Source organism: Pinus tabuliformis, chromosome 5_2 (genome assembly GCF_031772625.1).
Source record: "Pinus tabuliformis cultivar Carrire ecotype Pingquan chromosome 5_2, CPIR1, whole genome shotgun sequence".
Taxonomy (NCBI): Eukaryota; Viridiplantae; Streptophyta; class Pinopsida; order Pinales; family Pinaceae; genus Pinus; species Pinus tabuliformis.
The window spans coordinates 164,291,388-164,354,263 of NC_142306.1; the positions used below are offsets into that span (position 1 = coordinate 164,291,388).

The window sequence follows — 62,876 nt, forward strand, 5'->3', positions numbered from 1 at the left end:
GAGATAGTACATTTACAACAGAAGTCAACACTTTGACTTATCTAAATAAGAGCATAAATCATCTCTAAGAAGATGATACATGAGATCAATTGAAGACATGATGCCTCAACTAATTCTCCAATGTGACTCCTTCACCTATCGTTATATTGAATTTCATCATCATGTTGCACCTCACCGTGCTGCACCATGATGCACCCATCATCACTATAATGCATCTCATCATGCTTCATTAATCATGGTGATACCCATCACTATACTGCATTATGTGCCATTGCCACACCATGCTTCCATATTGACCTATGTGTTGGCTGCATCTTGCTTGCTTGTTGTCCCTAGCTTGCTTGTTGTCCCTATCATGCTTGTTGTCCTTAGCATGCTTGTTGTTGCATGCTAGCTGTAACATTGCATGCTTGGTGTATTTGCTGCTAAGTACCATACAATTGTCCCAATGTTAGTTAGTTGTCCCTTGCATGTTGCTCTCCTTCGGAGACAGATGCTCTAGTTGTTTCGGTAGTTCCTAATAGTTCTAGCAATTCCTGGAAATTCTGACAATTCTGGTTGTTCCCGGTAGTTCCGGCTTCTTCCCTCTGCGTCAACTTTCCAGCATGTTCTGGTAATTCCCAACAGTTCTGGTAGTTACGGCAATTTCAACTGTTCCCAGCAGTTCTGACAATTACGACAATTTCGGCTATTCCCAGCAGTTCCAGTAGATCCAGCCTTTCCCAATAGTTCTGGTAGTTCCTGATAGTTCTGAATTATGCCCTCTATGTCAGCTTTCCCAGTTGTTCCCAGCAGTTCCAGCTATTCCCAACAGTTTCAGCTATTCTTGGCAGTTCCAATAGTTCCAACAATTCCCGACAGTTTCGGCAGTTTCAACTATTCCTGATAGTTCCAGCAATTCCGAAAGTTCCAACTTTTCCCGCCAGTTCCAGCTTTTCCCAACAATTTCGACAGTTCCGACAGTTACGGCAATTATTGGCAGTTCCGACAGTTCCAGTTTTTCCTGGAAATTCCGACACTTCCAGCAATTCCAGCAGTTCTGACAATTCCGACTATTTCCGGTAGTTTCGGTTTCCGCCCTCTGGATTAGGGCAGCATTATTCCTTAGGATCTCTCCTCCTACTAAAACCCAAAGATAAGTAGAGAGGAATAGATCCCAAATGTATTGAAATGACTTGAAGGCCACCTCTATTTATACTAAAACGTTGAGCACAAGTGGGCTTTATTTGGTTGTTGGCCAACCTTGACGAATTATCCCATAACACAAATAAATTCATATCTCCATGAATACTTATCGGAATCGGATGATCTTTTGATCAATCCTACATCACTTGATGAGAGGGATCCAAGAAAAATATCAGCTTCCATTAATAAGATGACCCACATGGAGTTTGGCCTAGTTGCCAATTTTAACAACAAGCTTTTATAAGATTTATAACTCATTGAAAGGTAGTGGAATAAAATTCAATGAATATTGGAGATGGTCATATGTATGCGGAGGTCAATTCAAATCTTCACGATCATTCTTTTAGTTGTGTCGTCTTCGTATTAAAACCAACATTAAACATTATTGGAATTTTTTGAGACTCGTTATGGAAAAGGAAAACATGATGGTGTAGGGGCATGTATAAAACAAGCACTTCAAAGATATTAAATGGACCACTCTGCAAACCGACTTGTCTCAGCTGAGCAAGTTGTTCAATGGTGCATTGCTACACTAAGCCATGAGACTAACCCATCAAGGGAGGTATGCAGGCGTGTACGTATATACATTAACTTGTATATATTTTTAATATATGATATTTTTTATTAATTTTCTAATTTTAAGCATTTATAAATTACATAGTTTAAATAATATCACGATGATTATATTTGATATATAAATTGTATTTTAAATGACATATTTTAATTCTTGTTTGAATTTACTATAGGTTTTTTGGCATATTAGAGTATAAGTGTAGATATATTGATTACATATGAAGTTGAAACAGTAAAGGGACTCGAAAATTGCATTCAATTAAAACAAAGGAGTACAAAAATGCGTCTGCATTTGATAAATCAAAAGAATCTTGTTTTTTTCTTGTTTTCATAAAGGATACACAATTCAATGATGTTTGTGAAAATAATATTTATGTAAAATCTTGGCAACATACAAAACTAAATACAAAGGGGAAAATGTCAGTTGCAAGCTTCAAAAAGATGGAATCAGAGGAGACTATAGTGTCATTTGAAGGCGATCAAGTTGTTGATCTTGTTAGAGAAGGTAACATTTCAATTTTTTCAAAGGATATATGTGTTTTATGTTTTTAAAATCATTGTGTATAAGTATCTAGATAATAGTTAAAATATAGATTTAAATAGATAATAAAATCAAGTCCACATTGATAACTAATTTTGTGTTAATTATGATATGAAGTTACACGTGTTTTATTGTGCAGGAGATGTTTTTGTTGTAGATGCACGCATTAACAACATATAAAATGTCAATTATTATTTGATGCGTGCACTAAACGAAAGATGAAGTTATTGGAAGACTATGATGATAATGATTTTATATATAAAAGAGGGTATATTATACTGAAAGGATAATTTTTCCAAGAAACTCATCAAACTGAGAGTAATGTTTACTTTCAAGACTATCAAACCGATGCCATAAGTTGTCAATATAGTCACTTGGTGTGTACAACGCACATAAAGTTGATATAAGTTCAATAAATAAAAAAATGAAAGCTAAAAAATGGAGAATGTCAAAAACTGACCATGAATAGATCATTGAGGATGGCATTCCATTAGAATCTTTTTAATTGAACTTCCCAACAATTTCTTCTCCTTGTATTTATCTTTGAGAACTTAGAGTTCAAGTACATTGTTAGCCTTTCTTTTTGTGCACTCTTAGGTTTTCCATTCTAGCTAGTACTAATTATTACAACATTGTTTTCATTAATATGGCATGACTTTGTTGTTTAGTTAAAAATAAATTCAATGATCTCCCAAAAACTACTATAATGTAAGGATGTAGCATATCACTATTTTGTAGTTTGTTGTTGATTGTATAACTATCATTTTTGCATTGCATAAGGACCATCATTTTATCTTTTCAAATATTTTTATTGTTATATTAGTACCATGTTTCATAAAGCAATTTTATAGTATGTTTGCATGAACAACTTTATATTAAAATTTAACTACCAACTGACATCCATAGTAGATTTTCTATACATGAATGCAAAATGTATACCATATTTTATTATGCAATTTTAAGTTATGATTATTTTAGACATCTACAACATGATGAGATTCATTCGAAAGCAAAATGTACCATGTTTTGTAATTTGCAATTTTACTATATTCATTAAATAGCTCGATGAAACATCTTTAAACAAAACCTAAGAATCATCTACAAATATTAGGGGAATGATCATGCAAAAAGTACCAAATAAATGCAAATTTGCTTTCATTGCTACATATTCATGAACTTAAATACATGTAAAACGTTTTTAAGCATCAAACCATGCATCATGAAAATTGTACCATGTTTTATAATGCAATTTTATATTATGTTTGCATGAACAACTTTATATTAAAAGTTAACTGTCAACCGACATCCATAGTAGCATTTCTATACATGAATGCAAAATGTATACCACATTTTATAATGCAATTTTAAGTTGTGATTATTTTAGACATCTACACCAAATTATAAGAGTCATTCAAATGAAAAATGTACCATGTGTTATAATTTGTGATTTTGCTACTCATTTTAAATAACTTGACAAAACAACTTTAAACAAAACCTAAGAATCATGTAATAAAACTATAAGAATGATCATGCAAAATGTACCAACTAAATGCAAATTTAATTTCATTGCTACATATTCATTAACTTAAATATGTAAAACCTTTAAGCATCAAACCATGCATCATGCAAATTGTACCATGTTTATAATGCAATTTTATAAAATGTTTGCATGAACAACTTTATACTAAATGTTAACAATCAACCGACATCCATAGTAGCAATATATATGGAAATGAAAAAGGTGTGCCATATTTTATAATGTAATTTTAAGTTATGATTGTTTTAGACATCTACGCCAAATTATAAGAATCATTCAAATGCAAAATGTGCCATGTTTGGTAATTTGCAAGTTTACTAGATTCATTTTAAATAACTTGAAAAAATAACTTTAAATGAAACCTAAGAATCATCTAATAACATTATAAGAATGATCATACAAAATGTACCAACTAAATCCAAATTTACTTTCATTGCTACATATTCATGAAGTTAAAGATGTAAAACCTTTAAGCATCAAACCATGCATCATGCAAATTGTACCATGTTTTATAATGTAATTTTATAAAATCTTTGCATGAACAACTTTATATTAAAAGTTAACTATCAACCGACATCCATAGTAGAATTTATATACATAAATGCAAAATTCAAAATGTATACCATATTTTATAATGCAATTTTAAGTTATGATTGTTTTAGACGTCTACACCAAATTATAAGATTTATTCAAATGAAAAATGTACCATGTTTTGTAATTTGAAATTTTACAACATTTATTTTAAATAACTTGACAAAACAACTTTAAAAAAAAACTAAGAATCATCTACTAACATTTTAAGAATGATCATGCAAAATGTACCAACTAAATGCAAATTTAATTTCATTGCAACATATTCATGAACTTAAATATGTAAAACCTTTAAGCATTGGACCATGCATCATGCAAATTGTACCATGTTTTATAATTCACAATTATAAGAATCATCATGCAAAATGTACATAAACTCCAAAATTAGCATGCATTAAATCATAATAAGCAGTTCTATTTAAAATATGTCCAAAATTTATATAATTATAAAAGTAAATATACATAATAAAAAGTTTTTAAATAAAAATATGCATCAAAGAGATCAATTTGTAATAAAGAGTTTTACTTTAAATATGTACCAAATTTTATATCATGATAAAAGTAAATATAAAAATCTTGTCAAATAAAAAGCTGCATCAAAGAGAATCTTGTTGAAATATACTATCTATCAACATCTTCATGCTCTCATCAAAATCATGGGTGCCTTGCACAACATGTGAAATTGCATATATACATAATATTTTGTACTTTAAAATTAAATTGTAATGTTTTAAAATTAAATGAGAATGTAAGATCATCAAAACAAAATTATAAAAAGTTTCCAATTCCATCCAATACCTCATGGTGTTCCCCCACCTTTTCGCCCTCGTGGTGTTTGCCATGCATTGCGACCTCATGGATAACATGTACAATACATGTACATGTATATATATTAAAAATTTAAAATTGCACATGAAAATGCATAAACTTGCAATATTAAAATAATCAAGTATCAACTTCTTCGATTTGTCTAGACGATTCAATCCTATAACCTACTGAAGTTTCGAATTTCATGCAATACCTCATGGTGTCCCCCCTGCGTTTATCCCTCATGGATGCCCTGTACAATACATGTACATGTATATATTAAAAATTTAAAATTGCACATGAAAATGCATAAACTCGCAATATTAAAAAAATTGTTAAACAACTTTTTCAAATTATTTAGATGATCCTATCCCCATTGCTGAGTCCATTGCTAAAGTCCTTGGCGAACAAAAATCGTCTCCACAAGCCTAAAATTTTAAAATTTTAAAACTGTAAGATAGAGATCTCATTTTTTAATGAAGCTAAACAAAAGTGAAATATTCAATATTTGTCTCAAGCGAATATTTGACAGATATCCTAATAGGGAGGAAGATGGTGGCACTATGTCGAAACCATTAGATGGAATCATAATCTGTTAACATTTAATTATATATGTAATTATTTATTTTTAAAATATGTTCTCATGATACCAATATAATAAAAGTAGAATAATAGTATCAAAATGAACTCTTCAAAAAAAAACTAACATCTCTCAACATATATTGATTGGAACCTAAACCTGGCACCGTGATATTATCAAAATTTTCGTTCAATAAATGACTTAACTGAAAATGGTGAACATATGATACATTTGTGTTAGATTATATCTGGAAAAATTAACAAAATGTATGTGAATCAACATTAACACATACATTACATTACATTAAACTATTCACCCTAACCATTTACACATACCGATCCGACGCCCTCTTCCTCATGACTGATTAAGTCTTGCCAACCATCACGACAACCCTTTGCATATGATTTAAACTCCTCAATATTCATATTATCTATATTCTCATATGTTTTATATACAAAATTAGCATGTGCATCAGCTTGTGCTCTTTGTCGATTTAGACCGACATCAATTCTAGTCAATGCAATATGGATGTTGTCTATAATGGCATCCCTTCCTTCTCGACCAATTTGAGAAGTGGCATCCATATCTGACTGAAAATTTACCAGAAAAGGAGGTTGACGTACCAAAGCTAGCAGAGGGTGAGGAAATTCAATATCCCGTAATTCACCCTTACATTCATATAGCCAGCCTCTCCCAGTACCATAAAATTTATATGGAAAGTCATTATAATTAGGTCTCATACCCAAAAAGAATCCTGCATAAAATAATTTTTCAAAATAAATTGGAACCTCATCATTCCATGGCAGCTTTCCATATGCTGCAAGGAACCTATCATACAAATGGTTGGCTATATCAGGGTGCTTGAAATATTGCACCTTGAGCATATTTCTTTTTAGCCCTTCTTTGAAATTAAACATAGATTTTGCATCTGCTTTTGTAACCCTTTTACTCACATCAAACCATTTATCAGGACCCATTACTTCTACCTTTCTACGCCTCATCATATTTATAAATCAATCAGTGATTGGCCCAAGCTTCTTGTAAATATCAAGAAATGAGCTTAGAGAGTGCAAAACTATTTCTAAGATTTTTCAACTCTTTACAGGGAGCTCCAAACTCCAAGCATCTTTCCTCAATTTTGAATAATGACCTATGCACCTCTGTAATGTACATTGTTGGAGGTTTGTTTCCCAAGTAAGCTCATAATGAATATCAAATGGATAGGCGGTAGTTGGTATATGGTCTTCTTCTTGAATTTTCATTCTTTGCTTACGTTTATTTTGAGCAACATTTTCACCCCCTGCATAAATATAATTACATAAATATAAAAACATGTGAAAAATGTACTCATACACATGCAAGATATACATGTACACATATATGTACATACAATTCATTTACATGTAAACATTTGTTTTACCATAATTTTTTTTATATATAATTTACCAAAATGATGAGGATCGCGATGATCTGATTCATATTGATGGACACTCGAACATGGCTGAGCACCATCATGACCATCTAGAGATGGTTGAGCACCATCACGCCCAAGTACATGAGTTGATTGAGATTATTGACCACCATGAGACTGTTGATGACCCTCACTCCACGACATAGTGAGAGATGCTTCTTAAAAAAAATAGAAGCTAAATTCAATATATATATATATATATATATATATAGAGATAGAGAGAGAGAGAGATACACCATACCATGATGATGACCCTCAATTGATTGAGTAGATACTCTCTCCAACCTAGTTTGAGATGCTCCTAAAAAAATGAAATTTATCATAAATTAATAAAGCTAAATTGGAAAAAAATAAATTCCATATGTATGTACATATGATTATATTCAAATATCATTTAAAAACTTGTGCATAAACATATATATACCATGATCATGATGTAACGAACGATGGACCTCCTTCAATTCATTTGATAATATCCTTGATCCATGACCTCCCCCTCTAGTAGATGCATGAGGCTCAATTGAAGCTCGCCTTGAAGAACCAAGTGGAAAATTCTCATCCATGAAATCGATATATATATATATATAGAGAGAGAGAGAGAGAGAGAGAGAGAGAGAGAGAGAGATTTACCTCATGCATTTAATTGATGTAACCCTTCAAGTTACATCATGCATTCAAAAATCTTAAAATTGTTATTTAAAAGGATCAAGAATTTAGAAAATTGATGTAACTATCTGAGGGTTTCTTCAAAATTGTTTGGTGTAAATTCTTCATTTAAAATATACTCAAGACTAAAAACACAAATGTTGAAGTGCACATTTTGAAAATGGAATACAAAATTTCTAAAACATGTTACATCATGCATTTAAAAATCTTAAATTTGTTATTTAAAAAGATCAAGAAATCAGAAAATTGATGTAACTATCTAAGGGTTTCTTCAAAATTATTTGGTGTAAATTCTTCATTTAAATATACTCAACTAAAAACATAAATGTTGAAGTGCACATCTTGAAAATTAAATGCAAAATTTTCTAAAACATGTCAAGTTCACCAAGTTGTGCTTACATAGTGTGGGCACACTTAATATATAATTGAGAAAAACACATGGGCATTTAAAAAAACGCATTTATAACTAAAAACACACACATATCAAAGATATCTTACAATGTCCATCAATATATTTTGATGGAGAGCTATTAACACCAATTCATCTTTCAAAAACAAATATTGAATTGACATTGCCTCATATAATAGATCACTATACATCCTATTAACATTTGCACAATGTCTTATGATAAATGGTTGAAATTAACTAACAATATTTTTTACTTCTCCATGTAGTTGTTTTAACCTCTCATTTTTAAATTGGTACACACCTTTCATCTAGTTGCACACAAGTTTGGAATTGGTGAAGACTACAATTCCATTGGATCCATACTCCCTAGTTGTTCCTAAGCCTTCTATCAATGCAATATAATATGCTTCATTTTTTGTTGTTCTTCCAGGTACATTCCTTTTCCTTTGGAGGACTTTGTTCATCGCAATATTGCATAGAACATAAGTAATCATCGCTTTCCCTGGATTGGGATAACAAGAAACTTATACGTATAATGTCCATTTTTCAACCATGTTTAATGGGTTTTCTAATCCCTGTAAAAAATAAATTCAATAAAATGAATAATATATTTATTTATTGCAAATGCCTTAGTTTATGGGAGAATGATAATAAATAAATACCTATTGTTATTTAACCTACAAGGATTTAACCTAGTTTGAGGATCATCTTCTATGTTCTCCTTCAGAATTTATACATGTGATTGTTAGTTTCATCAAGTAATTATAAATTATGATGTTAGCAATTTATTTATTTTAGGAACTGGGTCTATATAAAATCATTGTTTAAATGCATATGTGATAGATTATTTACACCTAGGGTGCATGAAAACTTGTTATCATTGATATTCCTCCATTTGGTTACTCTACATAAGTGGATGGGACACACTTGCAATGACAAATATAGTGATTCTTTTGTCTCTTTCAATGAGAAGATTATATTCTTATTATAAAAGATGATTCCTACACTTCCTGGCCTTATAATGAATTTATTGACATATATGAGAAGTTGTTTGACATCATATACCATCCCAGTGCATATGGTAATATTCTTCATTTTGGGTTGCTTGCCTTTCCCTTTCTCTTTAGTAATTTTAAACGCAAACTTATTTGGCAAATTCTTTTCAATATCTCCTCCCACTTTAAATATAAACAAAATGTATATCTAAAAACTTCCCAAGGATATTCATACTCATCTCACAGTTTGATAAATAATTCTTGAGACTATCCCTGACTTAATAATTTCAATCTATCTTGAGACTTCTGATTCTAGTTGAGATATATATATATATATATATATATATATATATATATATATATATATATATATATATATATATATATATATATATATATATATATATATATATATATATATATATATATATAGATATAGATATTAAAAAGAAGGTAGAGCAAGAAAGAGATATTTGTAGATTTCCCTTCCAAATGAGAGGTATTGGAATTGTTTCATATTGAGTTTTAGAAATAAGCGGGTGTTACTAATCATTTACTTGGTAGATTGATTTCTATTTTCAATCTCTATATCCAAACTGAATTAATTCAAAAAAGAGACTACATGCTAGAAACAATAACCTACAAATATATGTGTGTGTGTGTGTGTGGGATTAGCATGGAAACTAATGAATTTTCACTTTATTATTATATGAATCTTGTTCTAACTAAACAAAGTAAACAATACATTGTAACACAGTTTTAAGATCATCTTCTATGTTCTCCTTTGGAATTTATACATGTGATCGATAGTTTCATCAAGCAATTATAAATTATGATGTTAGAAATTTATTGATTTTAGGAACTAGGTCTATATAAAATCATTGTTTAAATGCATAAGTGACAGATTATTTACACCGAGGGTGCATGCAGACTTGTTATCATTGACATTCCTCCCTTTGGTTACTCTGCATAAGTTGATGGGAAACACTTGCAATGACAAATATAATGATGTTTTTGTCTCTTTCAAAATGAAGTCGGGCCATAAATACTGAGAGGACCACACCATTAGTGCCATACATTTCCACCCTAAATGCATAAGATAGGCTATGTACGTATGAGATTACAAACATTAACATAATATTTTAAAATACAGTCTGCCAAAAGTTATATGCAAGGTAAGTGAATAAGTTATATACCATGGTAAAGCATAGGTATTTTCTTCAAGCATTCTCACTTGAATTAACTATTTGCAAACATATAAACCAAGTGAATTCATAAGTCAATTATGAAAAGAACTCTTAAGTTTAAGAGAAATATGGGTGACATTTAAATCTAATACTTAGTACAATGTATAAAAGGGATAGGGGTTTAAATATAATACTTAGTACAACATATAAAATGGATAGGGGTTTAACCCTTAGCTTCATGCTATGACCATAGATTTTATAATAAATATATGTTATTTAACAAACCAATGTTGAAACATCCCTTGGAATATGTTGGTAGTATAAGTCCTTATAATAATTATGTTATTTTAGAAGATTGTATGGGTGACAGATTTAAATCTAATACTTAGTACAACATATAAAATGGATAGGGGTTTAACCCTTAGCTTCATGATAGGACCATATATTTTATAATAAATATATCTTATTTAGTAAACCAATGTTGAAACATTCCTTGGAATATGTTTGTAGTATAAGTCCTTATAATAATTATGTTATTTTAGAAGATTGTATTCTTATTATAAAGGATGATTCCCAGACTTCATGGTCTTATAATGAATTTATTGACATATATGAGAAGTTGTTTGACATCATATAACATCCCAGTGCATATGGTAATATTTTACATTTCAAGTTGCTTAAGAAAGAGATATTTGTAGATTTCCCTTCTAAATGAGAGGTAGTGCTGTCTCTTTTTCTTTTTGCAGATCTAAGGAAGAACTACACTAACAACCATACATGAGGGTCATCATAAGAATATGCAACACTGTATAATTCTTCACAACAGGTTTATGAAGATCTCCAATTGTAATAATCACAGTTTTCAGAGGAGCACTGGTTTTTCACAGGCAATTTCACAAGCAGATTTGGGCTCATATTAATAAACAACAGTTTCTTAAGAAAGAGATATTTGTAGATTTCCCTTCCAAATGAGAGGTATTGGAATTGTTTCATATTCATTTTTAGAAATAAGTGGGTGTTACCACTCATTTCCTTCGCAAATTGATTTCTATACATTTGCAAACTCTATATACAAACTGGATTAATTCAAGAAAGAGAGTATAGGTCGGAAACAATGACCTACAATAAAATATATATAACAGTGACCTCGGATCTTCATAAACCTAGTTACTACCAATACATTTTGAAAACAAGTTTTCTAAAAGTTTGAATGGCATTTAAAATATTTAAAACTTTATACGCTCACTCTTCCACTTCATCTCCTTAGAATGATCATAGATTTAAATATGATAAAGCCTAAAGGATAATCAATACATATCATAAAGCATTTCATATATTTTCACAATGACCAGCAATCATGAGTATCAAGGGAATTGTATAGGTGATGTATTAAGATGTTGTATACAAACGTATATAAACAGTGAAATATTTTCATGTATTACTATACCTATGATGATGTGAAAGTTGCATAAAATTATTGTTTGTACAGAAATTTGATTCTCAGCAGTAGGGTTGAATTTGGATTTCTTTCTACCCATCATAATTTTGTTTTTTTAAGTTTTGGGTCCTTATACTTCCCATAAAGGAATGTTATGTTTAAAATTTTTCCCTTCAAGAGTGAGGTTTTTATAATAAATTAACCCTTCACCAATTAACCCTCCAAACCAAAGGTGTCACATCTTTTACTGCATTTTTCAAAACCTGTGTAAATTGATTGTTGGTGAAATCAACTTTTTTTGTTTACACTGTTTGTGCACTCAATATCATAATTGTTTAAAAATTGAAGACTACAGTGATATTGGTTTGTTACAATGACCTTCTGGTTTGTTACAGTGACCAACATGCACCTTTATTTGTCTCCCTATTGCAAGAAGACATAAGTTATCACGTAACAAAAAAATAATGAAAGGGGAAATAGTTAAAGCCTATAACAATGAAAGTTTTTTTTTCTTTGGAAACTTAGAGTGCTAAGAAATTTGTTGAGGTTACAGTAAATAGTGCTTCCTTTTGTTTTGTAAATTTTCTATCAAACATTTTCTTTATTCACCTCCCTATTGCAACAAGACATGAGTTGTCACGTAGCAGAAAATAATGAAAGGGAAATAGTTAACATCTGTAACAATTTTTTTTCTTTTCTTTATAAGCTTAGATGCTAAACAATTTCTTACATAATTCCCCATGCAATCAATTTTCCACGTTGTGTGCCTAATTGAACAGACAAAATATAAAAGACAAACTAAACAAGTATGCATCTTAGAATTACATGGCATTTTCAAATAAATCCTTTCCTAACAAACCACTCATTAGGAACCAACTCCTCTAGTAAATATTTTGAGTTCTCGACAAATAAGAATTATGGATGCCCCTACATAATACTCCTAAGGAACAAAGATTTCATGGACTCCTGTCCATGAGCTCTTCAACAAATTTCCCACTTTTTTGTATGAGTGTGTCAGTCATCCAGGTTGCATCTGAAACTTGAAGGTCTTTCCACTTAACCAAGTATTCAAAATACTCTTTGTCCCTGGTCTTTTTTATCAGTATCTCATCCAAAATCTTTTCAAGCTACAAAGGTTCAACTAATTGCAACTGCTTCTCCACTCTTCTAGTTGTTGCTTTTGATCATTACTTGATGGATGTTCTATTTCAGGCTCATACTTATATAAATCTTCTACCTTAAATATTGGTGAAATTCCAACTCCAGGTGGCAATTCAAGTTCATAGGCATTAGCGAAAAATTTCTTCAAGATCCTACAAGCTCCTATATTCTTAAGTTTTAATTTATTGTACTCTCCCTTTATGAATCTATCCTTTATCAAGTGTGTAAGTTCCAAATCTTCCACTTCAAATTTTTCCTCCCTTCTGTTAAGATTTGTTGTTCTCTTATATTTAGTATTGATATCAAAATGTTTTTTCTTTATCTCATCATGGATTTCTTATATGGTTGTAGCAAATTATTCTCCTACTGCAATTCCCTACTCTGTCCTTCCTAAATATATGAGCTCATGTACTCCCCTTGGGTTTATCCCATACACAATCTAGAAGAGGCATTGTCTAGTACTTTTATTAGGAGTGTCATTGTATGCATATTCATCTTGTGCTAAAATGTGGTCCCACTATTTAGGATGATCTCCAACCAAACTATGTAGAATATTTCCCAATTTTCTATTCACTTCTTCAATCTCACCATCAGCTTGTGGTTGATATGCTAAGTTGAATTACAATTATGTACTAAATTTATTTCACAAGGTTCTCTATAAATGTCCTAAGAATCTAGTATATTGATCTAAAACAATAGCCTTAGGAATTATGTGTAATCTTACCACCTCTTTAGAGAATAAATTAGCAATATGGTTAGCATCACTAGTATTTGCACAAGCAATAAAATTAATCATTTTTTAAAAACTATTTACAACCACAAAGGCACAATCATTATCTTTCTGAGCCGTTGTCAGTACTAAAAAAATAAATCTATACTCACCGAGTCCCAAATCCTTTCTGGGATTGGAAATGGGGTATACATTCCAATGTTATGGATTCTTCCTTTGGCATATTGATAAGCGCTACATCTCTTTACAAACTTTTGTACATCAGTCCTCAACACTTTCTAGTAACAATGTATTTTTAGTAGATCATAAGTTTTTTCTTTCCCAAAATGTCCTCCAAGGCCTCCACTGTGTTTTTCCTTAATCAAATTTTCCCTCATGGAACAATTGGGAATATACAACTGATTGTTCTTAAAGAGTTGTCCATCATGGATCATGTAGTCAACCCATGGGCTTAGAATTTGAGAAGCTAGATTCTTACAAGCTTCAAAATCCTCCTTGAAATACGCGTCCTTCTCATACAATTCCTTCATAAAATCAAATCCAAACACCATAATTTGACTTTCTTGCAACAATAATTGTCCCCTGCTCATAGCATTTACAAATTTATTAAACTGTCCATTGATGTGTTTTAAAACAAATGTAAAACTCTGTAAGTAATCAACCCACTTAATGTGCTTTTGGTTTAGTTTAGACTATTTCATAATATATTGGAGGGCATGATTATCAATATATAAAATAAATTCCCTAGACAATAAATAATGCCTCCATTTCGTAATAGCTTGAACCACTGCATAGAATTCCTTGGCATAGGCTATATACCTCCTTATGGCCTCATTTACTTTCTCACTATAGTAAGGAATGGGTTTGTCATCCTAGTTGAGTACAAATCTATTTGCATCATTGTTAGCATCTCCCTTCATTTCCAAATGGCTTATTGAAATCTTGAAGTGCAAGGATTGGTTGTTCTCTAATATTGTTCTTTAGCATATGGAACCCCTTCTTAGCTTTAGCTGTCCACCGAAACAATTGTTGATTCTTCCTAATTCTATCCACAATTTTTGTGATCTTTTTGCTGAAGTTCCTCATAAATTTCTTGTAACAACTTGCCAAACCATGAAAACCTCTGAATTCAAAAATATTTTTGGGATAGGTCCATTCAACAATATCCTATACCTTTCTTAGATCCATCTTCAACCCTTCTCTGGAAAGGACAAATCCTAAATATACAAGCTCTCACTTTAAAAAGGAACATTTTTTCAAATTTATAAGTAACTTTTCTTGTTGTAATCACTCTGACACATACCTTAAATGTCATATATGTCCCTCCTTTGATTGACTGTAAAATAACATGTCATCTAGGTAAACAATTACAAACTTCCCTATGAATTCTTTCAGTACTTAATTCATCAGTTTCATGAATGTACTATGTGCATTGGATAATCCAAATGGAATTACCATCCAAACGTATAGTCCTTCATTACTTTTAAACAAAATTTTCCACTCATCTCCCTCTCTAATTCTGATATGATGGTATCCATTTTTCAAATCAATTTTTGAAAACCAACTAGCACCACTTAAACAATCCAACAAATCATCAATGTTTGGCAAAGAAAAATGATACCTAATTGTGATATTATTCAAATCTCTAGAATATGTACACATGTTCCATCAACCATACTTCTTTGGACTCAACACTATAGGCCCTATGCATGGACTAAGAATTTCTTAGACCATTATCTAACAACTCATGTACTTATTTTCTAACTTCCTCATTCTCCGTAGGTGTCATGTGATAAACAACTTTGTTGGAAAAAATTTCTCCTAGTATATCATATTGATATGATGATTGATACTCCTTATAGGTGGTAGTTCACTTGGTAAATCATCCACAACATCGCCATGGTTTTCCTCCAAAATTTCTTGAATCTATAAAGGAAAATTAGAAATAGTAGTGGTAGTAAGAACTACTCTAGGTTTTCAACTAATAACAAAATTTACTTCCTTTGTCTTCAACTGCTATTAAAATTCTTTGCTACTCACCACCAAAGCCTTTGAATGACTAGTTTCAAAATTCCCTTCTTCTTGTAATGGAAGTAAAGTATGATTAATGTCATCCTTCTGGAACTTATAACTATTCTTCTTACCATCATGTACAACACGTATGTCAAACTTCCAAGATCTACCAAGCAAGATATGACACACTTCCATCGACATCACGTCAAATAAACTTTTATCCTTGTAGAATCCAATCTGAAGTTCTATATCACACTACTCATTCACCAAAATTTGATGCCCTTTCTGCAACCAAGATACCTTATATGGTTTTCAATGCTTTTTTTCTTCAACTTCAAATTTTCTACAACCTCTGTAGACATCAAGTTGTTAGTGTTGCCAATATCTATCACCATTTTACAATACTTCACTTGAACTTTGCAAACAATTTGGAATAGGGCTCTCCTTTGAACTGGCTCAATATATTTTTTGTACTGCTTAATCAACACTATTTTCCTCATCAAGACCTCTCCTATTTCTGGCACATTCTCAGCTTCCTGCACCTCTGATTTTTCCTCCTCTATTAGAGCAATAATAACATTTATTTGGCTTGTATCTTTGTTCTCTAAACAATCATATGCCATATGTCCAAGATTTCCACATATGTAGCAACAAACATCTCTTCTGCCTCTTCCTCGTCCTCTAGAAAAAGATTTTCGACCTCTTTTGACAAAAACTTGCCTTTGAGTTTCACCACCATCTTGTCACAGCTTTTAATCTTTTGCTTGTTCTTTCTCCTTCTCTGTCCATGTACACTATCCCACCAGAGAGTTGCATGACCCTTTAGTTTAGTTACAACAAAATTAACCTTATTCTCCTCATCCACTCCTTCATACTCAAAGAAGTTATCCATTTCTATAATCCAAGCAATAATTTCCTCTAGGTTCATGATGCATGTATAAGAATACATATATGGTTTGGATTTCATAACAGATCCCAAAACTACTTTCAACATCTTAGCTTCTATGGGTTATTCTACTTCTTCTCCTGAAGATTCTTCCTCTTCTGGACTCACATATCCTACTTCTAGTTCTCTATACAAACCATTCTCTATTGCATCCATTCATGCCTCCAATCACTACATCACTCGTAGTACTTCTCTGTTAACAACTAGTCTTTTTCTTTCTCCTCTTGCACCTCATCCAGTGCCTTGATCAACATTCAGTGGCATGATTTCTCATGTTCATCAAGAAGATGAAGGATCTTCTATGATACCACTTTATGCAAGTCTAACTCATATTTGTTGGGGAGTTGGTCCCAATATTAGCAATTTCCCAAAATTGACACTCTTTTTTATCCCGTCAGGATGGAAATCACTTTGGAAATCATAGTGGATAGATCTATACAAAGTGGGGGGAGTTGAGAGGGTGGCCAACTCTGTACAAGTATGACCATATATATATATATATATATATATATATATATATATATGTATGATCACTCTACACTCTTATTCCTGTGACCCTGGATGCCTGACACTCTTAAAATTTTGATTCACAAATGGTTACATGTTCCTAACCTTCTTCGTATGAGAACCATCAATTTGAATACTTGTGCTTTGAAACTCTAGGATCTATAGCTCTAGGTTGGCCTACAATGAACTTTGTTCTCCTATCCTCCAATTGTACCACTTGTCATATTGTTAATTGGCCACCTGTACCTCTATCTGTTGATCCCACAACACTACCTGAATCCTATTTAAAATTACTTCCATGCTTTAACAACCTAGGGAAACGGGAAAATTCTCGTCACTTGCATCCCTTTCAACTGATGATCCCCGGTGCCTGAAACTTTTTAAAAATGAAAATTTATAAATATTATGAGGTTCTGGGCTTTTGAGCCTTCTGGGCCTCTAGGCTTCTGGGAAACTTTGTTACAGGATTTCATTATTCGACGACTTCGAGTCTTGTTAATTAGCAAACTCTGCCACAATGAAAATTGGCAAGTGTTATCTCCTTCAGCTTATGTCTATGGCTTTGTACTATGGTTCCCCTCGCTCTACGACACTCTTTTGAGCTCCTCCTTCCTTTGTCTCTCTCCTCGCCTCTCTTCCACTCCTCATGCAACTCAAATATATATATATATATATATATATATACATGTGTGTATATATATATATATATATATATATATATATATATGTCTCTGTGTGCAACAGTTAAGCTGAGGAATAAATATAGGACCATGCACACTATTTAATACATATATAATAAGAGATTGTAGAAGGGTTGGTTGGGAAAATAAAAATCAAGAGCTCTCGTACAACACTCTCGTCATGATTTCTTGATTGAAAAAAAAAAATATATATATATATATAACATGAGGAGTTCAATCAAGATCCATGAATATAGGATCTAAGGAAAAATATAGGGAAAATTAAACAACCATTAAAAAATTTCAAAAATTTACCTAATTTAAAGAATTGCATGGAATTTGCAAATAAATCCTATCCTAAAAACCTCTCATTAAGGAACCAACTCCTCTAGTAAATGTTTTTGACCTGTCGATCAATAATAATTATGGATGCCCCTGCATCATCATTATACCATTAGAAAGTATCAGAAAGAAAATTACATACATAAGAATAATATGAAAATGTGGAGAGATAAAAGGTGAAGCTAATATGAAATTTGCGTGAAGGGACAAAAGATGTGTAGAAATATGATATGTAAGAGATGAACAGAAAGTGCAAATATAATGCAGTGGTATATCTGAGTTAACATGTGTAAACAAAGTGTCACTGAATCTAAGAAATGTGATATTTGAGATCGTAAGGAGCTTGTAGAATAGAGTGTTGTTTTGTATAGTGTGAGAGAAGACTTTTATTGAATTATAAAGTAAAAACTACAGTTGTGAAAGAATAGACAAGAAGGAGATTTGAAATACGAGTTTGTCACAATTAAGGAAATTGTCGCTAGTCCAATTAAAAATGTGATGAAACAAATATCTAGATAATATAATAAATTTTATTAGTAGGTGCATAGGGGATTAGTGTCTCCATCAAGTTGGTACTTGCAAATCAAGGGTGGGGTTGGTGCCTTCAAAAAGTGTGTTCTTGCAAATATGAGGGGATTAGTGTCTCATGTGATTTGGTGCCTGCAAATGTTGTAATAGTCTAGGTTGGTAAATGCTTTAATTATATAAAGAAAAAAAAATTGTGGTTTTCTCTGGGATGGGTTTCAACGTATATCTTATGTTCAATACTCTTATGTGATTGGTGTATTGTTTTTTTATTAAATGTTTTAAATAATTATTAAATTGTATCATATTAATTCATCCACCCCTCTCAATATAATTGATAAATCCATCTGTTCTAGTATCAGGGTGAGTTCCTGCGGGAAAATATCAATCGTTGGAAGGTAGATATTAAGGGAATCAATTGTCAGTTAGGATGAATCCCTCTTATAAAGAGTTCCACTCTTTGATGGGATAAAATATACCTTCTAGAAAGTATGAAAATGTTCTTATTTAATGTCCCTAAGTGTTTATGTTTGGTTTTCTACTGAAGATGGATATAAAACTCTAGTTACTCCTCCATTAGATTCAGATGGAAGAAGGGAATTTAAAAGAAATGCAAAGGCCATAAATGCAATTTTCTATGTTATTGTTAAATTAGAGTTCATGAAATTAATGCCTATAAGTATACCAAGGAGATCTAAGATAAACTCTAGAGAAGATATGAAGGAGGTAAGAAGGTAAAGAAGGCTAAACTTCAAAATCATAGAATGCAGATTGAAAACCTAAAAATGAATGAAGATGGAGATATCACATAATTTTAATTATATACCATTAAAGGTCCTAATGAAAAAGTTGAAAACACAACTATTATTCAAAAGGTACAAAGATCTTTTCCTATGAGATTCAATGTCAAGATCTCAACCATTGAGGAGATGAAGGACCTAGAAAATTTAAAGGTGGAAGAATTACATAGAATTCTCACAACATATGAAATGAGAATTGGAAAGGAAATATCATGATCAAAGATGGTTTTTATAGAATTTTGTAGAATTTTTCTACAAATCAGGTAGCTCTGATACCATGTAGAACTTTTCCTACAGATCAGCTAGCTCTGATACCATGTAGAAATTTCCCACCTGTAGATCACCTGGTAACGCAATGTACTAAAGCAAAACACTTGATCTGCTTCTACAAACAATTTAGCGGAAGCTTAATCAACCATGAGCAATATCAATAAGAACACATATAACTAATAAGAAGGAATCAATCACACATAACACAGAAAAATTTACCCGGGGAAAGCACCTACCTAAAACCCCATCTTTGTATTATTATACAAGTGGAAATGTAGTCCGGATTACACAAAGCCTTAGCTCGGAAGCTATCCAGCTCTCAGTACAATTCCTTTGTTGCTCATAGATAGTCAAAGGCTTCTCAGAAACCTTCTCCTCTGCCCTCCAAGCCTCCTATTTCCTTGTGTAGTTTCCTTGGGGTCCAGTGATGTCACATGTGTGAATTGGCCTCTTCACACACTCACTAACCTTTGATCTAACTGCACAAACCTGAAGGAGATAAATCCTCATTATGGATGAGCTTCCTTTATAGGAAAAATATTCATCCAACTGATAGTAAATTATCCCTTCTCTGATCTCAACTGGGTCTCTGTTAGAACTGACATGTATCAATTATCCATGAGTGAATACACAGTTATCTGAAAATAATAGTTGTCACATGCATGCAAGCATCAACAAACTATATCTCATTAATTTAACAACTTGTTAAATTAATCTAACTGAACTTGACTAAGTTAAACTAAGTCAACCGATCCTCTCAATATAGAACTCATCCTTAATTCCTCAATCAATGGAGCAAATCAAGGACACATTCCACAATTAGTGGAGAAATAATTGCATGTTCTCACAAAGACTTCAAGTTTGCTTTTCCATAACTAATTAATTCACGAAGAATTAATTAATTAATATTCCAAACTGCTGGTAAGACCAAATTCGAATTTACTTCTGTTAGGTCCCTATAATACTAGTGACTACCCCATTACTATTGTAGTTATATCCCTTATTAATATTGTTGTGCCCCTATTGTCCCCATATTGTTATTACTGTGCCCCATAGAATCCCTCTATTGTTATTTTTGTGCCTTTATATTATTATTGTTAGGTCAGCTGGGTTATATTGTGACTCCTTAGACTCCTATATATAGAAAGGAGGTTTTGTCATTTGAATCATCAAAGAATCATTCATTTGTGTAATGTAAAGGAGGTTGCCCCCTCGAATAGGCTGAATTGTAAGGTGTTGATCTATCTCTTCTAAGTTTTTGTGAGCTGGTTTCATAACATTCGGTATCAAAGCTTTGGATTCTAGGGTTTCGCTGCTCCAAATAGGTCATCATGGCATTTTAGCTATAACTTTGTTTCTGTGACGTTTCAGAAGCGAAAAAAAAAAAAACCCATTTGAGACGAGATCACTCTGAACCTTGGATCTAAATTTCAGATATTTTTACGTTATATTTGCGGAGATATGATCTGAGGAATTTAGTCTTTTTGCAGACTCCTGAATTACATTCCAAACAGGTGACCTGGGGAAAAACATCATAACTTTCTCTCTGAGCATTAGATTGAAGTTTCGTAAGAAGGTACAGAAAGAGGACGGACTGTAGTTTCTTGTATATATTTTTTAAAGCCAAAGGTCGAAACATGGACACGTGGCATGTCGTAAAAGTTCACTCTACTAGACTAATCTATAATCAGGTCACTGTGGGAGATTTGGCATAACTCTTCCTTGGAGAATCCAATTTGGATTGAACTCATGGCATTGGAAAGAGAACATAGAGGGCTACTAAAGATCGCAATTTTAGAATTGGAATATCTGAAATTACAGAGATACGTCAGAGGCAATATCGAGCTCATACAAAGTGAAAAATGTGTGTAGATTTTTTTAAATTTTTGCTTAAGCTTGGTTTGAAAAATTATTTTGAAGGAATTCAAAGGGCATAGTAGAGCATTATTATCAGTAACTGATGCCTCGAGGAAAGAAAATGAAAAAACCTAGTAAGCAACTTGAAAGCTCTAGCATGACTCATGAAGAAGAGGAAGAAATGCTACATGATATATCAAAATTACAAGACCAAGTGCAACAAATGTCACTCTCACAAAAGCTAACAGAAGCTAAGATAAATGGCGTGGAATCTAAGATAAAGGGCATGGAAGCTAAGATGGACATTTGAAGATAGATTTGAAGACAGATTTGACAAATTTTCTACAAGAAATACTTACAAATGGTGAAAGGGTAGTAAAGGAAACTCATGATGCAAACAAAAGAAATGTTAATCATGATTTCATAGACTCTAATGTTGGATCGAAGACCCACCATATTCCAAAAATCGATATGAGGAAGTTTTATGGCAAGGATCCCACAACATGGATATTACAAATGGAGCAATTTTTCAATCTCAATAATGTGCAAAACACACAAAATGTACGTATTGCAACTTTATATTTGGAACCAAATCAGTTTGTATGGTATTAATGGCTTTGCTTTTGTAAACAAATTATCACTTGGGCAATTTTTACGGAAGAATTGACAACACATTATGAGGATACAAAAAGCAACACTTTTTTTAGCCAATTGATAAGTCTCAAACAAAATGGTTCAATAATGGAGCACATTGAAGAGTTCCAAAAATTGAACATAAGGGTAAAAAATATTCCAAAGGAGCATAGGATTGATGTGTTCATAGGGACTTTAAAGGATAATATCCAACATGATGTTTGCCTTTGGGAACCTAATTCATTAGAGAAAGCATTCAGGTTAGCAAGAAAAATGGAAAGCAAAATTATGGCAACCAGGAAGCATACCACTCACAACTATAAAGATGGAAGTGTTGTTGCCCCTAGTCTTCCACAACCTATAATGTTGACACCACAACAATTGGAAGAAAAAAGAGCAAAAGGGCTTTGTTACAGTTGTGATAGCAAATACACTAAAGGTCATAAGTGTGCTGAGAAGAAATTATTCTACATAGATTGTGAAGAAGAAGAAGAAAAGGAGCAAGAAAGGTCAAAAGAAGAGGATATACTCCAGGAACAAAGCCTAGATAAAGAAGAAATGAATCTGACCATATCTTGTAATGCATTGGCAGGAATTACCACTCCTCAAACCATCAAGATGTAAGGAAAAATCAAGAAGAAAAAGGTAATAGTGTTGATTGATTCAGGAAGTACCCACAATTTTATTCATTGTAAGGTAGCAAAAGAATTGAATTGCTTCCTATATCCAGCACCACAGTGTCAATTGATGGCTGCAAATGGAGGAACAATAAATTGCTCTGGAAAGTGACATAATATCAAGCTATCCATGGGCGAATATGTATTGACTAGCCCAATGCTTTCCATTCCAATGGGAGGTGCTGATGTTGTACTAGGATTCCAATGGCTACAATCCTTGGGTACAATAGCTTTTAATTTTCAAGAACTTTTCATGAAATTTTCTGTGGAAGGAAAGGAAGTTGAATTAAGGGGTATTACAGGGAAACCAGGAAAGATAATCAACTCTAACGGTATGACAAAGCTTCTAAAAAAGGAACAAAAAGGTGTAATTGCACAATTATGTTCACTAGATGTTTCCACATCGAAATCATCTTTCTCCAGATCTCCAAAAAGTCTTGGACAACCATTCCAAGGTATTTGAGACTCCCAAAGGTCTCCCACCTATTCGTGATCATGATCATGCTATTCATCTGATTCCAGGAAGTGTTCCTCCAAACATCAGGCTGTTTAGATATCCCTATGCCCAAAAGAGTGAAATTGAACGTATGGTTGCAGAAATGCTAGAGGCTAGTATAATTCAACCTAGTCAGATTTCTTTCTCTGCTCCAGTAGTATTGGTGCACAAGAAAGATGGATCATGGCACATGCATCCAGATTATAGATAGCTCAACAAGCTCACTATTAAAGATAAGTTCCCCATTCCTATCATTGATGAATTACTAGATGAATTGCATGGATCAATTTACTTCACCAAGTTGGATCTTCGTTCAAGATATCATCAAATTAGAATGAAGACTGAAGACATTCCGAAAATAACATTTAGAACTCATGAGGGTCATTATGAATTTTTGGTCATGCCTTTTGGCCTTACCAATGCACCTTCTACATTTCAAGGTTTGATAAATTCCATTTTCAAACTCTTCATTAGAAAATTTGTGTTAGTATTTTTTGATGATATACTAATCTACCACAAGTCTTGGAAGGATCATGTTGAACGTGTTGACAGGGTGCTACAACTATTGGAGGAGAAACAATTATATGCAAAAAGATCCAAATGTTTCTTTGGAGTAAAAGAGGTGGAATATCTGGGTCATATTGTATCTCATGAAGGAGTTAAGGTAGACCCTAGCAAAATTAATCTGCAAGGATTTCTCGGGTTGACAGGGTATTATCGCAAGTTTGTTAAGAATTATGGGAGAATAGCAGCACCTCTAACAACATTATTGAAGAAAGATGCATTTTCATGGACTCCAGAAGCAACAAAGGCCTTCCAACATCTTAAAGAGGCAATGTGCCAAGCACTGGTCTTAGCTACACCGGACTTCACAAAAACCTTTATTGTGGAATGTGATGCTTCAAGAAATGGAATTGGTGTTGTTTTAATGCAAGATGAAAGACCCGTTGCTTTTGAAAGTTGTCCAATCAAGGGAAAGTTTTTACACAAAGCTATTTATGAGAAGGAAATGTTGGCAATACTACATGCACTTAAGAAATGGCGACCCTACCTAATGGGAAGACACTTCAAGGTAAAAACGGATCATGATAGCACTAAATAGTTTTTAGAACAAAGATTATCCTCTAAAGAGCAACAAAAGTAGGTCACAAAGATGTTGGGTTATGACTTTGAAATCATCTACAAAAAAGGGAAGCAAAATGTGGTGGCAGATGCACTCTCAAGAAAGGATAAGGATGTGGAAGCATTGTTGTGTGCCATTTCTATTATCCAACCAAATTGAATAAATGAAGCAAGGGAGGAATGGAAGAATGATGAAGAAGTGTGGGCACTTATTCAAAAGTTACAAGAAGATTCCAGTACATCTGATACATTTAGCTGGAAAAATGATTCGTTATGGTACAAAGATCGCTTATACCTCTGTAAGAATTCCCAACTCAAACAAAAGATTCTTATGGAATTGCACACTTCTCCCTTAGGAGGGCACTCAGGATTTTTAAAAACTTACCACAGGGTTAAGAAGGAATTTTTTTGGGATGGCCTTAAATCGGATATTCAAAAGTTTGTGGCAAAATGTTTGGTTTGCCAACAAAATAAAGTTGAAACAATTAAGACTCCGGGTCTATTACAACCTTTATCCATTCCAAGCCAACATTGGGAGGAGGTTTCAATGGATTTTATTACAGGTTTACCCAAGTCTGAGGGAAAGAGTGTCATCATGGTGGTAATTGACAGACTTACCAAGTATGCATAGTTTTGTGCATTATCACATCCATTTAAAGCCAGTACAGTTTCTACTGCATTTATGGAAACAATTCAAAAGCTACATGGAAACCCAAAGATTATTGTAAGTGAAAGAGATCCCATTTTCACTGGTGATCCGGATCTTGGGGGGAGGCCCCCAAGATCTAAAATATTGAAATGGATCTTGGGGGGAGAGACCCCCAAGATCTGAAAAATTGAAATTGCCAGAAGAAAAATAGGAGAATGCCCAATAAACAAAACCACAAAGAAACTTTTTTATTAAAACCGATAATAATTGTAAAGGCTACATTGTGGCGGACAATCTGTCCTTTTACAAAATGTGACTTGTTACTTATAGTATTTTTCAGTTACAATACCACGGGTCAATTCCATGGGTGAATGAATACCATGGGTGGATTTTACAATACCATGGGCGGATGCCATTTACAATACCATGGGTAAATTCCATGGGTCGATGAATAATATGGGTGGATGAGTACCATGGGTTGATGCCATTTTTCATTCGGATCATTCCTCCCTCCTTAAGAAGCAATGGTCCCCATTGCGTAAAGTTCCCTCCTGCAAAGCCTTTGTTGAATATGAAGATCCACTGAAGATAAGGGTTTTACGTGGTTAACCCAAAACCCTGATAAATGAAGATCTGAGGATAGAGATACCCTGTAATGCTTGTGACCAACTGTGATTCTGACAGTGTGTGGCCTAGCAAATGGACTTCGATGAACTTTGGGTTTGTGGATGACCCATAACCATGAAGAACGAAGATCCGAGGATAGAGATACCCTGTAATGCTTGTGACCAACTGTGATACTAACAGTGTACGGCCTAGCAAATGGACTTCGATGAAGTGTGGGTTTGTGGATGACCCACAACCGTGATGTTGGTTGCTGATGAAGTAGCAGGTGCCTACATAGCCTGGGGTGGGAGGGCACATCTCCAAATAACCCAAGCTGATTGCTGCTATGTTGAAACTGATGAATGTGAAGCAGGTGCCTACAAAAGTGGGGTGGGAGGGCACGTCTCCAATGGAAACCCACTCCGAATGTTGCTCCAGAATTAAATGGACATAACTCGGCCAATATAACTCAGAATATTTATTATAACTTGTTTTTGGAAGCAGAAGGACCATTTTGCATCTTCCCATGTGATGGAAATCCTTATCTGGGCACTCTGAGATCTCAGATTCGCGCTGCAACAGTTCCGCCATCACAAAAATTCTGATAAAATAGCTTATTTTAAATCAATGATATCTCCCACGTCCGAACTCCGATTCGACCCATATTTTTTTGAAATTGGGTGATTTTTCGAGAGGAATCCAGATCTGGTATTTGTTTTTGTAAATTTTGTACCAAATGTTTCAGATCTGATCTGCAAAGTCGCCGCCCAAAAAAATTCCTGCAAAAAAATGAGAAAAGAAAAATTCTTCCTGCTTGACCCAAGAAAGTGCTATGTGGAGGTTGTAGCACATGCCTGAAGTTTGTTGAATATTGTTGCAAAATTTGAAACTAAAATATGCATCAAACCCTCATTCCCATGGAATCATAACCTGCTTTGATACCACTGATCCGGATCTTGGGGGGAGGCCCCCAAGATCTAAAATATTGAAATGGATCTTGGGGGGAGAGACCCCCAAGATCTGAAAAATTGAAATTGCCAGAAGAAAAATAGGAGAATGCCCAATAAACAAAACCACAAAGAAACTTTTTTATTAAAACTGATAATAACTGTAAAGGCTACATTGTGGCGGACAATCTGTCCTTTTACAAAATGTGACTTGTTACTTATAGTATTTTTCAGTTACAATACCACGGGTCAATTCCATGGGTGAATGAATACCATGGGTGGATTTTACAATACCATGGGTAAATTCCATGGGTGAATGAATACCATGGGTGGATTTTACAATACCACGGGCGGATGCCATTTACAATACCATGGGTAAATTCCATGGGTCGATGAATAATATGGGTGGATGAGTACCATGGGTTGATGCCATTTTTCATTCGGATCAACTGGAAATTTTTGGACAGAATTATTTTCTTGTCTCGGTATTCAGTTAGCTCATAGCTCATCTTATCATCCTCAATCTGATGGGAAAATTGAGATAGTGAACAAATGTTTGGAAGGATACCTTCGTTGCTTTGTATCTGATAAACAAGCACAATGGGTCAAATGGTTGCCTCTGGCTAAATGGTGGTATAACACTTCCTTCCATACAGCAACCAAAATGACCCCATTTATGGCACTTTATGGATATCAGCCACCATCCATCACATCATATTTAAGAGAAAATTCTAAGGTTCAAGGAGTGGAACATCACATCGAGCATCAAAAACAAGTCCTCCAACTCTTAAAGGATAACCTCGTGTTGGCGCAGAATAGAATGAAACAACATGCAAATCAACATCGTAGCAAAAGAAGTTTTGATGTGGGTGATTGGGTATTCCTACGGCTACAACCATATAAACAAATGTCCCTCAAGCAAGCTAAGAAGGATAATAAATTATCACCAAAGTATTATGGTTTGTACAAGGTGTTGCAAAAGATTGGTACTATGGCATACAAATTGGAGCTTCCTGCAGCTTCTCGAGTGCACCCAGTTTTCCATGTTTCATGTTTAAAGAAGGTTATAGGTGACAAGCTCCTAGTGCAAACAGTATTGCTAGAACTTGATGAGGAAGGAAAAATTATATTGGAACTAGAAGCAGTCACAGAAACAAGAAATCATCAGCTACAAAATCGATCAATTTCAGAGTATCTCATCAAGTGGAAGAAGTTATCTGCTGAAGATTCCACATGGGAGGATGAGAATTTTATACAGAAGCATCCAGAACTACTCAAGCGTTGAGGAAAACACTTTTTTGAAGGAGAGGAGCATGTTAGGTCCCTATAATACTAGTGATTACCCCATTACTATTGTAGTTATATCCCTTATTAATATTGTTGTGCCCTATTGTCCCCATATTGTTATTACTGTGCCCCATAGAATCCCTCTATCGTTATTTTTGTGCCTTTATATTATTATTGTTAGGTCGGCTAGGTTATGTTGTGACTCATTAGACTCCTATATATAGAAAGGAGGTTTTGTCATTTGAATCATCAAAGAATCATTCATTTGTGTAATGTAAAGGACGTTGCCCCCTCGAAGAGGCTGAATTCTAAGGCGTTGATCTATCTTTTCTATGTTTTTGTGAGTTAGTTTCATAACAACTTCCTATAGATAGACCAGGGACTGCTATAAATAGGAAGGGACCCATAAATGTTATTTTTAGAAGATGTTATTTTTAGCAGTTTCACCTCTCACCCAAGGTGGCCAAAATGCTCATTGGCCAAACTGTTATTTTTAGCACTTTCTAAATTTAGCATTTCTTGTTGCACACTTTTCAACAGTTTCTTTCAAATTATTAAAGAATGCAAGGGAACCTCAATAATTCTCAATTCATGAGTTAGATCCATAATTAGCCCAATTCATGACAAAGCTAAACATGGGATCTCGGAAGCATAAAGGTAAGCTACCTCTAAAATTCTTTGACTATGATAGACTTTGCCACACTTCACAATATCCTTATTCTAAAGTAGAATATCAAGAAAAGGATAGTGACAATAAGAAAGATCTCAAAAATATAAGAAATGAAGGTCTTATAGGAGTAAAAGGTTCTATTTGAAAGGGGACAACTACTTGACATAAGCCCTCAACAAATTAAAGGTATCAAAAGATTAAGTTGAAAACAAAATGGATATAAAGAGTAAGTGCTTGACATCTGATAGAGGAGGAAAGTTTATTTCAAATAAGTTCAAGGAATTTTGTGAAGAGCATGGAATCAAAAAATAATAATTTGTAGCTAGATTCCCCTAAAAAGATCGAGTATTTGAAAGAAATAATAGATCAATAGAAGAGATGGAAACAATGATGATGGATGAAGAAAAGGCTCCAAATCTTTCAAGGAGAAGCATCACAAATAGTTCCCTACATATCAAATGGAGGTCAACTCATAGTAAATAGTGACAAGACTCCCTATGGGTTGTGGAGAGGTAGACTATCATCAATTAAGCATATAAGAGTGTTTGGAAGAAAGTCTTGGCTCTAGAGGATTGAAGATGATTTGGGAAAATTTGACTCTAGAGTTGAAGAAGGAAACTTATTTGGTTACTAATAAAGAAGAAAAGGGTACAAGTGATACAATAAAATATTACAAAATACAGTGGAATGTATAAATGTAAGGGTAGATGAGGTAGTGCCACAAAAAGAAAAGTCACAAATCAATGAAGCACCAAATGAAACGACAAGCATCAATCTAGAAAAGGAAGAACAAGGAGAGAAAAATGAAGAGTAAGAAGTGATAGTACCTCAACGATGTAAACTTCTATCTAGATATGTATTAAAAAACCATCCGAAATATCAAATACTTGGAAGTAGAGAATCAGAAGTTCAAACAAGAAGGAAATTAATGAATACTCCCAAACATGCAAATTTGGCACTATTTTCCAAAATAGAACCTAAATGTTTTAATAAAGCTAGTGAAAATAAGCATTGGGTTAGGTCTGTGGATGAAGAAATTGATCAAATTGAAAAAAATCATAGATGGGAACTTGTAACTATACCAAAAGACAAAAATAGTATTTATACCAAGTGGGTATTTTGAAATAAGATGAATGAACATGGACAAGTAGTGATAAACGAAACCATAATAGTTTGCAAAGGGTATGCATAGGTAGAAGGCATTGAATTTGAAAAATAAAATGCATATATTATTGGATTAGAAGAAATAAGAATGTTATGAGCATTTGCATGCTTCAGAAGATCCAATTTCTGTCAAATGGATGTTAAGTATGCATTTATGAATGGTAATTTAGAAGAGGAAGCGAGCATAGAAATCCCAGAAGGACTTCAACTATCTGAAGATGTAAATAAAAAATGTAAAATAAAGAAAGAAACTCTACAGAATAAAGAAATATCCAATAGCATGGTTTTCAAGGGTTTAAAGATATTTACAACAACAAGGATTTAGAAGAGGCACAATAGATAGTAATACATACATTAAAATTGATAATGAGAATTTATTGATCATTGTGTTGTATGTGGATGATATCATTTTTGGAAGTCACAAGGATCAAATGGATCAATAGTTTGCAACAGACATGTAGAAATAATTTTAGAGTCCATGCTAGGAGAATTATCATTCTTCCTTCGTTACAAATTTCTCAATCAAATAAAGGTATTTTTATCTCTGAAACCAAATACCTAAAAGAGATAGTAAATATATTTGGCATGGAAGATTGTTCACTTATTAGCACACCTATGGTCATAGGGTGCAACTTGAGCAAAGATGAAGAATATGAAAATGAAAATAAGACCGTATATAGGTCAGTGATTGGGAGCCTTTTACATCTAACATCATCAATACCTGATATAACGCAAGTTGTGGGATTTGTTTCTAGATTCTAGTTTAACCCCAAGGAGAGCCCTGTAAATGTAGTAAAAATAATATTCAAATTTCTGAAGTGAATTATTGATTATGACATATGTTATTCAAGGAGTATGAAATTCACCTTAAGATCATACATATATGTCGATTGGGAAATAAGTGTTGATGATAGAAAGAGCACAAGTGGTGAAACATTCTTGTTGGATAATTTCTTGGTGTCCTTGATAAGTGAAAAACTGAAATATATCTCATTATTTATAGCTAAAGTTGGATTCATTGCAGTTATATCATGTTGCACTGAGATTCTATGAATGAAACAAACCCTGAAAGATATCAAAGTTGAATATGTTCATCTCATTTTGATTATGTGTGATAATACTAGTGCTATAAACATTTCTAAGAATAACATATTTCATTCCAACAAAGAGCATATTCCTACCAAATATCATTTCTTGAGAGAACAAGTAGTTGAGCAAATTATTATACTCAAGTATGTTGCCACTAAAGAAAAGATTATAGCTATTTTTACCAAATTGAATATTTAAGACAAAGGTTGGGAGTGATATCTCTCTCATCTCATTAGTCTTGAAGGTATGGAGTATGGAAGCTCATCATCATATGTTAAGAAAATGACCTAGAAGATAAATATGTTGATTGGAAAGTTTCCAGAACTTTTGGATACTCAGAAGGAGTCTCATTGGTCATCATACCATACCTTGATGAAAATAGATCAGGAAGAGAGTTACCAATAAGGAGAAGCATCCATTTAGGTGGAATTTGGATGAGAAGTCATACACAATCAATTAATATTAGGCATACATAACAGGCATTCTAAGATATGGAAATAATATTAACTTTTATTCAAAATTGTTGACATAATGCTTTTGTATTGATGTCAAAGCGGGAGAAAGTTAACCATGCTTGGCAACTAGATTAACTTCCTTGGTCACTGGATCTGCAAGCGAGGTTTCAGGGAGTTTAGACATTAGTATGCCACTCGTATGCATTTAAATATGGTATTTATGGTTGTCTCTATTAGATTTGGTCTAACAAAAATAGTGCTCCATTAAACAAAAGCTTGGTGCAGAGCATTTGAACATCAAAATAAATGAAGTTCAGGACAGGGGGAGAAAATAACTAGTTCAGAGCCATAAGAGAGATTGGAAATTAGTATGGTATTATGGAAATTGATGCAGAATCTAGAAATTGGTTGTGAAAGAAGTCAACATAGAGCTTATTTGTTTCAAAAGTGAAATCACTGGTAGATTGACAAGGATTGCATAGGGATGTTTGCGCTCCAATTCATGGGATTTCCCTAAATGATAAAGGGGGAGATTGTTGATATTGTTTTCATTAATGCCAAGGATGTCAAGGATTAAAAGGTAGAACATAGAAAGTTGAAGAAGGAAGAAAATATTGTGTAGAAGCAAAGCTTGTGTGGAAGTAAAGTTTATGCAAAAGAAAAACTTGTGCAAAGGAAAAGCCTATGTGGAAGAAAAATGTGTGCAAAAGAAAATATTGTTCAAGAGAAAATCTTGTGTGGAAGCATATATTGTGTAGAGGAAACAACAATGTAGAGGTAATCATATGTTCCATCACTTTGCACAAAATGGGGCCATAATAGACTAGGTGGTAGTGACCATGTCAAGTGTAAGGTGACGAGAACTACCGACATGATAGCAGTAGCAAGCAACACAAGGCAGGTGATAAGGAAAGGCACATGGAAAGAGGATAGGTGATGTTAAGTAGTCGGTCCGTAGTGGCATGACGTAGCAAACTAAAGGGCCTCGAGAATGATTTCAGGACCATAATCAGTAAAGTTATTTTTTGTTAAAGAACCTTGTTTCTTCTACCATTGATAGAAGAAAATCATGTAGTAGCCACAATCACAGCACTTGTAGGTCCCATATTAGGTCTCAAGTAATTAGAACATCAGTTTTTGAATAGGATATGTAGTGGATCATCCCAAGGGATGAATACCTGAAGTAATAGGACAATTAGATATTAATTGTAGCAATTGGAAAATACTTTGGTCAAAATAAAGTATTGTTTATTGGTCTCAAGATTTTAGTCTTAGTACAATGTTCGACTAGAAGAGTTCCAATTGCTCTAGGTTCCACAAGAAAGTAGTGTTGGTAAAAATTTTCTAGTGTATTGGCCTTACTTCAATAAACATTGAAGTGGCTATTGAAAAAAGTCATGACTCCAACAATTTATAGTTCCATTCGGGATTTGATTACAAGAAATTATTGCATATTAAAAGAGAAGAAATCACCCAAGCAAGAAAAGACAAAAAGATAAAACTGAATAGAGAAAAGAGTGTGGAAAAGTTATAAATAGAAACAGAAAATTAAAGGATAGGGTGGTGATCAAAGCATATGAGAGAGCATATATGCCATCAAAAAGTGTGAGTGAGAACACAACACACATAAGAATAATATGAGCATGTGGAGAGCTAAAAAGTGAAGTGAATGTGCAAATTATGCAAAGGGACGGGAGATTTGTAGAGATTTGATCTCATAAGAAATGAAAACAAATCACAAAGACAAAGCAATGGAAAATATGAGCTAACATGTGTAAAAAGAGTGTGTGAAGCTGAGAAGTGTGAGATCTGAGCGCGTAAAGAGCATGTAGAATAGAGTGTTGTGCTATGGAGGGTGAGATTAGATTGTTATTGAATTATAAAGAAAAATACTCTTGATGTGAAAGAATATACATGGAGGATATCTGAATTAAAGAGTTTTTCATAATTAAAGAAGGTGCCTCTCGATCCAATCTGAAAATGTGACAAAATAGAAATCTAAAGGATAGAAAAAATGCCATTATTAAATCTATGAGGGATTGGTGTCTACATCAAGTTGGCACCCACAAATATGAGGGGATTGATGTCTCCAACGATTTGGTACTTGGAAATCCAAGGGGGTTGGTATCTCCAACTAGTTTGTGCTTTGAAAGATGAAAGGATTGGTGTCTCCTATAGGTTAATACCTACAAATATTGTAATAGTAGGTTGGTGCATGCTTTAATCATATAAAGAAAAAAGGTTTTGTGGTATTCTCCCATATAGTTTCCACATATATCTTATATTAAATACTTTGATGTGATTGGCATATTGTTTTTTATTAAATGTTTTAAATAACTGTTAAGTTATATTATACTTATACCCACCAACCCCCAATCCCCTAGCCCCCTCTTCCATACTATAATTGATAAATATGAGGTGATATGTATTAAACGAAGATTGTTGGAGGCTAGGCGCTATGGTATCTGTGTTTATCTATGTTTTCTTTAATTCATTGCCGCTGTCTGCAAACATATTATGGGGCGGAGTGACGGACCTTCTTATTTCTGCATTGGGCACACGACGTATCAGTTAACAAGTTTCAGATATGGCCCTCACATCTTAGGTATCGTTACTTTGACGGGGTTTCTTTATCTTGGCGTGCATGCGAACAGAAAGATGGAGGGTGTGGGGTACGTAACAAATAAAGTGGGCCATCTGCGCCCTGTGCTCTTAGATCTCAATGATTCCAACTTGTGTTTAGAACAAGTTTACGCTTGAACCAGGGGCCAGTGAGTTGAAGAAAACGGATTACATAGGAATCTTCCCTTTCAAGGATACCCTTTTATCTCTCTCCCAAAATATGTCCAAAAGATCAGAAGATAAGGGGAAAAATTACAAATCTTCTTAAAATTCTTTAATGGAAGACAAATTACAAATCTTCTTAAAATTCTTTAATGGAAGACTTTTATTTTAAGGATCGGGAGCTCGGATCTAGTTGAAAACATGAAGAAGATCATCTGAAAAAACTGGGTATAACTGCTATAAGGTAAATTTTTACAGGATATTTTTCAAATCAAAGATTATTGCAATAATGTTAAATCTTAGGGTGGATCTTCAAGATCCATAAACCTTAATGGATAGGCTCATTTAAAGATGCAGTGAAAGAGAAGGCTTCTATTTTTGGAGACCAGATCCAAAATATGCTTAAATCTTACATAGTTGAACAATAGAAACAAGTTCTAACTATGGAAATAAAAGTCACAAAGGTAAATTCGTTTTTTTTTTTTTTTTTAATCTTCAATCCAAGGCTATGATAGATAAGTTTAATGGTATTTTGCCAAGATATCAAGATTTACACTAGTTGGTTTTTTCTTCCTGTAGACCCAAATGTGACATCTGTTTGTTCCAAAGGATTCTTCATTGTTCATTTTGATACACAAAAAGATATGGAGCCATGGTTTTGGGGCATGGCAGAGCTCTTCATTACCCCATGGTTCCCAGTTTTCCATGCCACAAGCATGGGGTCACAACAATGTCAGTTTCGGTGAGTTTACCAAACTTTCATCTTCCCTTTTGGCACCATCAATTTCTAGAAGGTATTGGAAATAGTATGGGAAAATTCAAAAAGATGGACCTTGAAAAACGAAAAAGGTATTTTTGCCAACCTCCCTCTTCCTTTTTGGCACCATCAAGTTCTAGAAGATATTGGAAATACTCTAGAAAAAATAAAAAGGATGGATCTTGAAAAACAAAAAAAAAATTATTTTCACCTTTTTCAGAATTTGTGTAGAGATAGACCTTAGTAGAAGTCTACCTAATCACAATCATCTTAAACATAAAAACTTTAAGTGCACCTAAGTCTCGGACTAAGAGAACATGAACATGACACTTGCAAAACACTTTCCCACAGTAAAAAAACCCAAACAAAAAAAAGGCAAGCAAATAAAGAAGAGAACAGGGAGAATAATCCAAATAAGAAAGCACATGTGCAACATGGTAACCAAATAGATGGAGGAGGCATGTAGGGCACTACATTGGTAAAGATCAAAGCAACAAGAGTATGAGAAAGAGGAACCACCTAATGAAATGAGTAGGGATATAAAAAGAACTCATTTGTCAAAGAGCTTTGATTCAAGGAAAGAAGTCTATCCGAGCTGGAAACCAATTGGCAATGATAAAAATTGAACTCAATCATGGGGTTTGATAGAAAGTTTTGAAAAAAATAAAGACAAAAAATAAAAATTTAGTGATTTTCTATTTTTATTACTCTTAGTGTTCATAATTTTATGTAATTTTTTATTATTTTTCTCTTTATTAGATCATTAGTGCAAAGGATGACATGACTGGATACAACAAAATCTACATAATGTACTTTGTTTCTTATTCTTAAGTTAAATAAAATTATGTTTTTTCGTCATAAAAATAATAATAATAAAATATTTTAAAAAATAAAAATAAATGTTGAAATTAAAAATATATATATATGAAAATCAAAATGTGAATAACATTCCATATTATACAATGACGCTTATAAAAAAATTAATTGGAAATTGAAAAACGTTAGTGTATAGAAAAGATAAAAGAGGGGGTGAAATACATGTTATAAGAAAAATGCATCGACGAATATTTTTTTGGTCAAACTCACCATCGATATGGACAAGTGGCATATTTCGCATCTTTTTGGTCGGGCCGGCGACATAAAATGTTCAGTTTCATTAATGGCAACGGTTCAAAAATGTGCTATCACGCGTCAGCGAAACAACCATAATCCAGCTGAAACCATAAAAAAAATAGAAGTTGATATTTCTGTATGAATCGTACCGGGAAACGGTTAGTTTTGACGGGCCGGCTAGCTAGGATTAATTCCCGAGTAATTGTAGATTTCTGAATATTTATGAAATTTGATTGATATGGTTAATTGCCATTAATTCCAAGTAATTGTAGATTTCTGAACATTTATGAAATTTGATTAATATGAGTGAAGTTAGAGAAGTCACTTTGCTGAGGTTAATTTAAAATATATTTAAATTTTTTTATACAATTTTTAGTTAGTTTAATTTAAATTATTTATAAGTTTCGATTAAATAGAGTAATCAGAAATTATAGGTTTCAAATTAAATACTAATGTATTCATCTGATTAATCATGTATAAAAAAGTTATAGGTCAACTTTTAACTTAAGAAAAAAAAAATTATAAATGAATGTTATAAATATTAATAGGAACTTATTAGAATCGGAATAATCTCAAATCTCTAGGAAATAGGTGGGTGGCGAGTCATGTGGCAGGAATCTAGTTTTTTAAATTTATTAAAAGTAATGGACCATTTTGCTAAATAAAAATTGCTTACATAAAATTAATGTTAAAAATAATAATGAACTTATTAGAATTGGAATAATCTCAAATCCCTTGGAAATTGGTGAGCGGCCAGCCATATAGCACTAATTTAGATTTTTAAATTTATTAAAAATCACAACCTAACAAACTCTTTAATATACTATAGTTATTGATAAACATTAAGACTAGGCATATGTTGAACATATTCCCTTGAAAATCAATCTAGACCCTAAATTAAAAAAAAAAAAAAAAAAAATCAATAAATCTTCAGACACCTTAAATTGAAATAAAAAACTTTCAATAATTAAAAAATAATGATTTTATGTTATTAATTTGAATAATAATAATGATTTGAAAATTGTTTTTGATTTAAAAACACAATTTAATTTTATATAAAAAAATCATATCACTTTTCAAAAACCTAAAAACAGAGACAAAGAATCATACACCCTAAATTAAATTGATTTTTCTTTCATTATTTGAGCAATTTCTTCAATGAACAAAAATTATCTACGATCTCATGATCTATAATGTTGTCCAATCAAAATTCTGTATCTGCACTACAATCTATCTACAATCTAAATATAGGTAACAATTTTGTCTAAATACAGGCAATATCACCCATTCAAAAATGTGTATCAAAATTGTCTAGGCACAAGATCGTAACACCCCAAAAGTCAGGCTTTTTTTGAAAGGCCCAACCGTAACTGATGACAGGACAGTGGAGTTTGGCATGCCAGGAGCTGCCCCTGTCTCATTGCGACCTTATTATAGATTTCACTTCCATTGATTCGACTCGCTTTTACTGATTTGACAGCACGTACAACACTTGTGTACACCTGTTAACCATGGATTCATTCAATTATTCGTCTATCTCCCGAGGAATTTGTGCTTACAACTCATTTCAATTATGTTAAGTTAGACATTGCACTTTTGAAGATAGATAAGATTTTTCAATTGAATCGATTAAAAGAATCTAAATTATCATTTTAACCAGAAAAATAAAATATGTAATCTCTTTGTTATATATTTTGCTTGAATTTTTTTTTCAAATCTGGAATATGAACCATAGAAAAAGACACCCAGTAGACCAATCACGATAATACCAGTTACAGTACCTATCAACCAAAGAGGGATCCTTCCAGTGGTATCGGCCATTTCTCTTACTCCCTTTCAAATTTTCTTAAGTGGTCATACTCGAGACATAAACAGTCATAGCATATATAATTATGTGTATTGGATCTCTTCGAATGGAGTGAGAATATTATCATTGTTCCTAATTGAAAAAATAATTGGAGAATGGAACAGCAAGTACAAAAATTAGTAACAACCCCCAGTAGAGACTAGTACGATTCAATTCAACATTTTGGTCGTTCGGGTTCGGTCGTGTCATATCTACATACTTCCTCTTCCTTTAGTATAGAGTTTATCGTTGGATGAACTGTTTTTTAAGGTTTTAACTATGTTTAATTTATTATTAAAAATATAAAGTAAATAGTTATATTATCAATAAAACCAAAAATATTATATAATATTGTTAAATAATATATAGAGAAATGAGTAAAAGTCAATTGTGTATTTTATAATTACAAACTCTGATACATGGCTCTAAATTGTGTACTTTACCATTAAAAACTCTCATACATTGCCTTTAATGGTGTAATTTACTATACAGACTCTCATACATGGTTCTAAATATTAGTATTAATAGAATTGAAATTAGAAAAAATTGTCATATATAAATTTCTTTTTATAAATAAAAATAATAATCAAATTTTACGAGAAAACAAAAAAAATTAATAAAAATTGTAATGTTGTAATAGTAAGTTAAACCATATGGAATTCAGTGCTTAATTATCCTAAACCCCATAATTATAATGAGGCAAACAGAGTTAAACTCTTAGTTTACATCTCTTAGTCTACATATATATAACTAACTAGCAGAGACCCTGACTTATGGTTCGCTAGAAAATAATAAGAATATATAATTTTAATATTTTTTTTTTTCAAAATTTCAAAAATATTATCTACTTATAATAATTATGGAAAACAAAAAATTTCATTACTAATATATTTAAGTTCGTTAGAGTGAACTCAATAGAATATGTGTTTGTTTCACAAAGATAAAATATACATCTCCAAATACTTTAGTAATCCAATCAAATCTCTTTATAAAGACAAGTTTAAAATTTGAAAATACTAATTATCAATTTAATCTTTATTTAATAATTAATAATTGTTAATATATTTAAGTTCATTGTAGTGAATTCAATGGAATATTTGTTTGTTTCACAAAGATAAAATATACATTTAAACAAAGTTTTTCGGTAGAAATCACATGAAATAATTTTTTTTCATCACTAGGACTGAAGAAGCAGACCATGGCAAAGGCTTAAATAGAGAGTAATGTAAACACATAATTTCAAGTAATGGTCTATATTTGAACAATAATGTGAACAATAATGTCTCTACATTGCTCTATATTTAAGCCATTGCCAAAAAATTCTCTCATAATTTCTACCGAAAGACTTTGTTTAATTCATTATGGATCACAGAAGCTTGAATACAAAAAAATATATATATCTCCAAATACTTTAGTAATCCAATCAAAAGAGTTTGAAATTTAAAAATACCAATTATCAATTCAATCTCCATTTAATAGTTAATAATTTAATAAATAATAAATTATCTATTATATCTCTTAATATATATTTAGTAATCAAGAGATTTCAGAAAGAATATATATACTTCAGCGGGAACCAATAACGTGTGCATATTCCGATAGAGAGATTACCATCACTTTTACTGGCCAAAAAGCTTGAACGGGTAGCATAAATCAACGCCAGAGCATTGAATGACCCAAGCCCCCAATGACCCGAAACCGAGTAGCTTGAAGTGAAGAGTTGAATAGAATCGAATTGCAGGGACACAACAGTGAAGATGAGCATGATGAAGGTGGACACTACCATGGACAATGTAACAAGAAAAAGACAAGCTTGGTAAGTGCTTCAATTTCAAATACCATATCGTCTGTGTAGGTATTAATTTCCGTTTGAAATGTTTGTGCCGGAAAATATGTGCCTTCATTCTGTAAACTGGCGAAATCTCACTGCTTTCATCGCTAATGGGTTTGGAGGAAAACGGGGCTTTTGTAGGCATGTAGCCTCAAAGCTACAAAGTGACTTGACAGTGGAGGTTGACGACGTAATCCTTCATCTCCATAAGGTAACCTCTCTAAGGTCACCACTGTATACTTAGTTAACTCCCCAAATTCTTGTTTCTCACGTTATGTTATGTCTCATATAATTTCAGTTTCTTCTTATGCTTTCACTGGTTGCTTGTTCTTTAGAGTTTTTCATGATCTGTACTTGAGCCTTTTCCACTGGTCAGGCATCAGAGCGACCGACTCTTGGTTAAAATTTACTGCTTTTGTCCAATTTCAAACATTTTGAAAGGAAATCTCCAAATTACTATGAGCTTTCGTAATTTAATTTTCTGCTGTGCAAACATTTTCTCCTGCAACTTGTAGCCGAAACTGATAGGAGTCGGTTGTCATTTCTTTTTGGAAGTTTCCATTGCTTTCAAGAAGCGGTCTGTTGAACAGGCTTGTCTTTGAATCTCGCGACACTGAAAATAGCCATATAAAGCTGGTTGATTTTCCAGGAGGAGCCAAATCCTTCGAATTAGCTGCAAAATTTTGCTATGGATCTGATATGGTAGAGATCACTGCATCCAATGTCGCCGCCTTACGCTGTGCGGCAGAGTACCTTGAAATGACAGAGGATCTGGAAGAAGGCAACCTAATATCGAAGACAGAAGCCTTTCTCAGTTACATTCTCATGGCTTCATGGTTGGATTGTATTACAGTGCTTCAAAGCTGTTGTGGTCTTTCACCATGGGCGGAGAATCTGAACATCGAACAGAGGTGTGTGGAATCTATCGCATGGAAAGCGGTCGCAAACAATTCTCGCGTCAGCTGGGAATTCACACGCCCCACGAAAACGTACGATGTGACGTGTCCATCACAGAAGCATTGTATATTACATGATAATTACAGATTTAGCACACACAGCAGCTGTGAAGGAGGAGAGAGTAGCGCCCATGAAAATGTCCAGCCAACACCACCAGCCGACATTGGACTGGAAATTCAGAAATTGAGAGCAGAGTTCGGCGCTCTTGAGAAGCTTTGCCAAAGTATAGTTGAGCAGCTGGAAAAAGTTTCTACAAAGAAGATCAGTATTTTGGGTGCATTTCCATGGAAGTACTTCAAGTGGAAATCGAGGAACAACAAACAGAAAGGTGGCCCATTTTCATCGCCAACGGTGAGTCAGCTTCGAGTAGAAACCGACGAGAAACATGAGATGCCGTGTAGCCGGGTCGCCAAGCCCAACAGTATAATGACGCGGAACAGTAGCAGACCGAGAAGGAACTCAATCTGATCTATCAATTATTAATTATTATGTACACTGTCTCGTTCTGTGAGACGACAGATTCTAGGAACGAATGTAACACCGTCTAGTTAATATGTACAGTGTATAGATCCGTGAGACGAGAAATTCTACGAGTGAATATAATCCAATATGTGTTTTAAATTCAACACGGGGCGCAATAAATTGTCTGAAATATAACGTGTATTCATTTAGTGGTGAAATGAAATGAAATGAAATATTAATATATGCGATTACTAGTTTTCCTGTTTTTTATTATTTAAATATATGATGATTGAGGAAAAGACAATGTCAAGAAAGTTTGTTAATATACTGCTGTAACTGTCTTTATCATGTTTCTATCATATCTCTAAAAGTATCACATTCCAAAATAAAATGTTTTTCAGATTTCATTGTTTTAAAAGTGCAAAAAATACACTAGTTCCCAAAAATTTAAATCTTTTCTATCAACCTGTTTCGCACAAAAGCTAATACTAATAAATTGTTAATAATGTTTTTTTAGAAATTTAAAATAATCTTTCTCCAGACAGGAGATTATCCCAATACAGCGTGAATCTAAAAAGATAATAAAGTTTCATAGAAATATCTCCATATATAAAGGCATGGAAATTCTCTTCTACACGATGTATATCTATATCCCATATCCATCTAACACAATTTCAACATGACAATATACTTAAAAGATAAAAAAAATAAGCTTTTAACGATGCCTATAAAATTATAGCAAACTGTAATATTAAAGAAACAAATTTTTGTATAAAGAGAAAATAAGGAAAACCTAATTTTTTTATCTAAATTGCTTGCCAATTCAAGGTAGAATTATGCCAACAGATAATACTAAAGGCGCTCTTATTGATACAAAAAAAATAGAACTGAATGTAATCTTCAACAAATTTAAATAAGAAGAGAAAGAACGAAAAGCTTAATCTTCTCGATCTCAATTCTTTTCTCTTTCAGTTACACGATAGTGTAGAAATTATTGAAAATATGTAGCTGACTTTTAGGAATATTTTTCTTATGTGACTCTAACATCTGTTTCTATGGTTTATTTGTCATCATCAGCTCTTGTACTAGTGCCAAAATTAAATTCTCATGTTTCAGGTGCATTTGCAACAATCAAGTGTGAAGTTGGGACTGTTGGTGCTGAGCGGGTAGTCGCTGGACAACCTACTGGTTCCATAAGAAGACGACGTTGGGTAAATGTAGATCACATGGGAAAATCCAAAGAACTGCGTACATTAATATTGAAAGCATAGCCGAAGTAAATGTAAAGTATAAATTGCAAACGCTATGAATCTAGGGTTTATAAAAGACCAGTCAACATAGGGTTACAAGCTCAGTTTTAGTTCAAAAGAGTGTAACTAAGATTGAAATAGATTTTATAAGAAGTAAGATATCCCATGTATTACACAGTAATATTTTGGAGCATCGCTTAACAAAGAGTAAATATGATTCTTAATCAGTTCTCAGCCCCAGGGCTTTTGAAGGTCACAGGACCATTAACAAAAAAACAAAAAACCCTTCTGTAATTAATGCAAAAGAGAGACAACCAACATGTCAGCAGGATCCTTCGTATAATTAAGGAGAATCAGGGTGAACTTTGGAAGAAGAGCGGTATTACAAAATTAGAGAGTAAACGAAGTTGAGTTGTCAACATGCAGACCTAGCATGGCATTGCAATGTTGAAAATCACCAAGAATGGTGTGTAAAACAAATTAATATTCCACACAGTGCTCCAACCCCACAAATTAAATTCTCATGTTTCAGGTGCATTTGCAACAATCAAGTGTGAAGTTGGGACTGTTGGTGCTGAGCGGGTAGTCGCTGGACAACCTACTGGTTCCATAAGAAGACGACGTTGGGTAAATGTAGATCACATGGGAAAATCCAAAGAACTGCGTACATTAATATTGAAAGCATAGCCGAAGTAAATGTAAAGTATAAATTGCAAACGCTATGAATCTAGGGTTTATAAAAGACCAGTCAACATAGGGTTACAAGCTCAGTTTTAGTTCAAAAGAGTGTAACTAAGATTGAAATAGATTTTATAAGAAGTAAGATATCCCATGTATTACACAGTAATATTTTGGAGCATCGCTTAACAAAGAGTAAATATGATTCTTAATCAGTTCTCAGCCCCAGGGCTTTTGAAGGTCACAGGACCATTAACAAAAAAACAAAAAACCCTTCTGTAATTAATGCAAAAGAGAGACAACCAACATGTCAGCAGGATCCTTCGTATAATTAAGGAGAATCAGGGTGAACTTTGGAAGAAGAGCGGTATTACAAAATTAGAGAGTAAACGAAGTTGAGTTGTCAACATGCAGACCTAGCATGGCATTGCAATGTTGAAAATCACCAAGAATGGTGTGTAAAACAAATTAATATTCCACACAGTGCTCCAACCCCACAAATTAAATTCTCATGTTTCAGGTGCATTTGCAACAATCAAGTGTGAAGTTGGGACTGTTGGTGCTGAGCGGGTAGTCGCTGGACAACCTACTGGTTCCATAAGAAGACGACGTTGGGTAAATGTAGATCACATGGGAAAATCCAAAGAACTGCGTACATTAATATTGAAAGCATAGCCGAAGTAAATGTAAAGTATAAATTGCAAACGCTATGAATCTAGGGTTTATAAAAGACCAGTCAACATAGGGTTACAAGCTCAGTTTTAGTTCAAAAGAGTGTAACTAAGATTGAAATAGATTTTATAAGAAGTAAGATATCCCATGTATTACACAGTAATATTTTGGAGCATCGCTTAACAAAGAGTAAATATGATTCTTAATCAGTTCTCAGCCCCAGGGCTTTTGAAGGTCACAGGACCATTAACAAAAAAACAAAAAACCCTTCTGTAATTAATGCAAAAGAGAGACAACCAACATGTCAGCAGGATCCTTCGTATAATTAAGGAGAATCAGGGTGAACTTTGGAAGAAGAGCGGTATTACAAAATTAGAGAGTAAACGAAGTTGAGTTGTCAACATGCAGACCTAGCATGGCATTGCAATGTTGAAAATCACCAAGAATGGTGTGTAAAACAAATTAATATTCCACACAGTGCTCCAACCCCTAAGATGAAATCTGAAATGGTTACAATAATCAATTAACGAGGAGCTTTAGGAAACTCTAATAAACCCGCCATTGAAAATGAAATCCGTACCCAAAAATTTGCCCCATGTCACCTCAGACCTTATGGGGAGGGACTATGTTGCAGAGTATTTCTTCACTAAGCGCGAGTTCTTATTGAAATGGTGAAATTCGCCTATCCTCCTTGTGGTGTCGCCAAGAATGGTGTCTAAAACAAATTAACATTCCACAGTGGTCGAACCCTTTAAATGAAATTTGCAATGGTCATCATAATAAATTAACGAGGAGCCTTAGGAGACTAGTACAAAAACTAGTGAAAATGAAATTTGTGCCCAAAAATTTGCCTGTATCACCTCAGACATCATGGCAAGGGACTGTTGCAGAGCGTGTTGAAATTATAATTTCACCTGCGCATTTAATTCACAAAACCACCAGTTTTATCGCACCGCTTTTGCTGAGCAAGTGGTATTCTCCGGAGGGGCAGTGATACTGTAGGTCAGCTGACGCAAGAATTTGCAAAACCACTTTTTTCCCGAAGCGTAATGTTCGTTTGGTTTGACTGTGTGATAATGTTCGTTTGGTTTGACTATGTGATAGCCGTTCGATTGAAATGAAGGTTGTTCACCGTCCCATTGAAACTAAAGTTGCCATTGATCCATGAACCTTGTGTGAAGTAAATTTTGTTTCACCGCCAACTTTGTCAGAAAAGAAGTTAATGAAATTTATTGTGATGGGTAGAATGTTGGTAAAAGTTTTAATTTTATTAGTTTTTTAACTCACGGGAAGTATGGGCATTAAAAAAAAAAAGCATTGTTATGTTTTTTTTTGATGTTGTTCATTGTATTGTAATGTATTACACGCAGCAGCGTGAGATAAAGTTCTGTGTAGTTTGAAAAAGGGAATGCGGGGAGTAAAAATGTTTTGTTTTGTTCATTGAGATAACGAATGTGAAGAATGCAGCAGCATATGTAAGAGATTTCTTTTACAACAGTAAATGCATGTAATTTTTACAGAGCAGTGTGTTAAAATTTGCAGTTGAAACAGAGTAAATTTTTAGGAGAAGACAAAGTAAATTTTTTTTGTTTTGGAACTGCATTTGAAGAAGTCTATGGTTGTAATCCCTCTGAGAGAGGAAGATGCTTTTGTATTAGCAGTTTTATTAATGAATAGAAATCTTTTTATGTGTGTGGTAAAACTCTGTTCTACAGCAAACAATTTTTTTTGGCTTCCCTGTGCAAAAACAGAGCATTTTCTCTGTTCAGAATTTTGTTTGAAATTACCAGAAATTTCCAACATGGTATCAAAGCTTGTCCAGGCTCTTTGAAGGTGTCAAAGAATCTAAAGGAAGGGTTTCTTGCTGCAGCAACTTCTCCAGCAAAGTGAAGACTCAGTCAAGAAAAATCCAAGGTATTTCTCAAGCTAATTTTTGTGTTACTGTTGAGGACAGTTAGTGATTTTTAAATACACAGTCAAATATTTGAAGCATAGTTCAGAGTGCAAGAATGGTTGGCTCCAGCACCAGCACTAGCATCGGTATCTTTAATACTCAGCTCCCACAGTTTAATGGGAAAAACTATGACTATTGGGCAATAACTATGAGAGATTTGTTTGTCTCACAAGACTTATGGGAATTTGTTGAGGATAGATTTGAAGAGCCAGCAGATGAAGATGAGTTTAATAACTTGACACGGGCAGAGAAAGATCTGTTGAAGAGCTATAAGAAGAAGGATTCTAAAGCCCTCTTATTTTTGTATCAAGCAGTGCATGAGAATGTGTTTCCAAGGATAGCAGCAGCCAAGACATCCAAAGAAGCATGGCAAACTCTTAAGACAGCTTATCAAGGCATGGAGAAAGTGAAGACAGCAAAACTACAGTTGCTGAGGAGAGATTTTGAGAATCTTTGCATGAAGGAGTCACACAATATTGACTCATTCTTCACACAAGTGATTGGTCTGGTCACACAGATAAGGTCTCATGGAGAGATTCTTGAAGAAAGGAGGATTGTGGAGAAACTGTTGAGGGTCCTACCCTCAAAGTTCGATGTGATTGTCACCACCATAGAAGAGACAAAAGATCTCACAAACTTCACAATTGATGAACTACATGCATCACTGATAACACATGCGCAGAGATTGAGTAGAAATGAAAAATCATCTCTAGAGCATGCCTTCAACACCCAGATGTCCTTTGGAAGAGGAAGAGGTCAAGGTAGAGGAAACAAGAGAGGAAGAGGCAGAAGCCAAAACAGAGGTGGAAGAAACAGTTCAGCAAATGCTCAAGGAAGAGGCAGCAATCCAAATCAGAACCAAGGCAAAGGCAGCAGTCAACAAAGTGGACAACATCATGCTCAAGGACAAAGGTATGAAAAATCCAATGTCCAATGTTACTACTGTAAAAAATATGGGCATTATGCAAATGAATGTAGGAAGAAACAACATGATATGAGTAATAGAACTAGTGCAAATTTCACTAGAGAAAATATCAACCAAAATAATTTGTTTTTAGCTTGTAATATGGCTGAAGAAAAGAGTGAAGATGTATGGTTTCTAGACTCCGGTTGCAGCAACCATATGACAGGAAACATAGCCCTGTTTTCTATGTTAGATTAGAACGTGAAGTCACAAGTCACACTAGGGACTGATAATAAAGTTTCTGTTATGGGAAAAGGAGAAGTAAAAGTTTTAACAAAGAAAGGTGAAAAGAAAACCATAGCAGATGTTTATTATGTTCCTGGAATGAAATGTAATCTCTTAAGTATTGGACAGCTTGTTCAAAAGGGTTACAATGTTTTCTTTGTGAATGATGTATGCACCATCATGGATAGAGCACCCAGCAAACAATGTATTGCTGAAGTGAAGATGACAAGGAACAAGATGTTCCCTCTCAGAATGAAGGCAGATTTAAAAAATAAAGAAGTAATTGCAGCAGTGACTCAAGAGGCTTTCCAAAGCGAACCAAAGGATGAAAATTGGTTGTGGCACTTGAGATTTGGACATCTCAACTTTGGAGGTCTTAATTTGTTGAATAGAAAAGGAATGGTAAGAGGATTACCATTGATAGAGAAACCAGACAGCCTTTGTGAAGGTTGTATCTTGGGGAAACAACACAGAGAAAGTTTTCCATCAGGGAAAAGCATAAGGGCAAAAGCACCCTTAGAAATTGTTCACTCAGATTTATGTGGACCGATGCAAACTCCATCACTTGCAGGCAGCCACTACATACTAACATTCATTGATGATTTTACTAGAAAAACTTGGGTTTACTTCCTGAAGAACAAAAGTGAAGTGTTTGAAAGATTTTGCAATTTCAAGGCACTTGTGGAAAACCAAAGCGGGCTGCATATCAAAGTTCTGAGAACTGATAGAGGAGGTGAGTATATCTCCAAGGAATTTCTACGTTTTTGTAGAGAAAATGGAATTCATAAGCGGTTTACAGCGAGGTACACCCTGCAGCAAAATGGAGTTGCTAAAAGGAAGAATAGGACAATCATGGACATGGTGAGGAGTATGTTAAAAGCAAAGCATTTGCCAAATGATTATTGGGCTGAAGCTATACATTGTGCAACGTACATTTTGAATACATGCCCTACAAAAGCAGTTATGAACAGCATGCCGGAAGAAGCATGGAGTGGGAGAAAGCAAGGAGTCACCCACATAAAAAAATTTGAATGTGTGGCTTATGCACACATTCCAGATCAACTAAGGAAGAAGTTGGACAACAAAGGGGAGAAATGTATATTCATTGGATACAGTGAGGAATCAAAATCTTACAGGTTGTATAACCCATCCACCACTACTACATGTAGGGGGCTTTTAAGACAATATTTGAGTCAATTGTCTTAACTTAAGACAAAATGAAACTTGTGTATTGTCTTAAATATTGTCTCTAAGCGGGGTGTCTCAAAAATTTGTCTCTATAAAGACAATATAGAACACATATTATTATTGTCTCTATAAAGACAATTTGATTTGTCTCTCTAGAGACAATTTCATTTGTGTCTCTTTAGAGACAATTACATTTTTGTCTTTTTAGAGACAATTCCATAATTCAAACTATTGTCTCTCTAGAGACAATATAAAAAATTATTTTAAAAAAAATAAATGTCCATAATTCAAACTATTGTCTCTCTAGAGACAATAAAAAAAATATTTAAAAAAAAATAAATGTCCATAATTCAAACTATTGTCTCTTTAGAGACAATATAAAAAATTATTTAAAAATAAATAAATGTCCATAATTCAAACTATTGTCTCTCTAGAGACAATAAAAAAAATTATTTAAAAAAAAATAAATCTACTCAAACTATTGTCTCAGATTTGCTCCTGCCAAAAATTATTTAAAAAATAAATAAATCTGCTCAAAATACTTCATGAGAAGCATAATACTTCAGCAATAAAATACCATCAAACCGAGATAAGTTATGGAAGTAAACAGTGTTAATATTCCTTCTCTCAGCAACCAAACCTAAGTGCATTAGAAATTGTGACAACATGTTATGACTTCTTTCTTCAAATTCAGGCATGATGAAGGCAGAATCCTCACTGAAAAAGATTTGAGTTGCATAATCAGGCATGGCTGCAATATCATCACCAGGGTATACAATTAAGTAACCGGCTGCGTAAGGGACATGAACATCATTGACGAGAATAGTCTCCGTATCGGCAACAATGAAAGGTTTCATGTCCTTACGCCTAGCTGGGAGTGCCGTTACATAATTGGGATAATGAGGTTTCCTAACCATAGATTTCACTGCTTGTGGTTCTCCACCCACTATGCCGGAATTAATTAATTCCCTAAGTTGGGAATTAATTTCATCCTCGCTAAGAGTGACCTCCTTGTCCTGCATCCCTAAAATATACAAGCGAAGGAATAACCCTGAGATAACTTCCTTTTCATAATCCTCGGCAGCTTTCATTACCACTTTCATGATCATGTTAAAGACATCCATGTTTGGAACAACATTCCCATGAGAATCATTTAAAGAAATAGCTGTTTTAGTGACGATAAATGAAAGATCCCCTGTAGGGACTTTAATCACATAACCAATGGTAAATTTCCCATATGCAAAACCGGCATTATAAGCGTACTTAATCAATAGTCGCATGACAGCCAATGAAATAACTTCAAAGTCAGCGCATCGCAGATATGGTGATCTAAACTTGAGTTCCACTATCCTCAATCCATCATATGCATCCTTGCAGTGTTCACTCTCAATGATATTGTTTAAACGTAGAAGATACTCTTCGAATAATAAAACTGTAAAATATGTCATGTTATTTCCAGTCATTTTAGTAGTGAACACTATAGTTGCAATGCTCCTGCCAATCTATCTGTGTATCCATCTCTATCTACCTATCCATCCATCCATCCATTCAACTATATGCATGTCTGGATATACATATGTAAGCCTGCAGATCTACGTTTTATAGTGTGTGCTCTGCTAAAATTTGGGATATGCGTGCACATTGCATTTATAGGGTGTGCCTTGGGAAGTATGTATCTATTTTGACTTTTTCTCCATCTCATTTGCAAGGAGAAAAGATATATCGAACTGGTTAATATTAAATAACAAGGACTTGACAATTACTGTACAATAAATAAACCATGCTCATCCTGATTCGGGGACCAAATAAATTCCCTGGTCCATTAAATCAGAGAAACATACACCAGAGAAAATTCAGGAAAACAAAAATATTCGACAATACAAAAAATTACAAGCTACACAGGTAGCATCCTCAAAACTGCCAGAGCTCTAGTTGCACCTCTGCTTCAGTTAGGTCTTTCTGAGCTTTCTTCCTACGATAAAATATTGGGCAGTCACGACTGCAATAAGGATAGGACATCAATGTAAGTATAAAAGAGATAGTAATTGTAAAAAAAAAAAAAAAAACATCCTATTAATTAAAAACAAATGCATGATCACACAAATGTTACAAAATACATCCATAATGTAAATTTAAATCATGTTATGAAAATGTAATACTTGAAATATAGCATTCAAAAACCTTGTGCAAAGAACATCTTGGTGCAGAGAGCCTTGGCACTGCTGACATTGTGTCCATAGTTTACCAAAGAGAATTTCTAATTCCCTCACTGACATTGATCAAATATTAGTGTCATATGATAGAAAATCTAGGTGAGAACAATAGACACAAGGCCTACTTTAAATTCTCCAAATAAAGAGTAATGGTATTAGAATACCAGCTTACCATTTGCAACTATTTTCTGATACAATTCTTCTTCTCTTCCTTTGCAATGTGAACAAAGTGTCTGATCTTCTTTGCTGCAATGGCAACATGAAATCAGGTAACATCATGAATTTCAGTATGAAGCAACCTAGGTAGACATTCTTATTATAAGAAAGCTAGACAGCTTCTTACAAGGAGAGCAGGCATGGAATCATGCAACCTCGTAGATTTTTCCACATCAAAAAGATGAACCCTAGTAGCTTTCTAAAGCGCCAAACTGAAATAATAGTTACTCTCAATTGTGCACTGTTATAAGCAAGGAAACCACATGCAGGACACCCTCTACTTGTATTAACTAAATACCTGATAGGTGTTTTACAACCAATACAACTGAGTTGTTTCTTGGCAAATTTCATAATTCCACTATTTGAAGGAGTTGATATGGAAACTACTCGTGTGTGACTACCATGAAGAAGCTCCTTGCTTGCATTCTTCAAAATGGGTTGAAATATTCTCAACAGCGGCTACAGAGCAAAAACAGGCACTAATAAAAAACACTTAGCTAGAAAGAATTACTATCTATCAAGATATATTTGAAACACTGGTGAAATTTTCAAAAAGAGCATAAACTGCAAGTGATGATGCTTTGGTCTTTCACCTTGCTCAGTTGATTCTCCAGATAATATTGTGGATCAATAGGGATGTTATTCTCCAGTATGTAAATTGGATCCTCAGATTTCTCATATGCCTGAGCCCAAGTAAACACATTAGTCATTATATCCATAATCCCTCTGTAAATTATGCCTCCAAATGAAACATAACAAAATAGTTAAAATAACCATTTTTTAGTGCAGTATCGAGACTTATGCTGAGCACAGAAGGGGTTAATTATTACCTTGGCACCTTTTGCAGCCTTTATGATGACATATGGAACACAATCACCCACAGTTGGAGCAGTTGCAGCATCCCTCTGTAAACCAGGGGCAACTTGGCTTTAAACCACGACATCAATTTAAAAAATCCAACAATGGACTCATTGTCAATAAAAAGCAAAATATTACAAGAGTCTTTAGATGCACTGTAGTAATAAAAATAGAGAGAGAAGATTGAAATGGAACCAGAAGGCATTGCACCATTCATTATACTTGTTCTGAGAAGTTATTTCCAGTATTTACCTTCCGCATGCGCTCAGCTAGTTCCACGTGTGCTACCTTGACTGCATAGTCATCTCCAGTCTTTGTCAGACCTTGACTCAACAAAGAGATTGTTAGCACAGGCAAACAACAATGCCCTTAAGAATATGCTGATAGCCTTGATAAAGGATATGACCTACAAACATCTATTTCTGCCGCAGCTAAACAGTAATCAATTTTTCTCAGGATGAGATTAAAAATGCAGATATATTATATATTGTCATGTTTTGATTCTCTTCAATTGTATAAGAGCCTCCCTTGACACTTCTTCCTCCCATTGCTAGCAATAAATATTGACTGAATCCCTTCCAAGTACAGAATGTAGGGAGACATTTTGATGACATAGGTGATTGTTGTACGGGGGATCTGTTAGATATCACTGAACTAGTGAAACATTGCGTGAAAATATCACCAACCCCCACCCCTGGATTTGTCATCAACTGTTTTCTACAAATCAGCAAATGTAAAATTGATTCTCCAGAAGTTAATTTATCCAAGCAGATTGTTTGTGTACTTAAAAGGCACATTGTATCCAAAAAACGTGAAAGAAGAGAAGCATACCCGGCACCAAATCTAGCAACTTCACCTGCATCAATAGTTACAAAGACGTTAGTTTATGATATGTCATTTTATGAAGTCCATGTTTGGATAATTTTGATGTCTAATTGCAATTTGCCACAAAGTCATGAAACCTGTCTAATTTAAGTAGAAACAGAGTAAAAATTGGTAATTTGAACCAGATTTGGTATTGAAATAGATTGTTGAGAATCATTTTAAGTAAACTCACCATAGAATTAAATAAAAGCAGATGGAATAAAAAAGGGGATCACCATCAGAACAATCCACATAAGGCTCTTCAAGGGCCACCATCCTGAATGCCACGAGTCACGACATTCATGCAACTTCGTAGTTCCAACTGTTGTAAGAAACATAGCAAAATAAAATATCTGAGGTGATGTTAAGGTAAATAGTTCAAACTCCAGAGGCCTATTGCTATGGTCCAATACTGTTGGGGAAAATAACGTGCTTGACATCACACGAAGTGCCCAAGACGCATGTGCCACTTATAGTCAAATGGCATTAATACGCGGATATGATTTTATGTAAGTTATGTTGCCATGGTTATGCATTTGAAAATTGCCAAGGCCACTTGCATGTTAAAGCCCCCAAAAATAATCTGGTTTGTAACCAATGGGTGGTTAGTTCTGCATGAAAATTCAGACCTCGATACTGATCCAGATTTACCTTCTGTGAAAGACATGATGCCACTTCAAACTTAAAAAGCTCATGACACGAAATTAGAATCCGGTATCCAACATGTTTAAAAGCCAAACAACTTGTAAGGCATATAAATTTTAAAATTGGATACAAAGAAGCCCAGGCTTACTCGAAGCACACCTTCTGTACCTAAGCAGTCATGACCTCCTTGACAGCCTTTCAAATCTGTAAAAAGGAAGACCTCAAATTCATATATATATATATAACAAAGAAAACGGCATACAATGTAAATTAGGTTCATTTTCCAAAGCCAAATGTAATTACATGTATATCAAAAGAATAATAATCTAAATGGATGCAGATAAGTTAAAGAGCTATTTGAAAAATTCACGATTTTATGAGAATTCAAGTAAAGTTAAAAGTTGTAAAATCATGTGAAATGTCCTGAAGTAGGTATATAGTATATATTTCTAACACTTGAAACCAGGAATATGTAATAAGTGACTTGCTCGCAATGTAAATCTCCTCTTCCCCCTTATCATCTTTTCTCCATTTCAAAAGTAACAAATGGTCAAACAAATTTGGTCATAAACATGCAGAAGGATTCATTGTTCTCACCTTAGTTATCACCAAAAGTGACAATTCCATTCTGTTCATTAACAAGTCAGAAATAGTGTTCTTGACATATTGCACTGCACCAGGTATGTCACGATCAATGAGTAACCAAGTTCTTCACTAGTAGGCAATTGTCCCTTCACACTGTTTCAATGCCTGTTGATATGGAATATTTAAAAGATCAGGAATATTTAATAATTAAGAAGGCATAAAATAAATTATTTTTCTAAGAGCATTTTGAGCCTTCACAAACACTAAGGCTTGTCTTTGAAACAAAAAGATCAGGTTTGTCACCTTTAGTATCCATTTTGTCATAAGCATCTGGCTTTGTCCACAACAACCCAGCATATCTTTTCTTGCTGATCAACAAGTATGGGTAGTATATTTTTTCAAATTCTAGTTTAATAGGCTGCATAAAAGCATATGTTAAATAACGCACTAATTAGATGCCAAAGATGCACCAAATAGATGCAGATAAGCCACAGAAAAGCATAACTGATCATCTTGTCCTGTGCATATTTACAAAGATCTCATGGAAGTGGAATGTCAAAAGAAGATTAGTTTTAAAAAGAAAGGTGATATTAAAACATTCATCCCTACAAAAACATCATTAACAACTCTAGAGGCTTCACGGATATTTAAAATTCTTGACACTGTACCTTTGTAAATGTACCGCTAAGATAATCTGAGGCTTCCCTCCCTAGCATCATGGCCTCTTCTATATTTGGTGACTGTATCATAACTGAATCTGTATCTCCATATACAACCTAGATTCAAATATAAAAATATAATATCAAGCTTTACAATAGAAATCTCGGTTAGGATCAGATCACCCATTATCATTTCAAGAACTTGGACTATCACCAATACAACAAGTGCACTTCCTATCATTACTGATCCAGTTCAAAGGTTACAAATGCCTTTAGTTGCTAAATAATAGCCTACCTCAGCATTGTATTGGTAACCACCAACTATTGTGAACCTTTCTTCAACTAACCTCTTTGTATGCTCTATCATTTGACAGCCTGACAGGTGGAAAAAAAAATGAGATGATTAATGATAAGAAATTTTAAAACAATACGTAAAATCGATATTGTCTGATGGAACAGAGAATGTGTCAAAAGATCAAACTGGACTTGTAATCAAAATATAATAAGAGGGCCTAAGCATATCATCTTAGTTGTACAAGTACACGTGACTAATTAATGCAATTCAAGAACTTGATCTTATTTGTACAAGATTGTCAATTACAGTTCATACCCAAAACATTATGCCAGAAGGAAGAAAAGAATTACATGGATATAATTGATGTCCAAAAATAATCAATGTGAATGGCTGATACATGCATATATAGAATAAGAGAGGACTGCAAGCATCTCTATCTTGTAAGTAAAAGAAGCACCAATAACGATCACCAGATGGAAAATAGGTCATCTCTCTCTATTACTAAGAAGAAAAATGTTGTATTTGGAAATAGATGTAGTATATTCTATCCCTGCACCCAACATAAGAATATACCTGATGCATAAATGAACTCTCAGACTACAGGCCTGATTTAATAGTATTGGCTTTCTATGTTTCGCAAGTAGATCCAATTGGGTGATATAGGTATGGCCCTAATGAAATGTCCATAAGCAAGACAAGAGCATAGAACAATGACCATGAAATAAGAAACCATGCTTCAATAATGAAATTCCTATTACACAGTCCAAGAAAGGCTTGCCATCTGACATTAGACTACAGCAAAATCTGCCACGTACGGGAGAAATGTCACATGCTGTAAAAGCCAATCAGGTTGCACTAGAAAGCCAGCTCCATAAATTTGGACCAGAGCAATGGCGGCAGCAACGAGGTTCCCTGCCATCAAACATAGGAGTTGTATTCAACCGCCGCCAAGCTACAATCCATGCTTCGGAATAACCACTAGCAGCCCAGAATCCCCAACTTGAAAAAATCAACCCCCTAAATTTCAATCAATGCATTATTTCTGCACCCCTCCACCCAACTTGTAACGATCAGCCCACTGAAAATATCAAATAATTTCAGTTCTAATCCCCAATAACATGTCAATTCAGCTCCTGGAGCTAAAGGCAAGAAGTTTGGAATCTACATAGCTGATCCTATAATCAACCTCCTCTATTCTAAAAAATAAAGAGATGAACCGTGAATAGGTAATAAAAAACAACCTTGTAAACATTCTGGTGTACAAAAAGTGAACTTTCGATTCTTTAATACATCAATTTCTACATACCCAAGTCTCGTGCAGCAACATCGGTAGCAGTCATAATAGGGCTCTTTCCAGCCTTAAATTCTGATAAGATCCAGTCTCTCTCAGCTTGGCTTTTATCTCCATGAATTGATAGTGTTGGCCATCCATCCATACGAAGTTTCCAAGTAACTTGGTCACAGCCTTTTTTAGTTTCCAAAAAGATAAGCAAGCGGCTACCATCCATGATCTCCTCTAAGAGATGTATTAACTTGAAAGAGAAATGTCTTAATTCATGGGTGCATTTGCATAGCTAAAAAGCAAAACGATAGTCAGTATATACTATAAACATCACCTAGGAAGGATAAACTGCACCTTGTATACTTCTCATGTTCAGAAACAATCTCCACAATTTGCTCAATAGCATGGTTTGCCTTGAGTTCTTATGAGCCAATTATTACCTAGAAAGACATAAAAATTCATACAGCTTTAGCAGAAATTGGAAAACCTCCAATAGACTCCAATAATAATAAAGTTGCAAACATAACAGAGACCATCACTTTCCACCCAAGAAAAGCAAAGCTTAGTTTTATTACATGCAGACTTGTAGAAAAGAAACCGGAGTTGACCATGGAGTTTCGGAAGTATCTTCAATATTCCCAGATCTAGAGTATATTCCCAGATCTAGAGTGAGACTCTTTAACTTTTTCTTGTAAAACCTTCGTCAAATAGTTGGTTTCTGGATGGGTATTAGTAGCTATCATGGTCTTAATTCCTATAACAACCCTCTTGATTCCTATAAAAACCCATTTCGACTTCAATTATTCTTTTATCATTCACTTCGTTTGGGCATTTCTAGACAATCCCAACTTCGTTATAAACAACAAAGAGGATGTGTAACTACTGGTTATATTTTAAGAGTGACTTATCCCAACTTCGTTATAAACAACAAAGAGGATGTGTAACTACTGGTTATAGTTTAAGAGTGACTTAACCATGTAAATTGATTGGATTCACTTACCGTAAATAATAGCATTTGTTCAAAGAAACACCATGTAAATTGATTGGATTCACTTACCATAAATAATAGCATTGGTTCAAACTTGTTACATAACTGAAAGCTTGTACGTAGAGTATAAGACTAGCCAGCTTGATAACACTAATTGAATACACACAATATGCTAGATTCACTTACCGTAAATAATAGCATTTGTTCAAAGAAACACCATGTAAATTGATTGGATTCACTTACCATAAATAATGGCATTGGTTCAAACCTGTTACATAACTGAAAGCTTGTACGTAGAGTATAAGACTAGCCAGCTTGATAACACTAATTGAATACACACAATATGCTAATTATACTATCACTAATTGAATAGACGCACGCCTTGTTTCATGGAATTTTATAACTGCTATTCTTATTATCTGATACACATCCCATTTTGAGAATAGTTTCCCTCTCCATTTAAGGTGACAATGGGGTAAGATATGTGCAAAATAATGTATATCAATGTAGAATGGAGGAAAAGCAACCAAAGGAGAGGCTAGATAAAACAGAATCAAGTAGATAACTAGACTACACAAAACATGGATTAGGATTTAATGCGAACAACTTGAACATGGATGGATGCTACAGTACAACATATCACAAACCTCTAAAATCATACAAAGTTTCTCATAAAAATGGACCATAAGAGGACCTTAATTCTTATTGTGCAACTAAAGACCAATCTTCCAAAACCTGAATTACAACATTAAATACACTATTGGACCGTGTGATCAGAGGTACACTTAATAGAATAATTCAATAATCAGAGCTTTTTGAAATTTAAAGAACTCACTATTGAACTATAAGTAGTGTGTAACAAAAGAGTGGACAGTCGTGCTGCCGTTATTTTCCTTTTCCCAAAGGCTTTATTTACCTTCAGGAAGGACAAGTTGTAAAAGAAAATTTAGTAGCAAATACATAAGTTAGAAACTATGTATGCACTATGCAAAACTTCTGTACAAGCATGAAGGAAAACAAGGGTCTCCTCGAGATATTCACTATTGGAATTGCTGGTGTACACCTGTCCTCATTTCACTCGGGATTACAAACTGACTGGCTTAAATTCATGTAATTTGGGGTACACCGCCAAAAACCATGATAATAGACATCCAGTTACTGCAACATGTGGATGTAGGAATCGTGCCTTCCATAATAATGCAAAGCTAAAATTATCACAGAAAGCCCTAGAAGGCCTTTGCAGTTAAAGTGATTGAACAGACTGGTTGATTTCAGCTCCCTTCTTGTGCTTCAGTATAGGCTATAAACATATCAGAACTTTGAAAACAAAGAACAAAAAGGTCATACAAGACTGATCCATCTTTTACAGCTAAACAACTTAGTTGAATTTGCATAGCTCATACAAAACATGAAAGTGTGGAGATCTGTTAAGATGCAAAACCTTTCATCACTACATTAAAAAAATTCTTCTAATGCATGATGCATCTAATGCAGAATGAGACAGTGAAGAGATTAATTCAGTTAAAACTAAAGATTGTGGCGTTGAATGTGGAGCTTGACTAGATAGAACAAGAAGATCAAACATTCAGAATAAACACAAAAAAAATATTTAGCAAATATGGATTGTCCTTGTGATGTCAAAAGGAATACCAAGCAGCTCCTAATTGTAGGGAAAAATATCAAGTTGCAGTTGATAATATCAAAAATGTCAGTACCTGGCAATGCCAAAAGAGCCATTACTGCAGCTCCTCATTGTGGGGCAAGATAGGCAATGACAATTCATAGCATCAGAAATGTCAGCAGTTGGTAATACAATAATAAAAAGGGTCATGTCCCAAGCTCCCCTCCTCGGTGCTTTCTCCCATCTCAAGTCAATCAAACCACATATATTGATAATAGATAGAGAGGCAAGCCCCAAGAATTAGCTCAATTGGTTGAAATATACACCCAAGGCATGTTGTTGACAAAAAGGCCATAGGTCATAGGTTTAAACCTAGTCAAATCCCTCGATTACCAGCCACTATTGTGTTTAGTGATTGAACCACCCTCCATCTAGATATTCTAAACAAGGGTGGTGGTTCCCACAAGGTTTTTCTTGGAAAGCCTTCTAGAGGCAATTTTCTTCTCTCTTAAAACCATGTTGTTAGAGGCAGAGCAGAAAGCTGCTAAGGAGGAACACAGTCCTTCCTTCAGCAGAGCAAGGCTCCACGGTTCCACTTTACGAGACTTAGTCCAGTAAACAGAATAGAACTTTGGACAATGCTCTTCATATCTGCCACCAGTAGAACAAACTTTGTAATGTGGAGATGTAGACCCTTAAGTTCATAAAACTTGAAATACATGTCATCAGTCAATTTAAATGGGCCTGTGTTAGTGGCCCAAATTGTCTGAGATGTCTGAGATCTCCACACTGATTGTTGAGGTTGTTGGAATTTTTGGCCAACAAGATGAAGTCATTTGCATCAATTTGAATGATGACCATCCTTGCAAGGTCAACTCCACCTCAGTCTTCCTCTACAAGGCATTGCCCTAGTTAGTAAATATATATTCCAAACAGAGTTTGGGCACCCCCATTTGACCCCTATGTTACAAGTAATTTTTTTCTGCCCATCCCTTGCAAGTTTTAATTCTGCCCGTTACTCTCCCATATATTCTAGCTGTTGGAGATCTGAGGCCTATGGGTGTGCTTAATTTTTCCATGAGTTAATTTTGGGAACTATGCCAAAGGCAATTTCAAAGTCCCAAAACAACATATATAAGGTCTCCTCTAACTGCTGATTAATTTTTCTTTTCTAAAATTGAAACATATAAATTTATAATTTATTAGCACATATGGATCTGATCATAGCAGTTTTTTCAGTCAGCTGGATTTATGTATATCAAACTATAATTGAAGACAATATGAAACAATTATGACTGCTTAAAAGAAAACATATAAATGACACACCAAAATGCAACAAGGTAAAAATGATTACGATGGCCATAATAGCTATCAAATGGTAGAAAGTGAAAAAGAATTGTCTGGGTCATTTAGATCATAATACTTGTATGATAATAGAGATGGACGTGTAGTAGAGACTGTACAAATAGATGGAGAGAACAGCATTCAGCCTCAAAGGTTATCAAAATCTGTTGAACTATCTGTCCAAGGTAGCTTTCCTAGAGGAAGACTTAGGTAACAAATTCAAATCAAATCTAGTGCCTTGTGGTTACCAGCCACTATAGTGGCTGGTGATTAAACCACTCTCCAGAAGGATACTCAGCAAAGGGATAGGATCGCACAAGGATTTCCATGAAAAAGAAAGGTGCAAGGGATAGCTATAAACATAATAATTAAAAACAAAATAGAAAATTTAAACTGGAGGTGAACAAAAATTAAAATTTATCATCATAATTTATAAAAGTGATTATATCATAAAGATACAAAGTAAACAGTGGTATCAATACTTTGAGGGCACATTATAAAGTTCGCCAGACTGATCACTAATAATATGTGACAGCATTTCGGTATGGGCATAAGCAGAGAAAAATGGATATGTATACCTAGGGGCCATGGAGCCAAAATGGAAATGTCCCATCCAAGGTACACTAAAATGCATACGTGGAGTACATTCTACTATATGGGACCTGCCCAGGCATATGAACAAGAGGACACACGAAGACGAGAGGACAACCGTGTCTGTCCAAAAACATTAAGAAACTACATGTAAAGAGACTTCTAGTTACATCAGACATCTGTGATAAAATTTGAGACCATAAAACCCATAAACAATTTCCCTTGTCTACTATTCATTTATCGACATAATTTTTACCTTTACCAAAGGTCAGCAAGTAGCTTGTGGGCAAGATTTTCCGAAGTGTGTAAAATTTTCCCTAGTGAACAACTAAATTTGGAGTTGGGCAGTATATTTCAGTTCCAGAAATTTATTATTATTGAACAGAACCATTCAATTTTTGGCAAGCTGAACTCTTTTGGACAAGTTACAACTATTTTTTATTTGGACGGCAGCATTTATTGTTGTAATGTCTAAAGATAACCGCATCAGTGTTGGCTGTTGAATCGTTGATACTCTTTGTGGGTCATTAGAAATTTTGTTGTTTATATTTTTCTGTTAGTGAATATACTTTACGTTAAGATAAATTTTATCTCAGACGGTTGTACTTTTCTGTTAGCTAATGAAGCTTTTTATGTAAATTCCAGATATCCACAATCAAAAGATAAAAGAAGCTAAACTAGGATCATTAGCTAAAAAAAGGGCTCTTAGGCTTTATAGTAGAGGCCTTTTGCAAATGTGTGATTGTGTGGTAGTCTGTAAGAGACAAATTTGGCCAGGCACAACATCCATACTGCCTTGCATTTAGCCCAAATTGGCATCCATACCTTTCCAAGAAGAGTTTCAATCCTATGTGCTATACTGCGAGAATTTAGGTGATGCTACCAGAAACTACAACTAGACTTTCTGTTGTCGGTACCCTAAAATCGGTTATTGAATGTACTGCTGAATATTGCTGAAATATTTCCGCTGTTATTACTGAATTACTGCTGTCAATGTTGTTAGCACCCTATTAATTTCAAGTTTTTTGTGTATGTCATTCCATAAATAACAGATTTCAAAAGAGATAAAATTCATTTGTGAGCAGCATTTTTCATATGTGAGCAGGATGTTTTTCAAGGGCAAGCTGTTATGGCTCCTAAAAATCATTTCAAGGTCCTGTTTGGTCATAGTGGCACTGTTGTTCAGTAAATAGGGGGCAGGAAAAATGTTCAATATAATCTCTTTCAATACCCTTGGAAGGAAATTCGTTCAAGAGTCTATAGTATATACACGTTTTTTGAGTGTCAGTTATACGGTAGATAAATACCCTCTGACTCAAAGTAACCCTGAATTGATGAAAAAATTAATGGCAGAACATTGTGCTGTTGAACGAACACTGCTTTCATAGTGCTTTCTTGGAATTTCTAAACAGTTCTTAGGGATAGTAGAAATGGGAAAAGTTAGTGCAAGACGCTATCCTAAGGAGCGTTAAAAGTGTCTAAATTCACCTGAAATACTAACAGTACTGATTTAGAATCTAATAGTACTAATTTAGCTCTCAACAAAGGCTCTATAGTCATCACTATTGTATGTAGTGCTTGCGAGAGCAGATGGTAACTATAACTTGCCAGGGTCCTACAGTTTGAGGTCCCTTAGGGAAAAACTTAGCAGAACAATAATGGAGAAATTGTAATGTCAAGAATCAAACTCCATGGAGTGGAAGAGGCCAAAACCAGTAAGGAACCAACCTGGAAGCATACTAGCGACAATTAGTGTAGAGCGAGCCAGTTGCAACAGATATCTTCCGGTCCAAACTCCAGTATAAAGCATACCTGTGAGGACCAAACAAACACGTATCAATTAACTGTGGACTCATTCAAGTAAGAAATTTCTAGCAAACTAGACTATGGCATGCAAATAATAAATCCCAAAACCCTTACCTGGATAAACTTGCTGAGGTCTGTTGCTGACGACCCACCTGGATTCAAGGAAAGAATTCACTAGTTAGATTCGAAGAAAATAAGGGAAATAGACTAAAACAATCTTAAACCAGGAGAAGCTTAGCCAATAAACTAACCTGGGTGTTGGAAGCGGAATCTTAAGCGTAGTGGAGTCGTTGGGAAAAATGATGCCCTGGCTCACTACAACACCTGTACAAGAAATAAAACAAACTGAAATTTAATCCCGAGAGTGAAAGATACGAGATTTCAGGGGAAAATTGAGTAAAAAAGATAATTTCGAAAAAATTACCTGAAACTAGGTCAAGTGAACGCATAGCCAAACACCAACCCTTCATTGTCCCCATGTCGTCGCTTAGAGTTCTCTCGTAAGTGGTGGGAAATGGTAATGAACCCGTGACTGTCAAACACCGCGGTGAACCAGGGCTATGCCCGAGCAATGGAGGAGGAAAACAATTTCGAAATGGTGAAATTAACCTCAAATCAGACC

The 62,876-nt window shown here is 34.1% G+C and overlaps 1 protein-coding gene across 2 annotated transcripts; it reads left to right on the top strand.

The window, feature by feature from the left end:
• Positions 1 to 39,718: 39,718 nt before the first annotated feature.
• On the top strand, positions 39,719 to 41,472 carry LOC149158063 (root phototropism protein 3-like). 2 transcript variants are annotated; one of them, XM_089437701.1, is made up of 3 exons: positions 39,719 to 39,922; positions 40,079 to 40,148; positions 40,493 to 41,472. In XM_089437701.1, the coding sequence occupies exons 1-3, from the start codon at positions 39,864 to 39,866 to the stop codon at positions 41,360 to 41,362; spliced, it is 999 nt and encodes a 332-aa protein (XP_089293827.1). In that variant the 5' UTR covers positions 39,719 to 39,863; the 3' UTR covers positions 41,363 to 41,472. The 2 variants fall into 2 exon arrangements, with proteins under 2 accessions (XP_089293827.1, XP_089293826.1); XM_089437700.1 differs by having other exon boundaries at positions 39,719 to 40,148.
• The last annotated feature ends 21,404 nt before the right edge of the window (positions 41,473 to 62,876 follow it).

Bases quoted from the DNA above. Each gene is read 5' to 3' on its own strand.
- LOC149158063 (XM_089437700.1), top strand. From the start codon at position 39,981: ATGTTTGTGCCGGAAAATATGTGCCTTCATTCTGTAAACTGGCGAAAT. The intron at 40,149-40,492 runs GTAACCTCTCTA...TCTTTTTGGAAG, and splicing joins TAATCCTTCATCTCCATAAG to TTTCCATTGCTTTCAAGAAG.